Source organism: Lolium perenne, chromosome 6 (genome assembly GCF_019359855.2).
Source record: "Lolium perenne isolate Kyuss_39 chromosome 6, Kyuss_2.0, whole genome shotgun sequence".
NCBI lineage: Eukaryota > Viridiplantae > Streptophyta > Magnoliopsida > Poales > Poaceae > Lolium > Lolium perenne.
In genome coordinates, this window is record NC_067249.2 from 133963955 (window position 1) to 134036043 (window position 72089).

The following is a 72089-nucleotide window of genomic DNA, read 5'->3' on the forward strand; positions in this document are numbered from 1 at the left end:
TGGATGGTACTGATGACGAGCCTTTCATAGACGAAGGTCCTGCACCTGAGATTATCAAGCCTACAGAAGGAGGCCGTGGACCGAGTACACAGCTTTGCGTTGAAGCGGATGCACGCCCGGAGATCATCAGGGGCGTCCCGGTAGTCTCAGGACCGCCTAGCCCTGATGCAAAATGTTGAGCTACTTTATGATTCGTACTTTTATGTTCTGGTGCCGTAGTATGTACTATCTTTGTTATAATTTGTACGCCTTTGGCGCTAGAACTATAATTAAGTACTCAGTGGATGATCGCGTTGCAAAATTTGACACCCACACAATCAGTTCACCGTATGAGTAGTAGCACAATTACTTCTACAGCCAGTCCTGCCAGCGCATTAATTGGTAGCATGAAACACTTTCAGGCACTCCCCTCTGATTCATATTAATTGACTCAATTTTGTCTAGATATGGATGTATCTAGATGCATTTGTTAACTAGACTAACAAACTTGAGTCGCTTAATATGAATCGGTGTAAACCGCCCAAGTCCTCCAAAGCCAGCTAGTTTATTGACTCGGACTCCAAGCCTCTCGCGGCAAGCCATCGACGAAGCTTTGACCAGATCTTGGCCCGCTTTTTTTGGCGAATAGCAAAGCTTTGACCAGTTCCTCTCGGGATACAGCACGCCGGTGAGCTTGCACGGTTGCCATGAGCACTTTCCGGCGGAACTTCCTCTGCAGCGCCCTCAAGCCGCCGCTGCGAGACAACACGCAGTGCCTCGAGGTGGACGGAACAGACGAACTCGGGATCTCAGGGCGGGGGGTCCGCCTCGTCCGGGAACGATCTCCAGCGGGTTAACGAGGACATGTATGGCGGCCAGGGGATTTGGTTTTTTTTTTGTTGTTGTTTGAGCTTGGGATTTGGGGTTTTTTCGGATAGGGGAAGAGGAACCGAGGAAGAGGAAGGAACAACCCGCGTGCTTGGCGCGTGGCAGTGTGCTTGAATTTCGATTTTTTGTGAAATGTTTCATTTCCCCGCTACAATTCGAGGGTTTTCTTGACGCGCCAATGCGTCCCGCCGTGCAGGTTCAAGTGAATTTGGGGTGCCACACTATGGGCCCCAGTTTCAGTGAGACATGTAATGACTAGTCACAGCAGTAAGTTCACTGTGTAATAAAATATGTTACCCCTCCCCTTTATGTAGCCCCCTTTGTCTCTCCCGATCGAGTGCCGACAGCCGACGGATGCAAGCCACTAGCTCGATCCCCTCCTTTCGCCTCCACCGTCCAGGCATCCAGCTTGGAGGGGCAAGCTGCATCTAGACCAAGCGGATTAGGTAGTACTAGTAATGCTCTTTCCTTTCTCGAGATCGGTTCTTTTTTCCTCACCTCGATATCTTGCGCATCTACTATTTCCTATTCTGGGCGAAGGGGTGTCTTTCTGGTCACCCTCGCGCTGGGAGTGATTGATGGGGGTGGGGGGCGGGGGCTACCTTTGCTTGGATTGGGGTGTTCTTCCTTTATTTTTCGACATTTGCAACCTTTGTAGTTTCTGCATATCCTCAATGTATCTTTTGTCAGCTTGTACATGAAAGTAAATACCTCGGTGGTGGTGGTGGGGGCAATGGAGCGTAAGGCCACCACGCATGTGGGCAGTTGGCTGAGCCTGAGCTGCGTCCCCAGCCCGCAGCGTGTACTCCGTTTGCTTATCCACTCGTCTGTCTCGCATCCTCAATCTGTTCCTCGTTCTGAAGATGCTTAAAGTAGCACATGTCTTCACTGTTTGTGCATAAAGCCTCTCGTGACACCATGCTCTATATTCTCTCAGTATCAGGTTGGTACCTCCAGGTTCCGTGCCGAGGCTATGGGGAACGAGAATAGCGCCCCACCTGCCGGCAGAGCATGGCCCGATCTCGCAGCACAAGAAGCGAAATGCCACTACCGAGCTGGGCAGGGACCGCCCAGGGGTAATTTTTTTAACCAACTTACCATGATGTAGTCCGAATCGATACTCCCTCGCATCCAAATTAATTGACTCAACTATCTCGTAGATACGGATGTATCTAGATGTGTTTTTAGCTCTAGATACTACTACCTCCATCCCAAAGCTTAGGGATTATATTATTTTTAGAAAGTCAAACTATATCATGTTTGACTAAGCTTTTACCAAAAATCATTAACATGCAAAATACAAAATTAATATCATTAAATAGGTTGTGAAATATATTTTCCTACGGTATCTACACAATATTATATTTGTTGATAGAATGTTCTAAAATTTTGGTCAAACTTTACTTGTTTTGATTTCTTAAAAATAAATAAGCCTTAAGCTTTGGGATGGAGGTATCTAGACAAAGCTGAGTCAACTGGAGTAGTTTTTTTTGTCTGTCCATAGCTAGTGTTCATGGTGCAAAAGGCTAAGAGCATCCACTATATGCATCACTATCTCATACAAGTAATTCAATATCACCGCCGAGGTCTGCCTTTTGTTTTGCTATTCATATGCAGACTAAAACTTTAGGGCCTTTACTCAAAAGGAAGATCAAAATCATGCGGCCGATCAAAGCCGCGCATGTTGATGCCGCCCCATCTTCTAAATGCCTCTACAAGCACAAGGCCACGCGTCACTGGTGGTGATCTTTTAATGAATATGGTATATTTTCTTAATCCACAAAACATGCCTTGATATTTGTCTGTTTATTGTCGGTTTTTTCTAATGCTTGCCAAAAGTTTACAACAACAACAACCAAGCCTTTCACCCCAAACAAGTTGGGGTAGGCTATAGTTGAAGCCCATAAGATCTCGAAGCCAAAAGTTTAGAAACACCAAATTTGTTTGCTTACAATCATCATACAAGAATGTTCATCTACTCTCCAGCTTCCCCTAACCCAACAAAAAATGATGTTAATTACGATTTTTAGATTAAAAGAGCACCATTAGGCGCCGTTAATTACGATTTTGAGATTAAATGTCATTTGCAATTGCTAATTACAATTTTGAGGCAAATGATTAGTTTAACCTTGATCTCTGCTCCACTCTCCATTTTTCCCAACCGAAAAAAATGTAACCATTCCATTCCTCCGAAATGGAACCATTCCATTCCATTCCACGCTGTTTCGTAACCGAACACACCCTTGCATTGTTGTGAATCGTTGTCCATACACAGCCATACCCTTCCACTTACATCCAAGACTATATGCATCACCGTCTCTGCAGTCATTCAATATCACCGCTGAGATCCGTTCCCATTCTTATGCAGGCTGAAATCGCCGCGCCTTTACTCAAGTGGATGCAAAATGAGGCTGATGAGGCTGCTGTGAGGACGATGGTGCCGACACCATCATCCGAAAACCTCTACAAGCACGAGGCCATGGGCCACTGGTGGTGACCTTTTAATGAATCTGGTATATTTTCTTAATCCACATACATGATTTTATTATTATCTGCTTAATTACTGTTGGCTTTGCCTAATGCTTACCAAAAGTTCGAAACACCGCGTTTGCTTACAATCATCATACACTAATTTTTTACTTTTCACTGTCTCATCCAAGATATAAACCGTTGAGTTCCGTTGGCTTCTTTTGTAATCATTTGCATTGTTATCAACTCGTTGTCTATGCACAACCCTATTCTTCCACTTACATCCCGCACTTTTTGCATCAGTCCATCTCATAGATTTATTAAATATCAATGATGAGTTCTGTTGCTATTCATATGCAGGATGAAGCTTCGTGCCTCTACTCAAATGGATAAAAAATGATCCCGATGAGGCTGATGTGAAGATGATGGTGCCGCCACCATCTTCTCGAAACCTCCTCAAGCACAAGGCCACGGGCCACTGGTGGTATCCTTTTTAAGCGTGTATATTTTCTTAATCCTCATACATGATTTGATTTGTCCTGTTTATTGCCGGCTTTGTCTAATTATGCTTACCAATAGTTCGTAAACACACACAACCCTATTCTTCCACTTACATCCAAAGCACTATATGCATCGTTGTCTCATAGATTCATTTTATATATCATCGTTGATGTCTCGTTGCTCATCAATTTTCATATGCATCGAAACTGCTAAGCCTTCATTGGTCAAAAGGATTGCAACTGCCGCCGATGAGGCATCTGCAGAGGCTGCCACCAAGTTATCGCCAGCCCCACCTTCTCGATGCTTATATAAGCTCAAGTCCAAGGACCAGCCGGGCCGTAACCATCCAAGGGTTCGGTATATTTTCTTAAGCCACATATACATGCCATGATTTATTTCGATATTATCACCGGCTCGTTTCATCGCTTCTTGGAATTCGGAAACGCCAAATTAGCATGCTTATATTCATCATACACTAAATTTTGACTGCTCAGCTTTGTAACATAGTGTTATGCACTCGCTTGTCAACATTTGCATTGCTCTGAACTATGCACTTTACACAACCTAATTCTTCCACTTACATTCAGCGCTACGCACCAGTAGTACCTCCCATGTTTTCTTCACCATCCCGATGCCGAGCTTGCGGGAATATGGCGGGCCCATGTACATACCCCGCATATAACACCTCCTATGGCTCTATCTACCTTTCTAATAACTCCTTCACGTAGTTACAGTATGTATTCTCAGTGGTTTAGCATGAATTAGCATATAGTAAAGTCTTGTTTTTAGTCTTCCTGCTTCTTACATTAGTATCAATTTTCACCTCGCAGACCGTACCTTGTGAACTTCGTCCAATGATTAACCAGATGTGTCCGCATGAAGGGTCTTTCACTATGCATGGCAATGGCAAATTGATGAACACCTACACGGTCTATGAGGTGTATGTCTACAAGACGCAGCCATCACATATTTGTATGGACATGATTGGAGAAAGTTTGCTTTTGACTACGGTCCGAAGAAGGGCGACGAGCCGAGGGTCGAAACTCAAACGGGCAGATATACGTAATCGCTTGCGTAGTTGGAGACACTTCCAAATATATAATATGTAACTTTTTTGTACTCATATCCTTTGATTACTACATTCTCGAGCAGCTTGTTCTAAACCATTCCCTCTGTTCTAGCTTGCTGGATTTAACATGATCAAAGTCTGCAGATCCCCGATGGAACAGAGCGTATGTCACAAAGGGCACCCACACCAAGACCGGCACCGGCTTCCCACTCTCCTACATCAAGACCGGTTCCCGTACTCAAGACCGTTTATTGCATCTACCCAGCAGGCCCCTACATCAAGCATTGGTTCCTGTAGAGGCCCCATATACTACACCTGCCCAAAGAGCTCCCGCATCAAGATCGGTTCCTCTAGCTGCACCGTTTCGCACCTGCCCAACAGCCTCCTCGTATCAGCACCGGTTCCTCTAGAGGCACCGTTATTGCACCTCGCCCAGCAGTCTCCTGCATCGCACCAGCTCGTGTACCAGCCCAGGCTCGCACCTGCCCCACCCGTATCACCGAGGTCTCAGCCATTGCCGTGGCCACCCGTGTGGTGACCAGGACACATCTGAAGGCTATGTTCGTGAGTATATGACAGCATAACTGCTCTTATCTTGATGTCTTCTCTGCTCAAAGTCTCACATGGTTCAGTCTTCAGTGCATTGGTGCCATTGACTAATTTTTGTTGGTATCTCTTGCTTTGAATCAGAAATTGCCTAAAAGTATCGCCAAGGATCTCAATGCTGGCCGAAGGGGCAAGATTTCCCTCGTCATGGAGAGTGAAGGTCTCACCGTGGAGGGACGGTACTCCGTCGTCCTGGCTGTATGGCCGCTTGGCTGTTACTTCCGTGTGGAAAAAGTTCATTGACGGTGCCAAACTTCGCATTGGATCAAAGTTGAAGGTCAAGATCTTTCGATGCCACTGTGACATGCTGGTCATCTAGTTTGCGGTTGTCTAGTTCTATTGTCCCATGAGCCCTTAGCAAATGCATTTGTAGTTATACTTATATAAGGTTATCTTATCTGAACTACTAATTAATTGTATGGGTGGTAAAACTTTGGCAAGCTTTTGCTCTTAGCAAGTATGTATGTATGATCGGCTATTATGATAACTAATGTTTGTGTTCATCTTAATTTGCATTTCCGTTTTAGAAAAAAACTTAATTTCTATTTTGGCTGACCTGTTAGAGAACTATCAGATTGAATCCACAACATGATTCAAATAGATTCGTTACACCAAGTCACATGTCTTGACCTTGCTATACACTAGTTCCATTAATCAGTGCAAGAAGGCCTACCTGAGCTGCCTGAACCACGGCAGATTCGAATCCACCTTAGCTATCTAGCTAGAAATACAACCTTTGCAGAAAGAGGATTTGCAGTACGGGGAGGCTGACATTGGGGACCCATGAGCCAGCAGCGTCGTCAACGTTTTAAAGGCGGCAGGAGATCGAAACAAAAGAAAGCCAAAAATCAGTTGGTAAACAAAATCCAAGAAATGAAACTTTTACCTTTCTGAGAGGATGACATGCGGGACCCATGAGGCAGCAGCATCCTCAACTATTCCAAGGCGGCAGGGGATCAAAATAAAAATAGGAAATAGCCAGAAATTAATTAGGGTAAAAAATAAATCTATCAAAGGAAACATTTATTGTTCATAGAGGATGACATGTGGGACCGACCTGCCAGCTGCGTCGTCATGGTTTCAAAGGGGGCAGGGGATCAAAAGAAAAAGGCAAATAACCAGAAATTAGGGGTAAAAAATAAATCCAACAAAGGAAACTTTTATTGTTCATAGAGGATGACATGCGGGACTCATGAGCCACAGCCTTCCTCAACGTTTCAAAGTCGGCCTGAGATTGAAAGAAAAAGGCAAGTGACCAAATATCAGGAGCCAAAAATAATCCAAGAAAAGAAATTTTATTGTACATAGAGGATGACATGCGGGTCCCATTTTGCAGCAGCGGTCTCAACATTTCCAAGGCGGCACAGACCAAAAGAAAATGAAGTAGCCAGAAATCAGGGGTGAAAAAATCCAAGAAAAGAAAGATTTCAATTGGGCCGCATCCGGACATTCGCCTTCGAACTATCCCGCCGGGCCTTTTGACTCGTACAATTTCAGCCCACTCCAAAACAGAAAGTTCGGATTTTTCTAAAAAAACAGAAAGTCCTATGCTTCGCAAAAACACAAAACAAGGAGATTCAACATATAAGTTTGTTTATGTAAAAATAAAGATTTAATTTATCCGTTTGCAATAGCTCGTGAGCGAAATACAATGTTTATTGTCTCTAAAATAATCAAGATATCACATGTTTCTTGTACGGGGACGCCGACATCGGGGACCCATGAGCCAAGAAGCTGTCGTCAACGTTTTAAAGGCGGCAGGGATGGAAAGAAAAAATAAACCAAAAATCTGTTGGTAAAAAATACAAGAAAAGAAACATTTTCGTTTCCGAGAGGATGACATGCGGGACCCATGAGGCAGCAGATCCTCAGCGTTTATTGTTCATAGAGGTTGACATGTGGGACCCGTGAGCCAGCAGCGCCCTGAACGTTTTAAAGGCTGCAGGAGATCGAAAGAAAAAATAAGCCAAAAATCATTTGGTCAACAAAATCCAAGAAAAGAAACATTTACCGTTCTGAGAGGATGACATGCGGGACCCATGAGGCAGCAGCATCCTCAACGATTCCAAGGCGACAGGGGATCAAAGGAAAAAAGGAAATATCCCGAAATTAATTAGGGGTTAAAAATAAATCCATCAAAGGAAACTTTTATTGTTCACAGAGGATGACATGTGGGACCGACCTGCCAGCTGCGTCGTCATCGTTTCAAAGGGGGCAGGAGATCAAAAGAAAAAGGCAAATAGCCAGAAATTAGGGGTCAAAAATACCTCCAAGAAAGGAAACTTTTATTGTTCGTAGAGGATGACATGCGGGACCCATGAGCCAGCAGCTTACTCAACGTTTCAAAGGCGGCATGAGATCGAAAGAAAAAGGCAAGTGACAAAATATCAGGAGCCAAAGATAATCCAAGAAAAAAACTTTATTGTACATAGAGGATGACATGCGGGTCCCAATTAGCAGCAGCGGTCTCAACGTTTCAAATGCGGCTTGAGATCAAAAGAAAAAGAAAGTTGATTGTACATAGAGGATGACATGCGGGTCCCATGAGTCAGCAGCTTACTCAACGTTTCCAAGGCGGTAGGGGATCAAAAGAAAAAGGAAATAGCCAAAAATTAGAGGGTGAAAAAAACCCCAAGAAAATAAAATTTTATAGCACATAGAGGATGACATGCGGGTCCCATGAGCCAACAGGTTCCTCAACGTTTCAAACGTGGCATGAGATCGAAAGAAAAAGGAAAGTGACCAAATATCAGGAGCCAAAAATAATTCAAGAAAAGAAACTTGAGTGTACGTAGAGGATGACATGCGGGTCCCATTTAGCAAAGAAGCGGTATCACCGTTTGAGAGGCTGCACGGGATCGAAAGAAAAAGGCAAGTGACCAAATATCAGAGCCAAAAATAATCCAAGAAAAGAAATTTTATTGTACATAGAGGATGACATGCGGGTCCCATGAGCCTCAGTGGTCCTCAACGTGGCATGAGATCGAAAGAAAATGCAAGTGACCAAATATCAGAGCCAAAAATAATTCAAGAAAAGAAACTTGATTGTACATAGAGGATGACATGCGGGTCCCATTTAGCAAGAGCGGTATCACCGTTTGAGAGGCTGCACTGGATCGAAAGAAAAATGCAAGTGACCAAATATGAGGTTCCAAAAAAAATCCTAGAAAAGAAAGTTTTATAGTACATAGAGGATGACATGCGGGTCCCATTTAGCAGCAGCGGTATCACCGTTTGAGAGGCTGCACGGGATCGAAAGAAAAAGGCAAGTGACCAAATATGAGTTTCCAAAAAATCCTAGAAAAGAAAGTTTTATAGTACATAGAGGATGACATGCGGGTCCCATTTAGCAGCAGCGGTCTCACCGTTTGAGAGGCGGCAGGGGATCGAAAGAAAAAGGTAAGTGACCAAATATGAGGTGCCAAAAAAATCCAAGAAAAGAAAGTTTTATAGTACATAGAGGATGACATGCGGGTCCCATTTAGCAGCAGCGGTATCACCGTTTGAGAGGTGGCAGGGGATCGAAAGAAAAAGGCAAGTGACCAAATTTGAGGTGCCAAAAAAAACTCCAAGAAAAGAAAGTTGATTGCTCATAGAGGATGACATGCGGGTCCCAATTAGCAGCAGCGGTGTCAACGTTTCCAAGGCGGCAAGGGATCAAAAGAAAAAGGAAGTAGCCCGAAATCGGGGGTCAAAAAATCCAAGAATAGAAAGAATTTTGGTTCATAGAGGATGACATGCGGGACCCATGATCCTGCATCGTAAACGGCTCGATCGGAGAGCGTTGAACGAGATGGCGCGATCGAGAAAAAAAACAATGCCAGAGAGGCTGCCATCTGGGCCCTACATCCCTCGGCGGTGTGGATTTGCGTTGACTCGGCCGGCGAACCCGAGAATTCGAGATGCACCACGTCCCGGGCCACCATACGCAACGTTTTGGCCGGTTTCGTCGGGCTAGGTGGCCTCAAAAACGAGAAAAAAAACGTTTTGACATGAACAACGGACAGACCCAAAATCGTCGGCCATGGTACACCAGCAACCACGGCGCGACTTCAACTTCGTCGGCCATGGCAACTTTTCTTGTAGTGCGAAGGGTTCCATCAAGTCGTGGGATGACCTGGTGGACGCTTTCGTCACAATCTTCCAAGCAACATACAAGAGGCATGTTGGGATCGATGAATTACGGCACTACCAGCAAAAGCCGATGGAGTCGATGCGTGCGTACATCGGGAGGTTCACTAAACTCTTAAACACCACTGAAGATGTTTCCGTCGACAGAGCAATCGATGCCTTTAGTGATGGAATTCAACGTGAAACCTACATAGAGGAGCTTGGGAGCAAAAAGCTGAAGGCTAAAACAAAGTTAATGGAAATCGCCAACAGCTGGGTTGATGGCGTAGAAAACGTACGAAGGCCTCGACAACGTAGTGACGACGAAGACGATGATCAGCCGAGGCATGATTCGGGTGGTCGAAAGGATCGTCGTAAGAAAAGGAAAGACCGCAGTTACGATGGCAGCAACTTGGTAGCCGCGGGATATTCCGATCGACGAGATGATCGGTATGATGATAGGCGAGACGATCGACATGACGGCAATCAGAGTAACTCTGGGAACCATGGCAACTGCAAACCACGACCTCAGAGGACCCCCAAGTTACCCTTCACTGAGCAGATAAACGCTCCTTGCTACTTGCACGTGTACTTCGATACTAAAGATAACAAGAAAAAGTCAAGCCACCTGCTCAGAGATTGTCGACAGTTCATCGAGATGCAGAAGCTCATCCAGCAGCAGCAGTAGCCAATCACACCTCCACCCCCACCTCAGCACCAGGTCCAGCAAGTTCAGCCCCACAACTCTAACGAGTCCTTTCCTCCACCACGTGGACAAATGAGCACGATTCACAGGACCGGTGTTTCAAGAAGGGAGATGAAGAAGCTCACCCAAGAAATCAATCTGGCAGAAAGCATTATGGCTAATATTCCTGAATATATCGACTGGTCATCTCAGAGCATTATGCTCAGCAGAGCGGATCACCCGATGACAATTCCAAAGCCAGGGCACGCTACCTTAGTAGTTGAGGCGCAGATCAGAGGGTTTAAGATGAGCAAAGTTTTCATGGACGGTGGAAGCGGATTAAACCTGATATTCCTCGACATGATCAAAAGCATGGGAATCACGATGAGGATGATAGGAGAAACAGATACATGTTTCCACAGAATTCTCCCCACCTTACCGGCGTACTCTCTTGGCAAAGTTTACCTGAACGTCGTCTTTGGAAAACTCGACAACTTTAGGAAGGAAAAGATCAAGTTCGAAGTAGTAAACTGGGAATCACAGTACCACGCTATACTCGGAAGATCAGCTTATGCCAAGTTCATGGCTGTGCCGCATAACGCATACATCAAGCTGAAAATGTCTGGGAATCGGAACAAACATCACAGTTTATGGAAGCTTTTCACGCTCGGATAATTGTGATCGTGAGTTTCAGAGAATTGCTGCGAAGTTCGGGCTAAAATAGGAACCTGTCGACTTCCCTTCAAAATCGTCAGGACTCGATAGTAAGGAAGATGAACGTGTCAAGAAAACGAAGAAGAAGCCAGCCGACCTTGCCCTGGAAGCTTCGATAGTGAAAACCTCGGCAGCTGACGGAAAGATCATTATAGAAGAAAACAAAACTCCGGCAATCGCCACAAGAACTCCTGATGAAACCAGTGATGTTTCCAAAGCCACTGGCACGTCTGACAAGCCTGAAGATAAGAAGAACCCTCCTCTTGCTTAAAGGGATGGATAGCATTATATTTAGTTTTTTTTCTCTTTTCAGAAGGGCTCTTTTTAGCCCCCTAGTTTTTCGCTTACTTTATTAATGAAGACTCAAGTTTTGTTTCTTTGAAGAATTGCAGTAATTCGGGACACCCGAACTACATCGTCAGGAACTTTCTTTGTATATTACAACGAACATCGGTTCGATGGAAAATACGCCCAGAGATTGCACTCCAAAAAAGCCTCTGAAATTACGAGTGCTATGATGCAAAATCGACGGGGACCTCACTCTTTTCCTTCGCTATAGATGCCTCAAAGAGTGCCGCAGATAGCAAGGATCATGAAACATGTACGAAAGCTCCCACGCTCGATACTTTAAACTACAGAAGTATCAAAGAGTGACGGAGTCATCGGCAGATCTAGTGCCACCGATCTATTCAGGAGCTGTTGTCAAGACATGCATCAGTTGAAAGCAAAGTTGCACATACAACGGGTCTAGCAAGAGCCGCAACACGAGCTGATCACTCAAATAATTTGCTACCGACAAACATACGTATACATCATAATACAGATGTAAAAACGAGTAATTAAGGTTTACTCCTTCAAAATTTGCCAATGGCATTAACACGGAATAGGTACATGTATATACACCTACCGATAAAACAGTTTAACCATAATCATCCGAACATTCGGATGCAGCAAGTATCAAGACCTTCTACTTACAATAGGGGCATATCTTTGAATTACTCATGTGGAGCCTCTTTTTCTTCGGCTGCCATTGAGGTTCCTTCAAGCCTTTCAATAACGATGGCGGCGGGAAGGTCCACCTTCGGGTAAAGCGGCTCTAACTCACCTACCGCATTGGCAATTACCAGCAGGTCTGCTGAAGGATGACATACAAGGACAAGGGCGAACGCAACTTTAGCTCCTGCAAGAAGTTGTGCTCGAACCAAGCTTCAGATCTTCTTGGCGTTACTAAATTATGACATTAAAGTCAACAGCGTGGGAGGGACCACGTTCAAAGGGAACATCGTCTTCCAGATCACTCTCAATCCTTTATAGCACTTGTCGAAGAAGCGGTGGACCTGCTGGACCCGGTCTTGGAACTTCGCGACAGTGGAGGCCTTCGAATGATCTTTCCAGAAAACCTCATCTAAAGATGATAGTTGAGCCAATGCGTTTACGCGCTCGTGAATCCGCTTGTTCTCCTCAGCTGGGTTATGTCTACGGGTGCTTCTATTCTTGTAGACAGTGTTGGGCCTCCAAGAGCAGAGGTTTGTAGAACAGCAGCAAGTTTCCCTTAAGTGGATCACCCAAGGTTTATCGATCTCAGGGAGGAAGAGTTCAAAGATATCCCTCTCATGCAACCCTGCAACCACAAAGCAAGAAGTCTCTTGTGTCCCCAACACACCTAACAGGTGCACTAGTTCGGCGAAGAGATAGTGAAATACAGGTGGTATGAATAAGTATGAGCAGTAGTAACGGCGCCAGAAAAGTGCTTGCTGGCGTGTGGTTGATGGTGGTAATATTGCGGATAGTACAGATGCAGTAGAACAGTAAACAAGCAGCGATAGCAGTATTTAGGAACAAGGCCTAGGGATCATACTTTCACTAGTGGACACTCTCAACATTGATCACATAACAGAATAAATAGATAGATGCTAGACTCTACACTCTCTTGTTGGATGATGAACACCACTAACTGTGTAGGATTACACGAACCCTCAATGCCGGAGTTAACAAGCTCCACAATATTCGATGTTCATATTTAAATAACCTTAGAGTGCACGACAGATCAACACAACTAAACCAAGTACTAACATAGCATGCACACTGTCACCTTCACGCTACGAAAGGAGGAATAAGTCACATCAATACTATCATAGCAATAGTTAACTTCATAATCTACAAGAGATCACAATCATAACCTACGCCAAGTACTACACAATGCACACACTGTCACCATTACACCTTGCAGGAGGAATAGACTACTTTAATAACATCACTAGAGTAGCACATAGATGCATTGTGATACAAAACTCATATGAATCTCAATCATGTAAGGCAGCTCATGAGATCATTGTATTGAAGTACATAGGAGAGAGATTAACCACATAGCTACCGGTACAGCCCCGAGCCTCGATGGAGAACTACTCCCTCCTCATGGGAGACAGCAGCGGTGATGAAGATGGCGGTGGAGATGGCAGCGGTGTCGATGGAGAAGCCTTCCGGGGGCACTTCCCTGTCCCGGCGGCGTGCCGGAACAGAGACTCCTGTCCCCCAGATCTTGGCTTCGCGATGGCGGCTGCTCTGGAAGGTTTCTCGTACCGTGGCTTTTCCGTCGAACTGGGTCAAGGATTTAGGTCAGGGACGACTAAATAGGCGAAGAGGCGGAGTCGGAGGGGCCACAGGGGGGCCACACACTAGGGGGGCGCGCCCCCCCTTTCGCCGCGCCGCCCTGTGGGGTGGGGCCCCCCTGGCTCCCCTCTGGCCCTTCTTCGGTGCTCTGGAAGCTTCCGGGATTTTTAAGATCTTCGGTGTTGATTTCGTCCGATTCCGAAAATATTTCCTTACTAGGATTTCTGAAACCAAAAACAGCAGAAAACAGCAACTGGCCTTTCGGCATCTCGTCAATAGGTTAGTTCCGGAAAATGCATAAAAACGATATAAAGTGTGCATAAAACATGTAGATATCATCAATAATGTGGCATGGAACATAAGAAATTATCGATACGTCAGAGACGTATTAGCATCCCCAAGCTTAGTTCCTGCTCGTCCCGAGCAGGTAAACGATAACAAAAATAATTTCTGGAGTGACATGCCATCATAACCTTGATCATACTATTGTAAGCACATGTAATGAATGCAGCGATCAAAGCCATGGTAATACAATGAGTAAACAAATGAATCATATAGCAAAGACTTTTCATGAATGGTACTTTCAAGACAAGCATCAATAAGTCTTGCATAAGAGTTAACTCATAAAGCAATAATCTCAAAGTAAAGGTATTGAAGCAACACAAAAGGAGATTAAGTTTCAGCGGTTGCTTTCAACTTATAACATGTATATCTCATGGATATTGTCAATGTAAAGTAATATAACAAGTGCAATATGCAAGTATGTAGGAATCAATGCACAGTTCACACAAGTGTTTGCTTCTTGAGATAGAGAGAAATAGGTGAACTGACTCAACATAAAAGTAAAAGAATGGCCCTTCGCAGAGGGAAGCATCGATTGCTATATTTGTGCTAGAGCTTTGGTTTCGAAAACAAGAAACAATTTTGTCAACGGTAGTAATAAAGCATATGTGTCATGTAAATTATATCCTACAAGTTGCATGCCTCATGCATAGTATACTAATAGTGCCCGCACCTTGTCCTAATTAGCTCGGATTACCTGGATTATCATCGCAATGCATATGTTTTAACCAAGTGTCACAAAGGGGTACCTCTATGCCGCATGTACAAAGGTCTAAGGAGAAAGCTCGCATCGGATTTCTCGCTATTGATTATTCTCAACTTAGACATCCATACCGGGTCAACATAGACAACAAATAATGGACTCCTCTTTAATGCATAAGCATTCAACAATTATTAATTTTCTCATATGAGATTGAGGATATTTGTCCAAAACTGAAACTTCCACCATGGATCATGGCTTTAGTTAGCGGCCCAATGTTCTTCTCTAACATTATGCATGCTCTAACCATTCTAGCGGTAAATCTCCCTTACTTCAGACAAAGACGGACATGCATAGCAACTCACATGATATTCAACAGAGATTAGTTGATGGCGTCCCCAGGAACATGGTTATCGCTCAACAAGCAACTTAATAAGAGATAAAGTGCATAAGTACATATTCAATACCACGATAGTTTTTAGGCTATTTGTCCCATGAGCTATATATTGCAAAGGTAGAGGATAGAAATTTAAAGGTAGCACTCAAGCAATTTACTTTGGAATGGCGGAGAAATACCATGTAGTAGGTAGGTATGGTGGACACAAATGGCATAGTGGTTGGCTCAAGTATTTTGGATGCATGAGAAGTATTCCCTCTCGATACAAGGTTTAGGCTAGCAAGGTTGTTTGAAACAAACACAAGGATGAACTGGTGCAGCAAAACTCACATAAAAGACATATTGTAAACATTATAATACTCTACACCGTCTTCCCTGTTGTTCAAACTCTTTACTAGAAATTATCTAGACCTTAGAGAGACCAGTTATGCAAACCAAATTTGAGCAAGCTCTATGTATTTCTTCATTAGTAGGTGCAAAGTATATGATGCAAGAGCTTAAACATGAGCACAACGATTGCCAAGTATCACATTATCCAGAACATTTTACGAATTACTACATGTATCATTTTCCGTTTCCAACCATATAACAATTAACGAAGCAGTTTCAACCTTCGCCATGAAAATTAAAAGCTAAGAACACATGTGTTCATATGAACCAGCGGAGCGTGTCTCTCTCCCACACAAGCATTTATTCAAACAAAAACAAAAGCACACAGACGCTCCAAGTAAAGTACATAAGATGTGACCGAATAAAAATATAGTTTCAAGAGAAGGAACCTGATAATTTGTCGATGAAGAATGGGATGCCTTGGGCATCCTCAAGCTTAAATGCTTGAGTCTTCTTGAAATATGCAGGGATGAACCACCGGGGCATCCCCAAGCTTAGAGCTTTCAATCTTCTTGATCACATTGTATCATCCTCCTCTCTTGACCCTTGAAAACTTCCTCCACACCAAACTCGAAACAACTCATTAGAGGGTTAGTGCATAATCAAAAATTCACATGTTCAGAGGTGACACAATCATTCTTAACACTTCTGGACATTGCCCAAAGCTACTGGAAGTCAATGGAACAAAGAAATCCATCCCACATAGCAAAAGAAGCAATGCGAAATAAAAGGCAGAATCTGTCAAAACAGAACATTCCGTAAAGACGAATTTTAAATAGGCACCAGACTTGCTCAAATGAAAATTCTCAAATTGAATGAAAGTTGCGTACATATCTGAGGATCACTCACGTAAATTGGCATAATTTTCTGAGTTTCCTACAGAGAATTAGGCCCAGATTCGTGACAGCAAGAAATCTGTTTCTGCGCAGTAATCCAAATCTAGTATGAACCTTACTATCAAAGACTTTACATGGCACAACAATGCAACAAAATTAAGATAAGGAGAGGTTGCTACAGTAGTAACAACTTCCAAGACTCAAATATAAAACAAAGTTACTGTAGCAAAATAAACACATGGGTTATCTCCCAAGAAGTTCTTTCTTTATAGCCATTAAGATGGGCTCAGCAGTTTTAATGATGCACTCGCAAGAAATAGTATTTGAAGCAAAAGAGAGCATCAAGAAGCAAATTAAAAACACATTTAAGTCTAACCCACTTCCTATGCAAAGGAATCTTGTACACAAATGAATTCATCAAGAACAAAGTGACAAGCATAAGGGAATAAAACGCGAGTAACTTCAAGATTCTCAACATAAAGAGGGGAAACTTAATATTATTAAGATGCATATAACCATGTTTCCCTCTCTCATAATAACTTTCAGTAGCATCATTGATGAAATCCACAATATACCCATCACTTAAAACATCCTTATCACGGTTCATATGCATAGAAGTATCATTAATTTTGACATAAGAAGAGTTCTTCTCATTAATAGTAATTGGAGCAAGATTATTATCAAGAATTTGAACATGGTAAACAAGTTGCATATTAAGGGAATTGTTTTTGGTAATCCAATCATGACTATGACAAGTTTCATAAGGATAGTTATAACCTATATCATAGCATTCTTTATAATAATCATCAAAGGTCGGAGGCACAGTGTCATCATAAGAAATAGAATAGTTATCTTTCACAGTCGGTTTATCTGTGACCATACCATCATTGTTATTAGAAGGAGATGTATCAAACACATAATGTGTCAACACCCGGATTTTTAAGTCTGAATGCCTATTATGCCATACATCGCAATCCCAGGAATATTGTTGTTGCGAGGCATAATAGTTAAGTATCACAGTCATCATTCATTACAAACCATAAGTCTTACAAATTGGAATCACATGATCCATATTACACGAATAGTTGATCTATTGATCAACGAACAAACACCAGTTCATAGTTCATAGCGGAAGCGTAAGATACAAGGACTCTCTAGTCCACAGGCCAACGCTTGACATCGGAAGACTCCTAGTTGCCGTAGGCGTCCTGCTGGTCATCTCCTTGTTCATCTTCATACTCTGGCCATTTGAATAGCCAGGGACAAAGCCGTGAGTACTTTAAGTACTCGCAAACTAATACTAATGTAAGTGCTAGACATTCTAGTAAGGTTTTCTAAGCTCTAGTTTATTTGCATAAAGCTAGTTTTAGTTCACAAGTATTTGAGAAAAGCTTATTCATAAGCTAACTAACTCAAGTGGGAACATTAGTGTCATTCCCACCATTCAATTGGTGATTTCAATTCAATTCACCACAATTTATTTCACCATCTTATTTCAACATCATTTTCAAAGATATGACATCGGAAACTGTATGGCCTTTCCAACCGTCCGTAACCGTGGACGCGGCTATTCGAATAGATTGACACTCTGCAGAGGTTGCATACTTGTGCCACAACATTTGATTTCATCCGTCGGTATTACCCCGAATCATCGTAACACAGTACGCGGATCATCAACCATAACCTTTCACTTACGAATCCTAGTATGAGCACCTCTCCCCATGAGCTTGGCCTCCCAGTGAAGACCAACTGTCAACCTGGGAACTGCACAGGGCTTGGCCGTACAATTCACCTCAATTTCACATCATTTCTCAACAATGGAGGCAGCCTCAAGCATAACCCCTATGACGTGTGTTCAGAGGGAACCCATACTAAGATGCATAAACTTCCAGTTAAGCCCTACCCATAATCAGGTATTGTGGGGGTACTTAATAATTGGAAAGGTATCGCATTCAAACCAACATCATGTTTATTAAAAATCACTATCTTCTCTTGGTCATATTCACCTTCAAAAATCACTCAATGGAATGCTTCATCATTCCAAGGTTTCAAATTCATTTCAATTCACATTGTTCCCATCTAGAGTAGTCAAGTTTTATTCATTAGCACTAGCTCTAAATCATGAGGGGTGCTATCTTGCTTTGCTTGATTGAGACTACTTCACTACTCTAGTAACCATCCTTTACTTTGACCAAAGTTAACTAAAAAAGCAACTTATTGAGAAAACAAGTAAAAACTTGTAATGTAAAAACTTGGGATAGGCTTATGTAAGAAAAGGTAAGATTCATGGTGCCTTGCCCCAAAGGGCTTTGCACTTTGCAAGAATATTAGCTTGCCTTGGTAGTTCTCAAAATTCTCCTCCTCCTCCTCTTGGTAGCAACCTTCTTCTTCGGTGTACTCTCCGGTGCTAGCGTCTAAATTTGAATACGAGTATAATTACTCACTAATTCAATGGCTATTCCATGTATCACATATAAACACACAAACTATTCTATGCACACAAATAATCTAATTAGGGTGCATGGGTTGTGTTGCTTGAGGAGAATTTACTTCTTTTCATTTAATATGTAAATGATAGTTTCCATAGGGTTCTTGAGAAATAATTTCCTCTCATTGAAATCTTCTTAAGATTTAATTTCTCAAACAATCATATATGAACTTATATTGACCTAAGTCAAACATTCATCATTATCATTTGAGAAAATGATTTAAATGAGGTGGATCACCTCATATCATTTAATAACACTACATATGATTTAAATCTCTAAGTAATTCATATAAGAGAGTTTGGGCCAGGGGTCCAAACATCCCATGAATTCATGTGAGACAAGATTTAAATGAAGTATAATACTTCATATGAATTACTTAATAGTTTTGGACAATATCAACTACATAAACTAGCCATATTGTCCCTTAATTAAACTAGGGCATGATCATGCAAAGTGACCACACCATTTTATTGCATAAACAATTAGTGTAAGTCAAATGTGAGCTATTAGAGTTGGAATTAACTTAATATCTATTTTGGTTGATTTTTAATAATTATTTGAATATGAAAAAGTCCCTGCCTTCTTCTTTTTATCAATTTAATTCTACAACTAATCTGGTCATGGGACCAGTGGCATTGTGTAGATATTTTTCTTAGCTTTCCAACAACATAAAATTCATTGAATTTGGTTTAGCTAATTTGAATCTATTGAATTTCAAAGTTTGGGCAGTATTGAAATTGGTTTGGAATTGTTTAAATAGAATTTGAATTAAACAGGCTGGCGGGAAAGCTAACTGGGCCAGATTCGAATAAAACGGCCCAAGGCCAGCCCAGCCATGGTCCAGAGACGCGCGGCGCGCTGACAGCAGGGGGCCACCCGTCAGCGAGTTATAAAACCCGAAACGGTATGTTTGATGTGGGGCGTTGGATTAGATCAAAGATCAACGGCTCTGGGTCGTCGTCGTCGCCGGCGAGAGAAGCTCACTGGCGCGGCGAGGGTAGGGGGTCAGAGAGCTCACCGTGGCTCCAGCTAGGGTGGGCAGTGTGCTCGGTGAAGTTGTGGACGACGGCGGTTCTCCTGGTACAGGTGGCGTCGCCTGAGGAGGTCTGGTTCGCCGGCGATTGCTGCAGAGCTTCCGCGGCGGTGATCTCCCGATTGAGCTTGCTCCGGCGAGGATTCGATGGGTGGAGTGGTGGTTGAGAAGCAGTGAGAGGTGGAGAGCGAGGTGGTGTGCTTGGTTCTGTCCAGGGAACTCCCTATTTATAGAATCGAGTGAGGGTGGCGGGGAAGTGAGGTGGTCGACCATGGCGCGGCGTTTCCGGCGAGCGGTCGAGCTAGGCGAGGGCGTGGCAACGTTATCCTTGTCCAGGCGAAGCGAACGGTGGCGACAGCGTGGTCGGGCGACGTCGGAATAGCTCGCATTGTTTCCATGTCTGGCGGCGGCGTTCACGGGATCTTCTTCTCCGTCTACGGCGGCGGCGGTCCAGGGTCTAGTCGTGGTGATGTCTGGCGGCGTCAAGGTGGCACGGCGATGCTCAACGGCTAGTAAGCGTGGCCAGGGCAAGCGCGAGGTGGTGGCGCGGCGCGTGGCCAGTGCGTGTCCACGGCGTGCACACGTGCGACACGATCGGCATCTGGGCGCGTTCTGGGCGCGCGTCCTCCAGCGTTGGTCGTCGTTGAGCTCGACAGTGGCGGTGCTAGGAAGGTGTAGGGAGGTGCGGTGGCGAGCTGTGGCACGGTGGCCAGGGTAGAGAAGCAAGGGGAGAGGAGGTGGTGCGGCAAGGTGGCGACATGGCCGGCATGGCCATGTCCATGCCTTGTTAGCCCTCTCCTAGGGTTGCTATTTGGCATTGAATGGGTTAGAGGGGGCAGGGGAACCATTTAGACTAGGTTAGAATAGATTAGGGTTGAGGTAGATCACTATTTCAAATAGTGTCAAATAGTTCCATATTTGCAATTTGTGAATTTTGTCCAATTTTGATTTAATTCACATGGTTGACCAATTTGAATTGTGTGTGTTTGGTTGTGTTCTAAATGACCAGAGATGATGAGAGGTGGTGGTGGAATTGTTGAATTCAAAGTTTTGCAAAATTTGATAAGTGGGAGATTGTTGAGTATGTTAAAAAGTTGAAACTTTGGATGAGCATAGCTAATGATCAAGAAAGAATTTGGCATGGTGATCTTTACAAAAAGTGTTCACCTTGATGTTGACTTTGAAGTGGTGCAAAGATTTAGCAAGATTTAGTTTGAGAAAATTGAATTGTAATGGCTCAAAGTAGTGATCAAACTAAAATGGGCAGATTTGACCATTATCATATGTGAGCAAGTTTTGCATTTGAAATTTATTTGAATTGTGATTCTTTGATTCCAAAAGTTGTAATAAGTGTTTAGTAACATTATTCAACTAATGGTGAAGACCAAATTGGTCTAGGGTCAAAATTTATAAAAATGCCATAGAGCATATGTGAGGGTTTTTAGGGTTTTTCATTTAATGGATTTTCTTCCTCTTTGATTTATTTGGTTGGTGATCTTCATATGATCACTTTAGGTTTTTAGAGTATAGCACATACAAGTAATAACAATCATCATGGCATATCACTCAAATGCACAAGTCCTATGTATGGCACTATATGCAATTTAAAAAGTTTTTGTTTGTTTGAAATTTTGCTCTCTAGAATTCTTCTAACTTTCTTTTTATTGAAATTTGGGATGTTACAAACCCTTCCCCCTTACAAAAGATCTCGTCCCGAGATCAAAAAGAAAGTTAGGTACTAAAGAGATCTGGGTACTCCTTCTTCATGAAGTCTTCGCGTTCCCATGTGGCTTCATCCTCGGTATGATTGCTCCATTGTATCTTCAGAAACTTGATGCTTTGGGTGCGGGTGGTTCGGTAAGCTTCTTCCAGGATGCGAATCGGCACTTCGCGGTAAGTCAGATCCTTGTTGATGTCCACCAATCGGTGATCGATGTTCTTGAACACTTCGGTCTTCTCCGGGACTTCTAGGCACTTCCGGAGGAGTGAGATATGGAACACGTCGTGCACAGCCGACATTTCTTCGGGCAACTCCAGTTGATAAGATACTTCACCTCGGCGGCTGAGGACCTTGAAGGGTCCGACATATCGGGGTGCGAGCTTTCCTTTCAGTTGAAACCTTTGCATTCCTTTCAAGGGGGATACCTTGAGATAGACGAAGTCTCCAATCTCGAAGGTCATCTCCCGACGTCTCTTGTCGGCATAGCTCTTCTGTCTTGATTGCGCCGTCTTGAGGTACTCTCGGATTTTATGTACTTTCTCTTCGGCTTCACGAAGAACATCTGGGCCAAAAACTTGGCTTTCTCCGACTTCCGACCAGTTCAGGGGGGTACGGCACTTCCTTCCGTACAAGGCTTCAAAGGGGGCCATCTGTAGGCTAGCTTGGTAGCTGTTGTTGTAAGAGAATTCTGCGTAAGGTAAGCAGTCTTCCCACTTGGATCCGTATTCCAGTACACATGCTCTCAGCATGTCCTCCAGTATCTAGTTTACTCTCTCAGTCTGTCCGTCGGTCTGAGGGTGATAGGCGGTGCTGAAATTCAGACGGGTTCCTAGTCCTTCGTGCACTTTCTGCCAGAATCTTCAGGTGAACTGTGATCCTCTATCTGACACTATCGATATCGGGGTGCCGTGCAGGGCGACTATTCTGGAGATGTATAGTTCAGCTAACTTGGGGCCTTGGTAAGTGGTTTTGACGGCGATGAAATGGGCGACTTTGGTCAATCTATCGACAACTACCCATATTGAATCATTGCCTTTGCTGGATTTGGGCAGTCTGGTGATAAAGTCCATTCCTACGGAGTCCCATTTCCATTCTGGAATCTGGAGGGGTTGTAACAGTCCGGCGGGTCGTCGATGTTCTGCCTTGACTCTTTGACAGATGTCACACTTGGCGATGTAGCTGCCGATTTATCTTTTCATTCCATGCCACCAAAATTGCTCCTTCAGATCTTGGTACATCTTGGTACCTCCGGGGTGGATTGAATAAAGGGTGTCGTGGGCTTCTTGCAGGATGACTTGTTTCAAGTCGGAGTCCGATGGTACGCAGAGACGTTCTTTGTACCAAAGAACTCCGGCTTCGTCTACGGTGAATCCGGGGGCTTTTCCTGCGGCTATCTGTTTCTTGATTCCATCAATGCTAGCGTTGTCCTTCTGGGATTCCTTGATCTGACTAACCAAGGTGGGTTGGAGTTCTATGCTGGCTAGGAATCCTTCACTAACAAGTTCAAGTCTGAACTGTTCAAACTCTTGATGCAAGCTGGGCTGTTCGGTTGCGAGCATGGAGTTCAACTAACACGGCAGTCGACTCAAAGCATCCGCTACCACATTGGCCTTGCCGGGGTGGTAGTGAATCTCCATGTCGTAATCCTTGATCAATTCGATCCATCGGCGTTGTCTCATGTTCAGCTCCTTCTGGGTGAATATATATTTGAGGCTCTTGTGGTCGGAGTAGATCTCGCATCGATTACCCATGAGGTAATGACGCCAAACTTTCAAGGCTAAGACCACGGCTGCAAGCTCGAGGTCATGGGTTGGGTAGTTCTGTTCATGTTGCTTTAGCTGTCTTGAAAGGTAGGATACAACCTTGCCTTCCTGCATAAGCACACATCCAAGACCAGTCTTGGAGGCGTCGCAATATACGTCAAAGGGCTTTGCAATATCCGGCATGATCAGGATTGGGGCTGTTGTCAGTCTACTCTTGAGCTGTTGAAAGCTCTCTTCACATTTGTCGGTCCACTCAAACTTCCTGTCCTTCTTCAGCAATTGGGTCATTGGTCGAGCGATGCTCGAAAAGCCTTCTACAAATCTGCGGTAATATCCGGCTAATCCAAGAAAAGCGTGGACCTCGGTTTGGGTGGTTGGGGCTTGCCATTCCATAACAGTTTTGATTTTGGTGGGATCTACGGCAATTCCTCCTGCAGACAAGATGTGTCCCAGGAATCCAACTTCTTCCAACCAAAACTCACACTTGCTGAACTTGGCATACAACTTGTGCTGTCTAAGGGTTTCTAGGATAGTCTCCAAATGCTGTTCATGTTCCTCTTCGGACTTGGAGTAGACGAGAATGTCGTCGATGAAGACAACGACAAACTTGTCCAAAAAGTTCATGCAGATCTTATTCATGAGATTCATGAAATAAGCGGGGGCATTGGTCAGTCCAAACGACATGACGTTGTACTCATACAACCCATATCTGGTGGTAAAGGCAGTTTTTGGAATGTCGGTGGCTCGGATTTTCAGCTGATGATATCCAGTTCTAAGATATATCTTGGAGAAAACTCTGGCTCCGGTGAGTTGATCAAACAAGTCTTCTATCTTGGGTAAGGGGTATTTGTTTTTTATGGTGACATCGTTAAGCTTACGATAGTCCGTACATAAACGACTTGCACCATCCTTCTTGTCCAAAAACAAGACGGGGGATCTCCAGGGGGATGCACTCGGTCTAATCAGACCTTTGGCCAACATATCATCTATCTGTTTCTTCAGCTCCACAAGCTCGGTTGCGTTCATGCTGTAGGCTCTCTGGGCTATGGGTCCAGTTCCGGGGATTAACTCAATGATAAACTCGATATCCCGATCCGGGGGCATACCGGGTAGATCATCCGGAAACACATCAGGGTAGTGACAAACGACCCTGATTTGATCCAGAGTTGGCTTGGATACACTTTGGTTGCAGGTAAATTTTCTGGGTAGTTTTTCAGAGACGTGCTCTACTACGATGCCGGTTCTGCTAGTCATGGTTATGGCTTTCTTGGCACAGTCTATCAGTCCATTGTGTTTTGACATCCAGTCCATTCCTAGGACGACTTCCAAACCTTTGGTTCCCAAAATGATTAGATTGGCATAGAAATCTACATCATGGATTTTGATAGGTACATTTTTGCAAAATTTTCTGGCTTTGGTGGTTGATCCGGGGATTTGAACTATCATAACATGCTTCAAACTGAGGGGTTGAATTTTACTTGTTGATGCAAAGTCTTCAGTGACAAAAGAATGAGATGCTCCGGAATCAAACAACACTCTGGCAGGGATGTGGTTGACAGAAAACATACCCAGTACAACATCTGGTGCTTCCTGGGCTTCTTCGGCATTCATGTGGTAGAGGCGGCCGTTGCGGTTATTGGGGTTGTTGGGGGCGAACTTCTTGCCGGTGGAGACACGGCGTTGCTGCTGAGCAGGTGCAGCGGTGTTGCCGGCGAGCTTGGCAAGACACTTGGGACACTCGTTGGAGTAGTGCCCCACTACACCACACTCATAGCAAGTGATGGTGGTCTTGTCCTGCTTGTTCGCAACGGGGACGGTGTTGCTTCCGGTTCTGGGAGCGGTGTTGGTGTTATTGCTGTTGTTGTTGGGGGCTCTGGGCGGAGCGCGGTTGTAGTTGTTGTTGTTGTAGTTGTTGTTGTAGCCTCCTGGCTTGGAGTTTCCTCCACTCCGGTTCTGATAACCGGGGCGTGAGTTCTGCATCGGTGGCTTGTTGTTTCTCGGAGTGAAACCTCCGCTTGAGCTAGGGCGATACTTCTGGGTATGGCTTGATCCACTTTGATTCACCATGCGGCGCTTGCGGTTCTCATTGGCTTGGTTCAACTTGCCCTCCATCTGGATGGCGGAGTCAACAAGGGCTTCAAGGTCGGCGAAGGGGATGTTGACGAGGACAGTCTGCATCTAATCATGCAGTCCGTTCAGGAATCTCTCCTTCCTCTTCTCAACGGTGTCGGTCTCATCAGGGGCGTACCTCGACAGTGTAAGAAACTTGTCGCGGTATTCAACCACCGTCATGCGACCTTGTTTCAGTTCACGGAACTCATCCCTCATCTTTTTGATAAGACCCGGGGGTACATGGTACTTGCTGAACTTTAGCTTGAAATCCTCCCAAGTCATGAACTGACCTCCGTTCATGGCACGGGTGCTTGTCCACCAAGCGCGGGCTGGTCCAGCGAGATAGTGGGTGGCAAACAAGACCTTCTCGTTGGCTTCCACTCCGGCTACTTCCAGGTTGTTCTCCATAGTCTGGAGCCAGTCGTCGGCGTCGAGGGGTTCCTCGGTCTTGCTAAACACCGGGGGATTGGTGTTCTGGAAGTTCTTGAGCTTGGATCCAGGGTGGTCATGATTTCCAGGGCCTTGATTGGCAATGTTCTGTAAGGCGGCGATGTTGGCTTGGCGTTCAGCTCTTTCGGTCTCCCTGTCGGCAAGCAGGGTTTGCAGCAATTGCATCATCGCGTTGTTGGTGCGATTGGGAGGGGCCATCTGAAGATATAGAAGATCATGAGATGAGAGGGAACATTTTATGGTTCATTTTGGTTAAGTTTGAAAACATTTGAAAAATTGTAATCTTTTCATGACAAACATAACATTCATTCATTCATTCAACACATAGTACAAACTAACGCACACATACTCCAATGGTTTTAAGAACCATTCTCATGCTACGATACAAAGGACGGGATACAACTCACACCTACATAAGTGAAACGAGTGCAACTACTCCTCATCCTCGACATCGATCGGGACGTAGTCGTCAGGTCCTGCCTCCAGGAACTCGTAGTCCTCCTCCTCGGTGTTCTCGTCCTCCTCAAAGTCGTCGTCGTCGCTCAGGAAGGCTTCTCCTCCCTGAAGGTCGATGCCTCCGTCGTCATCCTCCAGCTCACGAATCTGATCCTCCTGGGCCTTGACAGTGGCCTCGAGTGACGCGATCTTGGCGCGAAGGCGCACAATCGTAGCGTCCTTCTTGGCACGCTGCTGGCGAAGGCTCTTGCGGTCGTTGTTGAGTAGCTTGATCGCCTCACCCTGCTCGATGATGTGAGCATGGGTCTGGTTCGCGTAAGCGCGAGTGGCGTCGAGGTCCTTCTGAGTCTGATAGAGCATGAAGTCCAGGTGCTCAGCGTGGTGCCTCAACTCCGGGTGCGGCTGCAGCTCCATGGGCACTCCCATGGCATCACGCCTCACGAGATGCGCGAAGCGAGAGGCGAGGATGCGCACCACGTTCTGTCCACAGAGGCGCGCAAGTGCCTCCTGAAGGCCACGTGCGAGTCCGTCGAGCCAGGTGCTCTCGCGGAAGGAGAAGAGGATCCTCTCCGAGGTGGGAGGCTCCATCTTGCCCCTCAAGTCGGCAGTGATCACCCACTGCAACTCTCCTCCGGGCGTGTCGTCCAGCTGAACCCCGTGGAACTCGGGGTGTGGGCGCCCAAGGAAGTCAGAGACGGCGTTGAGGTCGTGCTCGAAGATCAAGCTCCCTCCGTTCCCAAGCTGGTAAAACTTGGTGTTGATGGGTTCATTCGGCTCCATCTGAAAGAGAATTGGATGAGTAAGTTAGAGAGTGTAAAGTGTGGCAAACTTTTAAGTTGATTCAAATAAGATAGAACATGATTCATCAAATTTTGGCAAAGTCTCAAAGACAAGAGTGTAGTAAATTTTCACAAATATTTTCTTTCATTTGATTTCAAAGTTAAGTTTTTCAGAACGCCCATTCTAACTAAGGTCTTCTAAGGTCAAACAATGGCTCTGATACCAACTTGTCAACACCCGGATTTTTAAGTCCGAATGCCTATTAAGTCATACATCGCAATCCCAGGAATATTGTTGTTGCGAGGCATAGTAGTTAAGTATCACAGTCATCATTCATTACAAACCATAAGTCTTACAAATTGGAATCACATGATCCATATTACACGAATAGTTGATCTATTGATCAACGAACAAACACCAGTTCATAGTTCATAGCGGAAGCGTAAGATACAAGGACTCTCTAGTCCACAGGCCAACGCTTAACGTCGGAAGACTCCTAGTTGTCATAGGCGTCCTGCTGGTCATCTCCTTGTTCATCTTCATACTCTGGCCATTTGAATAGCCAGGGACAAAGCCGTGAGTACTTTAAGTACTCGCAAACTAATACTAATGTAAGTGCTAGACATTCTAGTAAGGTTTGCTAAGCTCTAGTTTATTTGCATAAAGCTAGTTTTAGTTCACAAGTATTTGAGAAAAGCTTATTCATAAGCTAACTAACTCAAGTGGGAACATTAGTGTCATTCCCACCATTCAAGTGGTGATTTCAATTCAATTGACCACAATTTATTTCACCATCTTATTTCAACATCATTTTCAAAGATATGACATCGGAAACTGTATGGCCTTTCCAACCGTCCGTAACCGTGGACGCGGCTATTCGAATAGATTGACACTCTGCAGAGGTTGCACACTTGTGCCACAACATTTGATTTCATCCGTCGGGATTATCCCGAATCATCGTAACACAGTACGCGGATCATCAACCATAACCTTTCACTTACGAATCCTAGTATGAGCACCTCTCCCCATGAGCTTGGCCTCCCAGTGAAGACCAACTGTCAACCTGGGAACTGCACAGGGCTTGGCCGTACAATTCACCTCAATTTCACATCATTTCTCAACAACGGAGGCAGCCTCAAGCATAACCCCTATGACGTGTGTTCAGAGGGAACCCATACTAAGATGCATAAACTTCCAGTTAAGCCCTACCCATAATCAGGTATTGTGGGGGTACTTAATAATTGGAAAGGTATCGCATTCAAACCAACATCATGTTTATCAAAAATCACTATCTTCTCTTGGTCATATTCACCTTCAAAAATCATTCAATGGAATGCTTCATCATTCCAAGGTTTCAAATTCATTTCAATTCACATTGTTCCTATCTAGAGTAGTCAAGTTTTATTCATTAGCACTAGCTCTAAATCATGAGGGGTGCTATCTTGCTTTGCTTGATTGAGACTACTTCACTACTCTAGTAACCATCATTTACTTTGACCAAAGTTAACTAAAGAAGCAACTTATTGAGAAAACAAGTAAAAACTTGTAATGTATAAACTTGGGATAGGCTTATGTAAGAAAAGGTAAGATTCATGGTGCCTTCCCCCAAAGGGCTTTGCACTTTGCAAGAATATTAGCTTGCCTTGGTAGTTCTCAAAATTCTCCTCCTCCTCCTCTTGGTATCAACCTTCTTCTTCGGTGTACTCTCCGGTGCTAGCGTCTAAATTTGAATACGAGTATAATTACTCACTAATTCAATGGCTATTCCATGTATCACATATAAACACACAAACTATTCTATGCACACAAATAATCTAACTAGCAAAAGATGGCGCGGCGGCACGCCGCGCCCAAATGTGGTTGCAAGTTGAAGAATCAAATATATGTATTTTTTAGAGTACGCTGCATTTTTTCCTGAATGGTTTTTTGGCATTATGATTGTGAGCGAAATCATGTATCAAGCAAAAGTGTAGTTACATGTGGATGTGGCACATGTATGTGTACATTGATGTGCATAATAGCAGACTCCTGAATGCCTATTTGTTGTTTTCAGTATCATTCGGATGTGATTGTCACAGGAATCATTTACCAGGGCGAGAGTAGATGCATGTGGTACATATATGGATGATCTGTCTCAAATTTCATTACACCATTGAACATAAACGAAATGATAAACATCTTGGATTCAAGAACTCAACACACACTTGGTAACCAGAGAACGTCTTAAATGAGTATATAGCTCCGGAGCTGCACCATAGGAGACCCGACGCCAAGGATTCCAAACGGCAACGACGCCAATTCAGCTCATATTCTTATTGGATCATCACACCGCATATTTACCGATTGAAATGTATACTAAGCACTCAGGTCACAATGGCACTTACATTCACTTAGTTGATTCTATGTCTCTGTAGATTGTGTGATTCAAACCTGCAAAAGTTTATCATCGTCAACTTCAACTGAATAAATTACCTTATACCATAAAGTGAGACATAAAATTTCTTTGGCACCTGAAGGAGCGGAAATTCAATTCGGCTCCCGGGTGCGTATGCTCCCTCTACACAAAAATCATATTACGAAGTGTCAAAAAAATTTAACAAATTTTTTTAGATGTACATCTCCATAATATATGTGCGTTCGTCAAGTTTCATGAAAAACCAATATTTTTTAGGTCTATGCAAAAAAGAGAAAACTTATCTTACAAAAAGCATTATTTTTAGCATTGAGTTTTATCTTTTTTACAAACGTAAAATGACAAGTCGATTTTTTATGAAACGACTTTGTGATCGCGTAGCACGTGAAGATGTACGTGCAAACTTTTTGTACCAATTTTTTTGAAATTCAAAATGTGTGCAAAATGCATTTCAAAATATAGGGAACATATGCTCCCATGTTCCAAAACACCACTCCCCTGAAGGAGTGTATGCATTCAAGCAAAGAGCATGGATAATATAGAAGAAAATATTGTAATGCTCAAAGTGAGACAAAAGATTCTTTGGCACTTGAAGAAGAGTATGCATTTAAGCAAAGAGCGTAGATAATATAAAAGAAAATTTTGTAATGCTCAAGGTGCTATCCTTAGATATATGTCCGGCACTCAAAGGGGACTCCTGCTAATTTATTTTGTGTTCTGATGCGTTTATGAGAGTCCATACAGTAGTTCCTAAAACCAGGTGTGACATGTTGGTGCAGTGAGAAAATAAGGATGACTTAACTTCTAGGTGAGTAATCCAGATGTAAACATATTACCAAGAAGAGAACTACCTCCTGCTGCGTTAAAAACACCCAACTAAATTGCAGGGTATCAAATCCTCACAAGAGAATAAATTTCTTTGAGGACTATGGTAGAAATAATCAACCCTCTAATTTCTGCTTCTCCGATGCCTCCTGTTTCCCTTATTTGCTATAACTTTTGGAAACAATATTTGTAATTTTTCTTGTGAAAGTAATCAATGAAAATTCTGACCCTTGCAGGTGTTTTAGCCTCAAGGTAGGTGACCTCTTGACTGAGGCAATGTATAGCCATTGCCCAGGTCTACACTACTTTAGTTGATTTGTGAGATATATCTTCATCCACAATTTGTGAGCGGAATATAACAAAGAAAGTAGCATTCAAACTATAAGTGTTAGATAATGAATAATAATTCGCTAAAGAATAGTCATGATATAACAAATATTTAGGCCATATCATGCACAATCTTTTTGAACATGATTTCCACCTTAATATCATCTTTTATTGCCATAAGAAGCATTTCTTGGTTATGAAGAAGTAACCAAAGCTTTGGCATCAAGACAATAGCTTCTAACTGATACAGTAAAAAGGCACCAGTAACTAATAATATTAACTGGAAGGCCATAGGATCACATTTTTTGTAAATGTTCTTCAGCTTTTAAATACTAAGTTCGGGATCTACATGTTTCTCTGCTGAATAAAATCACATGATATTCAGTGAGTACGTAAACCACTCTAATCATATCCTGTAGGCCTTAGGTAATTCTCGGCTCATGAACAGAACATACGCTTAGACCACTAATATTTTCATCAGGCAGCAGGCACCTAAATCAACTATAAAACGCTAGTGCAAAGAATTTATACCTGAGAATTCACAGTGTTGAGGTAAACGAAATCTTAGAGCTGCTAGTTCTACCAGGGCCTCCTCTCAGAGCGTACCTCACGTCCTGGTCTTCATCTCTAACATCCATCCACCTCTCACAGGAGCAGCTTCTAGTGAACGTGCAAGGGCCGAATCTTCCCATCTTCTATGTTCTGGAAGTTAAATATATAACCATGTTCTCAACATCGTCTTCTTTCTTTTAAATTATGCTTGATTACATTTTAAGAAACGAAAGAAACCATCCAGAGTTGCTCACAATATAATTCAGTAGTCTTTTGAGGAATGTCTATAGATAAAATGATTTCTTCTGAGATGTTATACCAAAAGAGCAGACCTAATAGAAAACCAAGCACTATGGACCTTTCAATAAAGACATGGTCATCAATTGATTAACCTTATGGGAAACAACAATTATAAAGTCATATTACTTTAGCTTGTCTGATATATATGAACTCATATGGGACCTATAAGCATTTGCATGGTTGATATATATGAACTCCTATGACACTATAGGTATCTCCGTATCTGCATGGGGATTAGTTATTTATTTCGACACAGTTGCTGTCAACACGTATCTTCTTGCATTATCACTGAAAAATATATTCAGATATATAAGATCCTAGCATGCAAATTGGAGGTTCAGGGTGACTAACAATATCCATCGCAATGCCAACAACGCCAAACATGGATCGCGGTAGCACAACGTCATTCGCTAGACAGGCACATTACTTCTTTGGGCTTGTCCTCTTAACCTGGAGACCAAAAGCGAACTAATTTAGGAACCATAATATATTAACACTACTTTCCTCTTACCTGAGTTATGAGATTACTTTAGATAAGGGGAAGGCATACATTTTACTTATTATCCACACAAATACGTCCATGTATCCTCGAGATAATATACAACCAATATTATACCTTCAACACACATGGAAGTGACATCAAAGGCTTTTATGAAGAAATGACAACATGATTAAGAAATATTGTGGCTCTTCTAGCACATACCGAATTCATAATGTAGCACCACACACTTCAACACAAAAGTTCGAACATAGTTCCAATGTGCAAAGAAGATCAATTTATATTAAAGGGTTTTGATTTGTAGGTACATAATAGGGTGGAAAAACTATAGCTTTGATGAAACATAAGCCATAACATTATTTCCAATTGTAACAATAAAGCTTAGAAATACTTATGTTCAGAATAAATACTTGTGTTTGCCCATAGTTTTTTCCTTATATATTGACTAACTAAAATTAGTATAGTATATTTTCTATGTAACGAATAGAAGAACACCTTACTAAGATATGCCTGGTTAGAACTACTTGCGAAGACCATGGTCCCCATTTCCCAAAACCTCCTATTTGGTTGTGTTGCAACAGTTTCACCACCTCTATTTTGGCACTCGCTTATTGGACATAATTGTTTCAGAAAAAGATTGAGCGGCATATAGAAGAAAACCAACTAAGTTATGCATATTTCATAAGCAAGAACACCACAAGGAATTAATGTAAAATTGTTCGTTTGAATCAATAACAAACTTGTACATGATTCATATGCTCACAATACCGCAAGCTAACCAGTGATTATTCGAAAATAGATGCACATAAATCCAAATTATATGAAAGTTTGACATTACATACTTGAATCTGAATAATTATTTTTTAGATAAGCAAAGAAGCAATTTGGCCAATTGATCTTCAGGGCAGCACATTTTGCCCAACTATATGGAACAAACAAATATATGAAGTTTCAGAAAGCAAGAGAAAGAATAATACCTAAGCAAGTTAAACATCTTAGCCATTCATTAACGATTGGGGCACTGTAGATTCGTTTTGATGGGGTGCGTTGCGCTTCCTCCTTGCAATGCGTGTCCTTTTTCCACAAAAGGATTATGCGTAAGTAATTCAGGTTACCTATCAATAGGATGTAAAAAAACAAATAAAGAGAGTACAACTGGAAGATAGTGACTAAAAAGAATTATACCGAGAATATGTCTAAAAAGATTTAGATACAACATTTGCAATCTTTTCACCTTAACAGAAAATTTAATAATTTCCATGCCAAGTAAACTACTCCTAACTCTTATAGTTACTTTGAGCTGACCATCAGACCAAAAAAAAAACAGGTGCAGATATAACAAAAACAAACTGGTACTCCTCAAAGGAAAACCTCCTAATAAATTTGTAAGGTCCTTAGTTCCTCAATCTGATTGAAACAAATTACTATTCTCTGTCCTACATTGACATCTGATACACACCATTTTATCATTAACCTGATTGAAAAAATTTAAGTTTCCTTCCCTTAACATTGAAACGTGATGCTGAAATAACGTCACATGGTAAAAGAAGATAGGGAATTACATAAGCACTTACACCATACCCGAGCCTTCATAAGAGTTATAGCTTAATGTTTTCTTCTTGAGATGTACATGAATCCCTGAATCACAGAACTGAGCCATTCTCAAAACGCCGTCTTCAGTTTCTGCATCTAGCCGAGAGTAAGAGCTTCAAATTCGGAGTGGAGTGACTAAAGTTGGCAGCACATATGCAGTTCCACAATTTTGATTCACTTGCCTGAGATTTGCATCAGTATGGTCAAGTCAGTAAAAGGAAAGATATACACATTATCTGAATATGAAATGAGCATATTACTGTACATGAGTATGGAGAAATATTCATTCAGCAGGTGAACGACTTATATCAAGTCTGATGTGTTGTGCATATGAATATAAAAGAAACTGAACCCAACCAAAAAAGGCTTCCTCAATTTGGAAGAACTCGGAGAACTCAACACCACAGAACACAGGACGCATAGTGGCAATCGTTGATGATGTTGAGTCGAACGGCAATCTATCATGTGTCTCGGAAACTACTGCCGAATAGCATGGAGCCGCACGCACAGATACCCCCCTAGGCCCAGACCGCTCCCCACATTTGTAAACCGTAATAATCACCAAACAATTTTTCATATAAGTTGATAACGAACCAAGTCGAGAGACTCACCAGATCCACATATGCAATGGCTGGGCGTGGTGTGAATCAAGGGGACGCGGTCAGAGCATCGGCGGTGGCGCCTAGCTTCTCGGACCGCCTTTTCCACCCGTGCTCCCCGAGCCAGCGACAACAATTTGGTTGTTGCACGGGCGTCCACACGTAGAGCGCCGCGGCAGCGGAGCCGTCCTTGACCATATCGGCAATACCTCGCCGGAAGCTTGTACCGGCCTGGCCGTGGCCGACCTCGACGCTGGCCGCTGTTCCCCGCCTCCTCTACCACGTCGCCCAAGCAGCGTCGCTTGCTGACGGCTACCTCCGGCCCCAATGCTTGGCTCCAACTTCTGCTCGACCGGTGCCGCAGCGCCCCTCCTCAACTCCCGCTCGCTCGACCGCGTTGGAGTCTGCCGGCGTCCGCAAGGGAAGGAGGAAGAGGAGCTCGCTCGCCCCAGACCCTGCGCCGACCAACAAGTGATCAGATCCCGGCGCGGCGCCTGCTCCTCCCGCGGTGTGGCGTGGCCTGCTCGATGTCGTGGACTCCAGCCGACGGGCGTCGACCAGAATCTGCTCCGTCCTTGTTCATGTACATACCGCGCGCTGGTGGAGACTGGAGCTCCTCCGCACCGCCCCACTGCAAGCAGCGCATCGACGGAGATCTCGAGCTCCTCCGTGCAGAAGAAGAGGAGCAGCGGTAGACATCCTTGTGCCTAACCCTGTTATCACCAGATTTTGGTCAAATCAGGAGGTGGGCCGTTAGAGAGATGGGCTTGGAAGATTACACGTGGAAGATCTCTGAAGCGGCCTTGCACGGAGAATTTGGGCTAGTTTGCCCCTGTATCTTTAATTATAGTAGATTGTATCGTAGATTAAAAGTTAGAGTTTGTCTCGTACACGGTGGGGATATTCCCACGTTAGAAAGTCCCCTGGACTATAAATATGTATCTAGGGTTTATGGAATAAACAACAACTCACGTTCAACCCAAACAAACCAATCTCGGCGCATCGCCAACTCCTTCGTCTCGAGGGTTTCTATCAGGTAAGCGACATGCTGCCTAGATCGCATCTTGCGATCTAGGCAGCACAAGCTCCACGTTGTTCATGCGTTGCTCGTACTGAAGCGTCTTTGATGGCGAGCAACGTAGTTATCATAGATGTGTTAGGGTTAGCATAGTTCTTCGTATAACATGCTTACGTAGTGCAACCCTTGCATATCTAGCCGCCCTCACACCTATCCTAGGTGTGGGGGCGGCACCCCGCTTGATCATTATTTAGTAGATCTGATCCGTTACGATTGCTCCTTGTTCTACAAGGATTAGTTTAATATCTGCAATAGTTAGGCCTTACAAAGGGGGGGAGGATCCAGCGGCGCGTAGGGTGTCGTTCGCAAGTCCTAAACAGGATGTTCCGAGGATCAACTTCATGTTGGTTTTTAGGCCTTGTTTAGGATCGGCTTACGATCACCGTGCGTGGCCGCGAGGCCCAACCTGGAGTAGGATGATCCGATTATGCGGTGAAAATCCTAAATCGTCGTAGATCTCATTAGCTTTATCTTGATCAAGCAGGATCACCATATATTCGTGCACCCCGTACGAATCATGGGTGGATCGGCTCTTTGAGCCGATTCACAGGATAACCTGAGAGCCGATCGAGGCTCGTATTTAATGTTTACGTGTATGCCATGCAGGAAATTAAGCGAGGCATCCCCATCACCTTCCTGACCAGGTATAGGTCAGGTGGCACGCCCTTGCACTTCGCATCGGACGTGTGACCAGAAGAGCATTGCGGGCCGTCGCTCGGAGGGGTCTCAGCCAGCCGCAGCTCTAGGCTCTTCCCGGCTCTACCGTGTTGACCGTCACTGCCCGCCGGTGGGTTTTGGCAGTCAACACATTCTGGCACGCTCGGTGGGACAATCGTCTACATCAACCACATCGCCATCTACATCTGAGATGGCGGACGGCACGCCAGTCACCTACGAGGAGCTGCCTGACGAGCTCAAGAAGAGATATGACGAGATCAAGGTCACCCTCGAAGCCGACCTCATCGGCTCTTTTCGTAGAACCCGTTCCCATGGCATCAGATGGAAGGGATTCTCACCGCAAGGTGCACTCAATGGGATAGACCTCTCTGCCCCGTCGGAGGAACGCACCAGGGGCCTGCGGCAGGAGATCAACTACTTGGTGGCTCACTCGCTACACCGCCACTCTGAAAACCTGGTCAACGTGTTGGAGCGTGTCGCTCTGCGCGTGATCCAGGAGATCATGAGCCACCAGTACTCGCCGTTAGGACCAGCTCTCGGGACGCATCAAGGAGAGTTGCCACTCCAGTCCCGTCCACCGCTGCCATATGCGTTGGCAGCACCAGCTGAAGTGCCGGCTACACCGGCATTCGTCGTCTACAAGATCGGTGGTGACCCTAGTGACTACCAGTTCTTGGCTGAGGCGCCTAAGGAGATCCCTCAAGGATACGCGTGCACGTATGTGCCAGATTGTGGCGACTGGGCACTCTCAAACCAGGCCACAACATCAGGGACTCCGGCGAAAACAGGAGGAACGTCGCCGACGTAGCTTGAGAAGCGTACGTGGCTAACTAAGTACGCCACCCCGACGAAACTCCAGAGCCCAGCTCCTGCAGCTGGCTCGTAGCTGGAAAAGCAAACATGGCTGGCTAAGTACGCCACCCCGGCGAATCTTCAGTAGTGCAACTCCTGCAGCCAAAGACAATGATCAGATCAGTACCATACTGAGAGACCAGTTCGGCATGGTGCCGAAAGAAGGGCAATCGGCTATTCCAAGCCGTACCCGACGAGTACGAGATGATCCCGCTGCCACCTAAATATCGGCACCCCGACTTCTCCAAATTCAGTGGATCGATGGCTCCGGCTCCATCGAGCACGTCGGCCGATATTTGGCCCAACTAGGACCGGCTTCGTGTCGGATCAGCTACGCGTGAGGCTCTTTTCACAGTCCCTCACGGGATCGGCTTTCGGATGGTACACCTCTTTGCCGACAAACTCCATCCGGTCTTGGAAGCAATTGGAAGAACAGTTCCATATGCAATACCATTCGAAGCTTCCGAGTCTAGCATTGCCGATCTAGCACAACTACGTCGAAGCGCGGAGAAACGGTGACAGAGTATATCCAGCGCTTTCAGAATCTTAGGAACCGATGTTATTCGGTTCGTATAATCGAAAAGGAAGCGATCGAGTTGGCGTAGCTGGCCTTGCAACACAGCTCAAGGACATGGCCTCCCAAGCAGATTATCCTCGCCGGCGCACATGGTTCAGAAACTATCAAAGATATGAACAGCGCCACCCGGACCTGTACCAAGACAAGTTCAAGCGTGCGTAGTCCTGGTCGATGCAGAGGAAGACGGTTCCCGCGGGAGACCAAGAAGTAGCAGTGGCTGAGTGGACTCGGGGAGGAACCCCGTGTCCCGCAAATGGGTAAAGCCACCAGGGCCGCCCTGTGGGATTTGATTTTGATGTGACCAAGACTGAACAAATCTTCGACCTCCTGCTCAAGGAGAAACAGTTGACGATTCCTGAAGGTCTCAAGTTCCCCACGGCGCAAGAGCTGAACGGAAAGCCGTACTGCAAATGGCACAACTCGCTCTCCCATGCCACCAACGACTGCAGGGTGTGGCGTCAGCACATCCAAGCGGCGATAGAGAAGGGGCGTCTAATTTTCAACCAGTACGCCATGAAGGTCGACACCCAGCCCTTCCCCGCCGTTAACCTGGTAGAAGTCACCTACCCTGAGGGTTGCCAGCCAGGTCCCACGTTCAGCATCAACATGGTAGGACCTGGGAACCACTCTGGCAAAGATGGAGATGAGGGCAGCTGCTCTCATAGCAAGGACACAGAGGAGGCCGCTCCACGCGATCGGCTCCATCATGATGGCAAGTGCTACGTCACAGAGGGAGAAGTGAAGAACATAAGATATCAACGACCTCTCTCTGATCACCTCCTCAACAAATATGTGAGTCAGTATGACCAACGCCGACGGTCCAACTATGATGATGAAGGAGATCGTCTGGCTAGAGAAGCCAGAAGACATCGTCGGCATGATCGCGATGAGGAGGAGCACGAGCGCCGTGCCACGGACAGGTCAAGGGAGCAAGATGACAACGCGTACACCGGACTGCCCTTTCTTCGTACATCGTTGGGATTCAGGAATGAGCCGATTGCCCACAATCGGCAATTGCCCAGAATGCAACAAGAAGAAGAAGGAGGCAGCCAACGTGTCTGTGTTCGAGCGCTTAGGGCCTCTCCCGCCACAGAGCAAACGTGCTGAGTCCCCTCGGTGGGCAGATCTTGAGGATTCCGAAGACGAGGGACCAGAAGAAGAAGACAGGTACCACCGTCCAAGGTGGTGCCCTGACGGACTCAGCTGTTCACAAAAACGCAGGGTTCAGCGGTTGCGCGGCCTGGAGGAAGCCGAAAGGTTATACCTGCATACGCTAAGGAAGGCACGGCCTGATCTGGCTGCAAAGGTTCAGCGAGCCCTGGATGAAGAGGGTCGTCCACGGAGAATGGAGTGGCGTCCCAAGCAAAAGAAAGCCGATGATGAAACATCGGCTGGTACAAACATGGTGCTCGTCCTTCCGACGGAGCTTAGTGCTCCACGATTCTACGATGCACTCAAGGTGGACGACAGCAGGCGCATCAAGTCAGAGGTTGGGCTGGTTTTATCCACCAGCCTGGCCGAGTAGCAAGAACAAACCGATGAGCAAACGGGGTGAGGCTGGTCCTTGTGATCGGCCCCAAAAATTATGAAGGAGCATTACAGAACCTTCAGTCAGCGCTCCAATGGATATGGAGGCCGATTCCAGCAATCGGCCAAAATTATCTTCACCACATGTTCTGCTTGTGTTCAGCATCGATCTACTGGGCAACGGCCACGTCGGCAAATGAAAGTCAGCACGAATCCTTGCGGAGCCGACGTGCAAGTACAGTGCCCTGGCTAACCATAAAAGCCGATATCTGCAGTCATCTGGCAGATTCGGCTCGGGGGGCATATAGTCAGATAAACATGTGCAGATAAACACGTGCAGACATGCGTGCAGTGGAACATTGGGGGCCGATTAAGAAAAATCGGCCAAATAAAAAAAATTTAGCCGATGCTCAGCCATCGACTCTAGTACAGTCACACAAGACCAAGACCGGCTGGTTATATGCTCAAAGTTCACATCGGCATCGACGGTCAGTGCAGGAAAGGAGCCGATCTGACCTGCAAGGCGCGAAAAGTAGACTGAAGAAGCTCGGGGGGCAGCTCACCCTGAAGGTTCTCTGCTTTGGGGAGCCGATTTTGTTGAAATCGGCTAACTCTGCATAGGCGGCACATTCGGCTGATCCATTACCGATTCTCGCCTCGACTGAGACTCGGGAGGCAGCTGGCCTGGTGGCTGCTCTGTTTTGGAAAGCCGAGTGGAGTCGCATCGACTGGCCCTGCATTGTGACCTCCTCTGAATCGGGATAGGAGGCCGTCGGTTTTTTTTGTTTTTTACAAGTTTGGACCGTCCTGTCGCTGCAAGAGGAGGAAAGGGACTAGATTCTCAAAATAGCCGATGAGTAGTCATCGGCTAAGGGATTGCGAAAAATTGTGGTCAGATACCAAATCGCAGCCTGAAATTGAGAAGTTCTTGGCCTACGAGCTAATCGACATGAGAATCCGGCTTCATGGGCGTCCAAAAGAAAAGAAATCCGATGCGTTGCTATCGGTCTTGGCATGACAAAGGAAGGAATGAAATTGGAGTAATTGAAGGATGAATCAAAAGAACAATTTCATTAATTTAGAGGAGCGGCTTTACAAGAAAGAGCCGATGGCTCTCAAAAGAGGGATCTAGTGCCTAGTGCAATCGCTACTACTAGTCTTATTCTACTAGTCGTCGCTGTCCTCGTCGTCACCGCCGTCGATGTCGTCGGCGCTGCTCCCAGGGAGCTCCTCGTCGCTGCTACCCCAGCCCGTGGCCGGAGCCTCTTCCTCCTCGTCATCATCATCATCCTCGCTGTCCGCCCAGGAGCGGACGCGCGTGGGTGGCGGGTACCGGCGGAAGAGGAAGATTCATCTTCCTCCTCCTCTTCTCCTTCTTCATCGTCGTCTTCATCCTCGCTATCCGCCCACATGCGGGAGCGCTTCTTCGGCGGGAGCTTGGCGGAGGGGAAGGCCTTGGCCTTCGCTACTTCTCCTTCTTTCTTCTCATGGTCGGGGGAGAGGGGGTTCACCTTGGAGTGAAGGTTGTCCTCGTTCTTCTTCTTCGGCGAGGATTGGGGGAAGAGGTTTGAGAAGGAGGAGGAAGAGGAAGACATGGCTGAAGGAGAAGGGGGTTTTTTGGGTGCCGATGGCTGGAACAGAGGAAGGGGATGAAGAAAGCTAATCGATCGGCACAGTTAAATAATGAGGAGCCTGGTGGAAATTTAATGTCATTATAGTTTCCAAGGAGATGACGCCAGAGCTATCGAATTTTGCAGAGAAGCTGAGAAGACGGGGCATAATGATAACGGATACTGCAACAGCTCTACTCTGCCACGACATGACCCGACGAAGGAAAGCATAATGATTTTGGAAAAGTTATTTCCAAAACCAGGGGGGCATGTGTTATCACCAGATTTTGGTCAAATCAGGAGGTGGGCCGTTAGAGAGATGGGCTTGGAAGATTACACGTGGAAGATCTCTGAAGCGGCCTTGCACGGAGAATTTGGGCTAGTTTGCCCGTGTATCTTTAATTATAGTAGATTGTATCGTAGATTAAAAGTTAGAGTTTGTCTCGTACACGGTGGGGATATTCCCACGTTAGAAAGTCCCCTGGACTATAAATATGTATCTAGGGTTTATGGAATAAACAACAACTCACGTTCAACCCAAACAAACCAATCTCGGCGCATCGCCAACTCCTTCGTCTCGAGGGTTTCTATCGTAGCGACATGCTGCCTAGATCGCATCTTGCGATCTAGGCAGCACAAGCTCCACGTTGTTCATGCGTTGCTCGTACTGAAGCGTCTTTGATGGCGAGCAACGTAGTTATCATAGATGTGTTAGGGTCAGCATAGTTCTTCGTATAACATGCTTACGTAGTGCAACCCTTGCATATCTAGCCGCCCTCACACCTATCTTAGGTGTGGGGGCGGCACCCCGCTTGATCATTATTTAGTAGATCTGATCCGTTACGATTGCTCCTTGTTCTACAAGGATTAGTTTAATATCTGCAATAGTTAGGCCTTACAAAGGGGGGGAGGATCCAGCGGCGCGTAGGGTGTCGTTCGCAAGTCCTAAACAGGATGTTCCGAGGATCAACTTCATGTTGGTTTTTAGGCCTTGTTTAGGATCGGCTTACGATCACCGTGCGTGGCCGCGAGGCCCAACCTGGAGTAGGATGATCCGATTATGTGGTGAAAATCCTAAATCGTCGTAGATCTCATTAGCTTTATCTTGATCAAGCAGGATCACCATATATTCGTGCACCCCGTACGAATCATGGGTGGATCGGCTCTTTGAGCCGATTCACAGGATAACCTGAGAGCCGATCGAGGCTCGTATTTAATGTTTACGTGTATGCCATGCAGGAAATTAAGCGAGGCATCCCCATCACCTTCCTGACCAGGTATAGGTCAGGTGGCACGCCCTTGCACTTCGCATCGGACGTGTGACCAGAAGAGCATTGCGGGCCGTCGCTCGGAGGGGTCTCAGCCAGCCGCAGCTCTAGGCTCTTCCCGGCTCTACCGTGTTGACCGTCGCTGCCCGCCGGTGGGTTTTGGCAGTCAACAAACCCACGCCGCTCTGGGGCACCACGCTTTCGTCCCAGAGCACCCCGCCGAACGGGGCCCAGCACGGCGGTGTGAAGAAGCTGGGACGACGGGTCGATCTCGACCATGGGCCTGATGTGGCTGCAGTTGGAGCGGATGCCTTCCCCTGTGCCGCCCTCCATCGGGAAGTCAAACACGATTTGGGCGTTGTGTTGCAGCGAGGGCTGGGTGATGCATCCACCTCTGCCCGGAGGAGGAGCCGGTGGAGGACGCCATGGCGGAGACGTAGTTTCCCATCGCCCCCGCGCGTCGGCCGTTGGAGGTGGGACTGCGGAATCCCGAGTTTCCGATCTGGCTGGTGGATGTGCTTTACCAGAGCAGACGCGTGATGTGGTCAGGCCCCTCCTTCCCGTGATTCCCGAACAACAACCAGGACCTTGTCGAACCTCTCGTAAACGTAGAGGAGGCGGAAACAGCGATTTGGTCAGCCGGCGAGCACGCGCACGTCCACTCTGAAGCAGCATCTAGGCTAGCACAGAACGTCGGTGCGGTGGCTAGGGAGGGAGAGGAAGACGATGACCCTACAGAAAGGATATGGGTAGCGGGGCAAAACGACCGCTCGATTCGTTTGGTAGTGGAGTTGTCAGAACCGCTTTGACCAGGCACACGTGGGCACCGACAGAAAAGCGAAAATTGTACGTCCACCCAGTCCATAGAGGAAATAATCACCGTCGGAGCAACACTGAGTAAATCAACCTTTCTCAAATTGCAAGATGGCACCTAAACTGTACACCTAAAAAATACTGCAGAAATCACTTACAAAAGAGCATACGTGTCAGCTCCACATTAACACAAAAGATAACTCAAAAATATGAGAAAAAAGATGTTGGTTACCCTATAATATAGTAGTTATTAGGGTGCATGGGTTGTGTTGCTTGAGGAGAATTTACTTCTTTTCATTTAATATGTAAATGATAGTTTCCATAGGGTTCTTGAGAAATAATTTCCTCTCATTGAAATCTTCTTAAGATTTAATTTCTCAAACAATCATATATGAACTTATATTGACCTAAGTCAAACATTCATCATTATCATTTGAGAAAATGATTTAAATGAGGTGGATCACCTCATATCATTTAATAACACTACATATGATTTAAATCTCTAAGTAATTCATATAAGAGAGTTTGGGCCAGGGGTCCAAACATCCCATGAATTCATGTGAGACAAGATTTAAATGAAGTATAATACTTCATATGAATTACTTAATAGTTTTGGACAATATCAACTACATAAACTAGCCATATTGTCCCTTAATTAAACTAGGGCACGATCATGCAAAGTGACCACACCATTTTATTGCATAAACAATTAGTGTAAGTCAAATGTGAGCTATTAGAGTTGCAATTAACTTAATATCTATTTTGGTTGATTTTTAATAATTATTTGAATATGAAAAAGTCCCTGCCTTCTTCTTTTTATCAATTTAATTATACAACTAATCTGGTCATGGGACCAGTGGCATTGTGTAGATATTTTTCTTAGCTTTCCAACAACATAAAATTCATTGAATTTGGTTTAGCCAATTTGAATCTATTGAATTTCAAAGTTTGGGCAGTATTGAAATTGGTTTGGAATTGTTTAAATAGAATTTGAATTAAACATGCCGGCGGGAAAGCTAACTGGGCCAGATTCGAATAAAACGGCCCAAGGCCAGCCCAGCCACAGTCCAGAGACGCGCGGCGCGCTGACAGCAGGGGGCACCCGTCAGCGAGTTGTAAAACCCGAAACGGTATGTTTGATGTGGGGCGTTGGATTAGATCAAAGATCAACGGCTCTGGGTCGTCGTCGTCGCCGGCGAGAGAAGCTCACTGGCGCGGCGAGGGTAGGGGGTCGGAGAGCTCACCGTGGCTCCAGCTAGGGTGGGAAGTGTGCTCGGTGAAGTTGTGGATGACGGCGGTTCTCCTGGTATAGGTGGCGTCGCCTGAGGAGGTCTGGTTCGCCGGTGATTGCTGCAGAGCTTCCGCGGCGGTGATCTCCCGATTGAGCTTGCTCCGGCGAGGATTCGATGGGTGGAGTGGTGGTTGAGAAGCAGTGAGAGGTGGAGAGCGAGGTGGTGTGCTTGGTTCTGTCCAGGGAACTCCCTATTTATAGAATCGAGTGAGGGTGGCGGGGAAGTGAGGTGGTCGACCATGGCGCGGCGTTTCCGGCGAGCGGTCGAGCTAGGCGAGGGCGTGGCAACGTTCTCCTTGTCCAGGCGAAGCGAACGGTGGCGACAGCGTGGTCGGGCGACGTCGGAATAGCTCGCATTGTTTCCATGTCTGGCGGCGGCGTTCACGGGATCTTCTTCTCCGTCTACGGCGGCGGCGGTCCAGGGTCTGGTCGTGGTGATGTCTGGCGGTGTCAAGGTGGCACGGCGATGCTCAACGGCTAGTAAGCGGGGCCAGGGCGAGCGCGAGGTGGTGGCGCGGCGCGTGGCCAGTGCGTGTCCACGGCGTGCACACGTGCGACACGATCGGCATCTGGGCGCGTTCTGGGCGCGCGTCCTCCAGCGTTGGTCGTCGTTGAGCTCGACAGTGGCGGCGCTAGGAAGGTGTAGGGAGGTGCGGTGGCGAGCTGTGGCACGGTGGCCAGGGCAGAGAAGCAAGGGGAGAGGAGGTGGTGCGGCAAGGTGGCGACATGGCCGGCATGGCCATGTCCATGCCTTGTTAGCCCTCTCCTAGGGTTGCTATTTGGCATTGAATGGGTTAGAGGGGGCAGGGGAACCATTTAGACTAGGTTATAGGGTTGAGGTAGATCACTATTTCAAATAGTGTCAAATAGTTCCATATTTGCAATTTGTGAATTTTGTCCAATTTTGATTTAATTCACATGGTTGACCAATTTGAATTGTGTGTGTTTGGTTGAGTTCTAAATGACCAGAGATGATGAGAGGTGGTGGTGGAATTGTTGAATTCAAAGTTTTGCAAAATTTGATAAGTGGGAGATTGTTGAGTATGTTAAAAAGTTGAAACTTTGGATGAGCATAGCTAATGATCAAGAAAGAATTTGGCATGGTGATCTTTACAAAAAGTGTTCACCTTGATGTTGACTTTGAAGTGGTGCAAAGAGTTAGCAAGATTTAGTTTGAGAAAATTGAATTGTAATGGCTCAAAGTAGTGATCAAACTAAAATGGGCAGATTTGACCATTATCATATGTGAGCAAGTTTTGCATTTGAAATTTATTTGAATTGTGATTCTTTGATTCCAAAAGTTGTAATAAGTGTTTAGTAACATTATTCAACTAATGGTGAAGACCAAATTGGTCTAGGGTCAAAATTTATAAAAATGCCATAGAGCATATGTGAGGGTTTTTAGGGTTTTTCATTTAATGGATTTACTTCCTCTTTGATTTATTTGGTTGGTGATCTTCATATGATCACTTTAGGTTTTTAGAGTATAGCACATACAAGTAATAACAATCATCATGGCATATCACTCAAATGCACAAGTCCTATGTATGGCACTATATGCAATTTAAAAAGTTTTTGTTTGTTTGAAATTTTGCTCTCTGGAATTCTTCTAACTTTCTTTTTATTGAAATTTGGGATGTTACATAATGATCAGTAGCAAAAGGATTTTCAAACACCTCTTCCCCAAGCTTAGAGCTTTCTATATCATTATGGGAGGAAGCATGGATAGCACTGATAATATGGCAATTATTATCATTATCATTTTCAGAATTAGTTTCCCAGAGATTTGCAATATCAAAAGTAGTATGCTCATTCAAATCATGATCACTAATGTATGTAAAGGGCATAGGAAGATCATTGTATTCAGATTCATTATCATAATAATCATTAGGAGCAACATACTTACGGTTACCTAGCGTTATCTCATTCACGCGGGGATATGTCGTTACCTCTTTCTCTTTATTCTCCTTCCTCTTCTTCTTCTTCTTCTTCTTCTTCTTCTTCTTCTTCTTCGTTCCCTTCTTCTTCTTCTTCTTCTTCTCTTCCTTCTCCTCGTTCCCTTCTTTAGGAGGAAGAGGCTTGAAGGGTGGCTTGTCCGCATAACCTGATTTACTTTCAGAAACAATAGAAGAAACTTGGAGGATTCCTCCTTTTCATTAATTAGTTCAAAACACATAGCGGTCCTATCATATTTTGGCAAGGTGTCATCTTCTAAAATATTTTGTATGTAAGTATTTGTATGGCTATTATCAATGCAATAAGAAAAACACCCATGCAGGACGTCATCAATATCAAGATCACTCATATGTAACAAAGAGATTTTTCTTGAGAGCTCTTCACACCACAAAAATAAAGTAAGTTCATCATGCTGATTAGGAGTAATTTCATCATCACAATACCAATTTGTAGCACTCATGGGGTTCAAATTATTATTGGAGGAGCATTGAAAATTAAAATGACCCACTCCATGGCAAAGTTCACAAATAAAAGGATAGAGGGCACACACCTTTTTACCAAGATCATCTAGAGCCCTAAACCACTTCCTAGTTTTTTCATTAATATGATGGATACAATATTCATCTTTGATTTGATTAATTCCACAAGGTCTATGCATTCCACAAAAATTAACATGCTTATAGGAAATAGCATTCTTAGGAGTTTGAGCATGCTTATTGCAATCATTAACAACAATTTCATTCTTCATGCAAGCCTCTTTAAAAGGTTCATGATACTTATCAAAATTCTTCTTAGGCAATTCAAAATGAGAAGCAAAGGCTTTATAAAGATTTGCAGCAACTTGAGAGTCAAGACCATAAGTAGCACTCATATCTCGAAATTTATCAGTATCCATAAAAGCTTCAATGCATTCATAATCATAATTTATACCTGACTCTTCACCTTTGTTGTTCTCCCATCCTTCAGCGTTCTCCTCAATCCGATCAAGAAGATCCCACCTAGCTTCAACCTCCTTGCTTGTGAAAGATCCCTCCGAACAGGCATCCAGATAGTCCTTGTGTTGTCCTGAAAGCCTCGCATAAAAATTGTTAACAATAACATTACGGGGGAGCTCATGGATGGGATATTTGAGCATTAGTGACTTCAATCTCCCCCACGCTTGAGATATACTCTCTCCATCACGAGGATAAAAGTTATAAATGTAATTCCTATCAATATGCACTTCATGAGGAGGATAAAATTTAGAGTAAAAGAGAGATACAATTTCCTCCCAACCAAGAGAATGACTATTCTCCAACAATTTATACCAATGCGCCGCTTTACCAGACAGCGAAACAGAGAATAGCTTCTTCCTCACTTCATCCATAGAGATACCTGCACACTTGAATAACCCGCATAATTCATGCAAAAACAGTAAATGATCTCCAGGATGGACAGTTCCATCCCCTTCATAGCGGTTATCCATAACACGTTCAATAATTTTCATAGGTATTTTATACGGAATACTTTCAGCAGGTGGATTTAAAATAGCAGAAGCATCATTAGAGTTATCGCATATGGGAGATAAAGCATTATCAGAGCAAAATATTTCTTCCAAAGCTGAGGAGCAAAAAAGATTATTTTTATATAAACTAGCTTCCCCAAGCTTAGACTTATCCATATCATTAGCAGTGATTGCGTTCATACCAATAACATTGCTACTAGCATGCAAATGAGGTTCCATAGGTTCTTTAATTTTCGCATCACACAATTCATGTCTTAACTTAGGAAATAAATTAAAAAGCTCAGAGTTGTATTCCATTATTCCTAACTAGTGTAAAACAAGAAACAAAAAGATGCAATTGCAGGATCTAAAGGAAATAGCTTCGAGCACACACACAATGGCGCCAGAAAAGTACTTAGTTACCTGGAACCGGAGTATGAGTGCCTTTTACCTTTCCTCCCCGGCAACGGTGCCAGAAAAGTGCTTGATGTCTACGGGTGCTTCTATTCTTGTAGACAGTGTTGGGCCTCCAAGAGCAGAGGTTTGTAGAACAGCAGCAAGTTTCCCTTAAGTGGATCACCCAAGGTTTATCGATCTCAGGGAGGAAGAGGTCAAAGATATCCCTCTCATGCAACCCTGCAACCACAAAGCAAGAAGTCTCTTGTGTCCCCAACACACCTAATAGGTGCACTAGTTCGGCGAAGAGATAGTGAAATACAGGTGGTATGAATAAGTATGAGCGATGAAGTACGTAAAAGTGCTTGCCGGGCGTGTGGTTGATGGTGGTAATATTGGCGGACAAGACGGATGCAAGAGAACAAGAAACAAGCAGCGATAGCAGTATTTAGGAACAAGGCCTAGGGATCATACTTTCACTAGTGGACACTCTCAACATTGATCACATAACAGAATAAATAGATAGATGCTAGACTCTACACTCTCTTGTTGGATGATGAACACCACTAACTGTGTAGGATTACACGAACCCTCAATGCCGGAGTTAACAAGCTCCACAATATTCGATGTTCATATTTAAATAACCTTAGAGTGCACGACAGATCAACACAACTAAACCAAGTACTAACATAGCATGCACACTGTCACCTTCACGCTACGAAAGGAGGAATAAGTCACATCAATACTATCATAGCAATAGTTAACTTCATAATCTACAAGAGATCACAATCATAACCTACACCAAGTACTACACGATGCACACACTGTCACCATTACACCGTGCAGGAGGAATAGACTACTTTAATAACATCACTAGAGTAGCACATAGATGCATTGTGATACAAAACTCATATGAATCTCAATCATGTAAGGCAGCTCATGAGATCATTGTATTGAAGTACATAGGAGAGAGATTAACCACATAGCTACCGGTACAGCCCCGAGCCTCGATGGAGAACTACTCCCTCCTCATGGGAGATAGCAGCGGTGATGAAGATGGCGGTGGAGATGGCAGCGGTGTCGATGGAGAAGCCTTCCGGGGGCACTTCCCCGTCCCGGCGGCGTGCCGGAACAGAGACTCCTGTCCCCCAGATCTTGGCTTCGCGATGGCGGCAGCTCTGGAAGGTTTCTCGTACCGTGGCTTTTCCGTCGAACTGGGTCAAGGATTTAGGTCAGGGACGACTAAATAGGCGAAGAGGCGGAGTCGGAGGGGCCACAGGGGGGCCACACGCTAGGGGGGCGCCCCCCCTTTGGCCGCGCCGCCCTGTGGGGTGGGGCCCCCTGGCTCCCCTCTGGCCCTTCTTCGGTGCTCTGGAAGCTTCCGGGATTTTTAAGATCTTCGGTGTTGATTTCGTCCGATTCCGAAAATATTTCCTTACTAGGATTTCTGAAACCAAAAACAGCAGAAAACAGCAACTGGCCTTTCGGCATTTCGTCAATAGGTTAGTTCCGGAAAACGCATAAAAACGATATAAAGTGTGCATAAAACATGTAGATATCATCAATAATGTGGCATGGAACATAAGAAATTATCGATACGTCAGAGACGTATCACTGGGTTCAGAGCTATAACTAGAAAAAGAAACGAAGGAAGATAAGAAGATGTCTTTCATGGAAAACAAGGAGCAAGAGGACAAGGGCGCTTACAGTTCAAACTTTCTGTGGCTCTATGCAACTCAGCAAGAGCATAGCGTTCTGCGTCAACCACAAGTTTGTTCTTCTTCCTGATAATAGCAGCCAAGGCGTAAGTACTGCGCATATCCTTTTCCATCTGAGCGATTCGATCCTTCATGCACTGGAGTCGATCACTCTCAGAACAAGCACCAGAAGAATCATCGGTAAATGAAGGCACAGGAAAAACCTGCAAAACTTGTTAAAACCCATGATGGATTATATGGATTTCAACACTGGAATTTACTCCCATCGGGAACGTGCGAATAAAAGTGTTATAGCAAGAGGACACTGGCAACATTGCTAGCACGGAATTTGTTACAATCATAGAAGTTTCATGACAGGACATTGTTTCAAACGAGTAAGATTACAAAAATAAAATCAAGGGGCCTGGGTTTGGTTTGACAAACTTGGTCCAATGGACGATTTCTTTGCCGAGACCAGCTCAAGGAGCTGGCGAGCACACTTAAGTGTCGAGGTCTTAAAGGCACCCAAGTCAACAAATCGCCCATCTTGCTCTTTTGGCATCTCTTTGGACATCTCTTCAATATTGGCTTTGAAGCCATGACCCATCATAAGCTGAAAGGCTAGGAGGGCACCGTAGGTACGCGAAGTACGTTTGAATACCTCAATAACCTCCCTCGTATTGATGGCAAAAGCGTCGATCAGCTGCCCCAAGGTCTTGTTCTGATCAATCTTGGGGAAGATCACCGAATGCATCCTCGCCATGGCTCCCTTACCCTTCTGAAGGAGGTCCTGAACAAGCTAGTGAGACTCGAGGGTCATCGACAAAGCATTTGCCGGAGAATTGTTCGGAAGTTTATCCAGAACCTTAGCAGGGATGTCGGTAGCTTCTGCAAAGAGCGAAAGAGGAGGAGCTCACTAACTAAAAATGCTATCAATAAGGCAAAAATAAAAAAGAAAGCGAAAAGGGAATTACTGAGCAAGGCCAAAGAAGACTGGCGAAGAAGATCATCCTTTTTGATCATTCGAGCTTCGGCAGCAAGCCTGGATGCCTCTTCATCCTTCAGCCTCTTCTTCAGCCCCTCGAGTTCATCCTTTAAGGAATCAACCTCCTGGCGAGCCTCGGCAGCTATTTTTATCGCACACTCCAACTTCGAAGAAGAAGACTCGACCTCCTTTTGCAGCCGGGCCTTGTCAACTTCCAGAGAAGTATATTGGGAGGCGAAGGACTCCAGAGAAGAAATGACAGCTCGCAAATCCTTAAGAGATAAGGAAGAGTGATTATTAGACGAAGAACTAATTATCAACGAACTTATAATTTGATCAAGGAAGTTGTCGCACATGCATATATCATTAAAGCAGGAAAATCTTACAGGTTTCCCTGGAGGAGAAGATGTAACTGCGGCAGTCAAACAAATCTCCTTCCCTTTGGAAAGGGAAGAAGCTGTCGATATTTGAGCCATGGGGGCTGCAACATGAGTCGAAGCTTTGGAGGCTACTGGATTCGGCATATTGGCACCAGACTTGGCCTTCTTGGCCGGAGGCTCGATGAAGCCCTCTTCACTACAAGAGCGAGAAACTGGCAAAGTCAGAATCGAATACAAATGGCAAAGTCAGAACCCAATCCTGGAAAAAGAAGCAAGGACTTACAAATCGTAAAGATCATCTTCGTCGGCAAAGCAGCCGGATGATCTCTTTGAGGGCAGCGCCTCGGCCTTCTCCGCAGCTGCATCAACAAAGGCAGCACGATCAGCGTCGTCATCATGCATTGACCCCGTTGTATCACTTATATCATCGGCAGAGAATTGAGGATTGATGGAAAAAGCTTCAGGATTCATCGGATCGTCATGTTCATCTTTCGGGCTTGCATTTTCTTCAGTATGGGACCCTACAAGGACTGAGGAATCCCTTTTATCGGAAGAATCGTTCGACAGGTCTTGCAAACATTAGGGAGCTGTAGGGATCTGTCGAAGTTAACAAGTGAGAATAATGGCAGTTAAAATGATCAAAAGAATCAGGACAATAAGAGCACGAAGGGAAAATTACCTCGGCTGGCGGATGATCAGCATCGAATGGCGGTTGGGAAGATATCAGTGGGATTGAATCTTCCTGGCTAAAGAGAGTGAGGCGTCGGACTTCATCAAGCCGTTCCTTTTCGGCTAACTTAGCGATATTTACTCTAGTCTCGTCCTTGGGACCCGAATACAACCACATCGGATGGGCCCTAGACATGATCGGCTGAACTCGACATTTTAAGAACATAGCGGCTACCTCAGTACCTATCATGGTTTTCCCATCCGATTCCTTGATCTGAAGGAATATATCAAACAACTTATCGACTGTTGGTTTTTCATCGGGTGAGAAGATATTTTTCCAAGACTTCTTAGGATTGGCTTCTAGAACATCGGAGAATTGGGGGAGCTGGGAGTCGGCTGCTGATGAGTCACTGATATAAAACCACTTCAACCTCCATCCTTGCACAAACTCTTTCATTGGGAAGTTGAAGTAGTTAACTTCTTTACGAGCAACAAACCCAACTCCACCAATGACGAAAGACCCACCGCTGCAATTGTATCTTTTCACGAAGAAAATCTTCTTCCACAAACCAAAGTGGGGTTCAATGCCCAAAAACGCTTCGCGGAGGGTGATAAAGATGGCAAGATGAAGGATTGAATTGGGAGTTAACTGCCATAGTTGAATCTCATACACTCGAAGGAGATGATAAAGAAATTTGTGACGGGGAGTGAAAGACCTCGATATAAGAAGGATAAGAACATCACAGTAAAACCGGAAGGGGGATTGGGCCGTGAAGTCGCACCTATAAGAATAACGTTCCCCTCATCAGAAGAAATTATTTCGAGGCTCCGAGCCTTCTTCTCGTCGCGCTTTGTAGTAGTGGAAACCGGCCAATCGTCGGGGTTGGGCCCGGCCATGGAGCTTGATGGCGCTGGAGGCGCTGGAGCTGAGAGAGGAGCATCTGACGCGCTTCTCCTTGATAGGTTCGGAGGAGTCCTGGCGGCGGCGCCACTGCTCACGGCACTGGTGGCGAGAGTGGGGTTCTTCTTCTTCACCATTGTGAGATCTGAAGAAGATCTGGAAGCGGTGGCGGCGGCGCAGTAGTTGCAAACAAAAAGGGTGAATGAGGAAGAAAGGACGCAAGGATGAAGTGTGGAAAGGGGAGAGTTTACCCCGAGAGATTATAAAGTAAAAGGAAGCCTGAGGATTGAGCGGGTACGTGTCGTTGTTTCCAATTTATTAAGGAGATTTCTTCTCATCATCGATCGCAGAAATCGAGGAGTCACCTTGGTAACTGCACGCAAGTAGTGGTCATTTCTTAAACAGAACCGTGCAGAAGTAGGATGGGCCCGTCAGGTCACGTCCTGTCAGTCAGAACTACAACAGTAATTACGTCATCAGTGACGTCGTGAATTCTTCTTGAAGTATCCAAAGAAAAGTCAAAACTATCGGATGTGCTGGTTTGAGTCTACGCACGGTTGCAGGCATCCACACCTAGACTCGGGGGCTACTCCCATCGGGAGCGCCGAACGCGCACCCGATAAATTTGGACTCGAAGACTTTCTTGCAAAGAAGGGCGTGAAAAGAATATCTGAAGAAAAGGTTGGAATGTTCGTATCGTTTGGCTCGAGTCTACGCCCGGCTGCAAGCACCCGTGCCCAGACTTTGAGGCTACTCCCATCGGGAGCGCCGATTGCGCACCTGACAAACTTTTTTGCACTCTAGGATCATACTCGGGGACTTGATTCTGTGTAGAGTAGCGTTGTTTTTCCATCGGCAGTTAACCAGCAAAGCTGGGCACGCTACTCAATATCCTTTACGCGTTAAAACCTTACTTGAAAAACTGAAGCCCCGATGCAAATGTATCGGATGACCTATGAAGACCCGCAGAAAGCTTCGGCAGAAGAAGACATTAGAGTGGCACAACTTGAGTCTACGCACGGATTGCAAGCATCCGTACCTAGACTCGGGGGCTACTCCCATCGGGAGCGCTGGACGCGCACCTGATAGAAGGAGAAAATGATGTTTCAAGGAGGACAAGAATTATCAAGAGAGAAGAACATTCGGTGGAGGCATGCTTTAGTCTCTACCCGAAATATCTTCGGCTAGATACTCGGGGGCTACTGACGTGGGTATTACCCTTCAGGTAACTATTATTGCCCTATCCTGTACGGCCCAACTGGAGGCCCATGAAGGCACCCGTTGGCAAGATGGTCTACTACATCGGTGCCGAAGAAAGTTCCTTGAAGAACAAGACGAAGAAACGAAGAATACAAGGAAAGTCTAGAACTAGGGTCCTTTGTAACCCAGTCGTACCCGGACAGATCTCTTGAGACCCGGCTCCCTATATAAGGGCCAGGAGAGGGGCTGCCGAGGGACACACACAATCTTAGATATTCTAGCCACCATAAGTCCAGAGCTAGGTCCCCGTAGTACTTAGCCTCTCGACGAGATCACAACCGAAACCTTAGGCACCCCATTGTAACCCGATATTTTCATAATCAAGATCAGACAGGCACGACGTAAGAGTTTTACCTCATCGAGGGTCCCGAACCTGGGTAAATCGCTTTCCCCGCTTGTTTGATAACCGATGTCTCGTGTCAGCCTACATGATTCCATCTACCCTAAGCCCCAAACGGAGGGCATTGCCGAGGAGTACCCTCGACAGACGCCTTCAAAGTTCAGAGGGTGACTAGATACAAATAATTTAAGAGCAATCAATAGCACAATCATGAATCAACCAATAATAATTTCATCAATATTGCACATAAGGGTTCTTCGAGGAATTGATATGCAATAAATTGCTAGAAGGTATATTTGGGATAGGTGAATCATAAACATGATTTATATATATTCCCATTGTATGCATTTTCTCAAATTAATCAAATGTACAATAAGACGTTTTTATTTAAAAATGATTTTTCAAGAACCACAATATTTTTGAAATAAAGAATTTCATGCCAAGATGCAACCTACAAGAGGTTGGATGCTATATGAGTATGCATGAATAAGATACTTGTTACCGAGATAACAATGGCATGATGTAGTAGATAATAGTTCATCGATCATCCTAGCTTGGCTCAAATTCTCAAATGGTGACAACACCTTCCGTATAGATGAGACAAGCCTCCATTGCATCTCCAATGTACCTAAAATAACATTCAAATACATCTTGGTCCCCAAAGTTATTGGGTCCAAAATGGTTAGACTAACCACAATACATAAGATACACTCCATATCAATGTGTGCATATTTATAGATGAAGTTATAATTTCATGCACATCTTAGCCATTTAGGATTTGATGGAGTATACTCTATATAATGGATCAAAGAAAGCAAGCATGCTACAAATATAAACAAATTACATATAAGCACGCACAAAGACTTTAAAAATCCAAGAAAGATACACTTTCGACAAAACACCAAATGAATTCAAGAAGGCATAAAGGTGTGACAATTTTTTGTTGTTGTCCAAACTATATCAAAGACGCAAATCACCAAAGATTTGTTTAACAAAGTTCAATAAATGAACTGAGTACAAATCATTAAGCATAAAAGATGAATAAATCCACACATGCTCAAAGATTTATCTCATTCAAGCAAACAAAACATGTAAGAAGGAATGAGATAACACACTCCCAAAAGATCAAGGTTCGAACAAATAAACCAAACTCTCTAAACTTTTCAAAATGGCACAATGTACCGTAAAGAAAATGTTTATCTTCCAAAAAAAATACTTAATATGAATCAAGAGAATTTATCAAAAGATTTTTCAAAGGGACAAGGAAGATACATGGGAGCAACAAAGATTTCTTGGAAATAAAGTAAAGCAATAAGAAGCAATCCAAGGTGAAGATGATCCATAAATTCAACCACATACAAGGTTATCAATTATCAAAGACAATGAGAATATTGGAATTAACTTACGGTGGTATATCGACAAGGATAATAAGGATCAACTTCACAATAAAAGGCATAGGATACGTATATAGAATTAAGCACTATGCACGGATGAAGATTCTTGATAGCTTCATCTAGTCAAACAATCACGCACGACAATGATTAGAATAACTTGAAGTAAACAATGTCCCAAATAAGATATAGAGATATGTATTTGAGTAAAAACCGCACCAAGAATTTCTTACTCAAACAAGAACCCATAATATGAGCAATAAAAGTTGTTTTTAAATAAAAGTGAAGCTTGTTTGAGCAAACATGCCACCTAGGAACAAGATAATTAAGAGTATCAACTCTAAGTGGCAGAACCTCATATTTTCACATTTTCTAGGCTTTTGATATGTACAAAACATATTAATCCCCCATAATGTGATAAAACATTTCTTATAATCAAGTGGCAATTAAAAATCGACTAGAGATGATTAATGGACATTTATAATTTGAATTTCTCATGAGTATGGCACACCACATAGTGACTAGATAATCTTGAAATATAAATACTAAGTGGTGGTATCCATATATACACATTTTAAAGAAAGAGAGATGCACAAGGCATATCACTCCCCCCAAATGGGATGTTCCATTAATCACTCAAAGAGAGTCAAATAAGATATCATCAAGATGCATTATGCTCAAAACAATTCAGAAGTAGATGATGAGTCAAACAAACATACTTGAATACACAACATAGGCAAGTAAGACACAACACATACAAACACATATTTGGTACAAAACCAAACATGCAAAGGGGCAAGTAACTTACAATAAATATGAAGAGTTGAAGTATAAGTTACCGCAAAGAGGAATATTGGATATAAGATATAGATGATAATCCTTATGACTTGGCTTGATAAAAATATAATATATGAAGATCCCTTAATTCTTTATGAAGTATCCAAGTCTCCAATGCCCTCCACCTATTGATCAAGTTTGAGCTTGTTGGTCCCCGACCAAGTTGGGTCCTAAAAGGTTAGTTACAATAGGCTTGGCAACCTAAATGGTTCTTTTCTTGAAACCACTTTGAGTTCCAACAAACTTTACAAACACATTGCCATCCTTATCCTTCCCAAGAGAATAATCATCATCAACAATGATAGGGTTAGATAAGGTACGTTTTAAGCATAAGTAACAAGTGTTCCCCTTTCTCTTCTTTATTGATTCCTTTACTTGGGGAACTTTATCTTGATTCTTCTTGGGAATTGGCCTATCTTCAACTTGAAGTTGAGCTTGTAATTGTCCTTTACCACGAGGCCGCTTCCCTTGTTGCTTTTTACTCAAGTGCTTCTTCTTCAATGGGCATGATCTAACATGATGCCCTTCAACCTTGCACTTGAAGCAAACAATCTTGGCTGGATCCTTGACTTTTTCTTGGCCCTTCTTCTTGTTTCGCTTGCTCTTGGACTTATTCTTGTTATTGGAGTTGAATCCAAGTCCACTCTTGTCATTGGGGGATTGTTGCACACTCAACATCTTGTCAAGTGTGGATTCCCCATTCATGACGCTTTTCCAAGTCTTTCTTCAAAGAAAGGACTTGGGCCTTGAGCTCTTTGATTTCCTCTACATGGTTAGTAGAAATGCAAGGACTAGAGGAAGTAGAAGCTTCATTGTTAGAGCAACAAGGAAAGGCAAGTAATCAAACATAAGATGTATCAATAGTTTGACTAGATGGATTACTAGGACTAGCACGTGGAAATATAGCATTTTGAGTAGAGGTTGTGATAATTTCCCCATGAGGCTCACATGATGTTACCTTAGTGATACTATCCTCATGAGCTAACTTTAGCCCATCATAGGAGATTAGGAGATCCTCAAGAGAGCCCGAGAGCGTTTTATGACTGTCTTCCAATTCCCTACAATTGGTAGTTAGCGAATCAAGTTGAGCCCTTAGCTCAACATTCTCCTTTAATATAGATGCTTCACAAGAAGTAGAGTTAGTATCACAAGCATCAATAATAGATTTTTCATTCTCAAGCTCATAAGAATTTTCTTTTTCAAGCACATAAGATTCCATTTCTTGCTTAAAGCCGTTAGTTACGCACCTTTCATTTTCAGCTCTTGTCTAAGGAGATTGAATCTCTGTTTCTCATTTTCAATATGAGATTCCAACTCCTCAATGTACTCATCCCTTTCTTTAAGGGAGTCCATCAAGAAATCGAATTTGACAATGTCATCACCATGAAGGGTGCATTTAACATTGTAAAGGCCTATAAGTATAGCCTCTTCATCTTGTTCATCATCATCATCATCACTCTCATCATTAGAAGATGTGTTGGGATTCAAGGTAGGAGTTACCTTTGGTACCTTTTCCATAAGGCACATGTGCATACTGGAGGATGACGATGAAGATTTTTTGGAATCTCCATTCATGAGAGTCTCATGCCTCATAGATTGTTCAATTTCCTCTACATTGTTAGTCAACAAACAACTAGAGGAAATAGAAGCATTTTGTTCATGGCAAGAAGACAAAGCAAGCATATCATCATGGGATTTATGTAGGGAGTTTGTACAAGATATGAAAGGACTATCAACACAAGCATGTAGATTATTTTCAGTGCTAGATGTGTTTGAGTCCAAAGAGGAAACATTGCAATGGGATAGAGATGAAAAATCGTCACTATTGAGCACAATATCAACATTGAAATTTCCTCACCACTCACCATATCATTACCTTGTGTCTTGTTACACGTTGGTGAAGTGAAGAAGATGAGAACTCATCACGGCCTGAGGTGGAAGCAACTTGGAGCTCTTCATGATATTAAGGGGAAGAGAGCTCCTCGGAGACACCACCGACCATATGAGAAATGGATCCACCAAATATTTCCTTAAGCTTGATCCACATCTCATGAGACGACTTTTGCTTTATAAATATCAAGAACTTACGAAAATCTAGTCTCAAGGAGAATAAAAGCTCATTAGATACTTGAGCTTCAAGCTGGAAGTTTTTCTCATCCTCTAAAGATAGATTCTGAGGATCCATCAGAGGAGAAAAACCTAAATCTAGAAATCGCTCTACATTTGGACACAAGGTCCAAAGATTACAAAGCAAGCGATTTCTCCACAAAATATAATTTGTGTCATCAAAGATAATTGTGTCATTGTGCACTATATTACTAGCCGACATCTTTACTCTCAAGGTGGTGAAGCCTTAAACAAGGAGAGACCTTGCTCTGATACGAATTGAAATGCCGAGATGTCGCCTAGAGGGGGGATGAATAGACGTTTAAAAACTCTTACGGATTTGGTTGTTAAGAATGCGGAATTAAACTAACATTTATTTTACAAGCACAAACCCTAAATGTGCTAGGCTCAACTAAGTGCAACAACAACAAGTAGAGCTAAGCAAGATAGGCACAATATATATATATGAACAACAAGTGATAGCAAGATATAATAAGTACTTAAACCTCGATGGCTATCACAAAGGAAAGTAAGCTCGGGTATAGAAATAACCGAGGCACGCGAAGCCGGGCATGGTGCCGGGTGGGCCGGTGGGACGGCCGGTCGACCTGGGGCCTCGCCAACAGGAAAACATGTTTATGAAAACAGTGATATCTTTTGCGTTCGGACACCAATTTCGATGATATTGGGCTTGTTGGAATCAGAACAACAAGCCCTACAACTTTATGCATAGAAACATCATTGTACACCCACGGAGTAAAAACCACAAGATGAATGTTTTGACCTATCTATAAAAGAGACACCGGTAAAATCTCCAAGCTCGAAAACACAATAGAAGATGCATATGCATTCCGTTTTCGATGAACTTGGGCTTGTTGTGAAGATAGCAACAAGCTCAAAAACCTCAAATAAGGAAACACCAAGAAGAAGCATGCAAAGCGTTGAACTCCCTAAGACGATGTGATCAAGTTACCCAACCGAAAGCCCCTCTTGATAGTGCAGCTATCTATCCTATAACCCGGTCTCCCAACAACGACCTTGAGACTGGTAAAAGGAAAACCTAGCAAGGCCATACATTTTGCTTGCGCATGATCTTGATGACAACGTTTCAAGTTCCATCAAGCCGGAGTGCATCACTTGGTCATTGTTGTTTCGTGAAGACTCATGATTTGCTCCCCCATATGCCACTATGAGATAGCTTCATTAAGCACATCTTCACATGTCCATTATCATCAAATGGACAACAAGCTTTGATACGTCTCAAACGTATCTATAATTTCTTATGTTCCATGCTACTTTTATGATAATACTCACATGTTTTATACACACTTTATGTCATTATTATGCATTTTCCGGCACTAACCTATTGACAAGATGCCGAAGAGCCAGTTGTTGTTTTATGCTGTTTTTGGTTTTAGAAATCCTACAAAGGAAATATTCTCGGAATTGGACGAAATCAACGCCCAGGGTCTTATTTTTCCACGAAGCTTCCAGAAGACCGAAGGGGATACGAAGTGGGGCGACGAGGCGCCGCCACCATAGGGCCGCGCGGCCTAAGGGGGGCCCGCGCCGCCCTAGTGTGTGGGCCCCTCGTCAGCCCTCCAACGCTGCCCTTCCGCCTACTTATAGCCTTCGTCGCGAAAACCCCAGTACTGAGAGCCACGATACGGAAAACCTTCCAGAGACGCCGCCGCCGCCAATCCCATCTCGGGGGATTCAGGAGATCGCCTCCGGCACCCTGCCGGAGAGGGGAATCATCTCCCGGAGGACTCTTCATCACCATGATTGCCTCCGGATTGATGTGTGAGTAGTTCACCCCTGGACTATGGGTCCATAGCAGTAGCTAGATGGTTGTCTTCTCCTCATTATGCTATCATGTTAGATCTTGTGAGCTGCCTATCATGATCAAGATCATCTATTTCTAATGCTACATGTTGTGTTTGTTGGGATCCGATGAATATGGAATACTATGTCAAGTTGATTACCAATCTATCATATATGTGTTGTTTATGTTCTTGCATGCTCTCCGTTGCTAGTAGAGGCTCTGGCCAAGTTGATACTTGTAACTCCAAGAGGGAGTATTTATGCTCGATAGTGGGTTCATGCCTCCATTAAATTTGGGATAGTGACAGAAAGTTCTAAGGTTGTGGATGTGCTGTTGCCACTAGGGATAAAACATCAATGCTTTGTCTAAGGATATTTGTGTTGATTACATTACGCACCATACTTAATGCAATTGTCTGTTGTTTGCAACTTAATACTGGAAGGGGTGCGGATGCTAACTCGAAGGTGGACTTTTTAGGCATAGATGCATGCTGGATAGCGGTCTATGTACTTTGTCGTAATGCCCTGATTAAATCTCACACTAGTCATCATGATATGTATGTGCATTATTATGCCCTCTTTATTTGTCAATTGCCCAACTGTAATTTGTTCACCAACATGCTATTTATCTTATTGGAGAGACACCACTAGTGAACTGTGGATCCCGGTCCATTCTTTTACATCTGAATACAATCTACTGCAAACATTGTTCTTTACTGTTCTTTGCAAACAAACATCATATTCCACACTATACATTTAATCCTTTGTTTACAGCAAGCCGGTGAGATTGACAACCTCACTGTTACGTTGGGGCAAAGTATTTTGATTGTGTTGTGCAGGTTCCACGTTGGCGCCGGAATCCCTGGTGTTGCGCCGCACTACACTCTATCACCAACGACCTTCACGTGTTCCTTGACTCCTACTGGTTCGATAATCCTTGGTTTCTTACAGAGCGAAACTTGCTGCTGCACGCATCACACCTTCCACTTGGGGTTCCCAACGGGCGTGTGCTTTACGCGTCATCAAGCTAAATTTCTGGCGCCGTTGCCGGGGAGATCAAGACACGCTGCAAGGGGAGTCTCCCACTTCCAATCTCTTTACTTTGTTTTTGTCTTGCTTTACTTTATTTTATTTACTGATTTGTTTGCTTTCTATATCAAAAATACAGAAAATTTAGTTACTTGCTATACTTTATTTTACTGTCTTGTTTCCAAGTAGTCAGTCCATGGGTTGGGCAATTTTTAACCAAAGATTTCATTCTTTCCCATGCTTGTGCAACATGCTCAGTGTCCAATTGTTTAAAATTCATTATGATACTCCTCAAAGATATAATTTTAGCAGGGGGATAATATCTACCAATAAAAGCATCCTTGCATTTAGTCCATGAATCAATACTATTCTTAGGCAGAGATAGCAACCAATCTTTAGCTCTTCCTCTTAATGAGAAAGGGAACAATTTTAATTTTATTATGTCACCATCTACATCCTTATACTTTTGCATTTCACACAATTCAACAAAATTTTTGAGATGGGCAGCAACATCATCAGAACTAACACCATAAAATTGCTCTCGCATAACAAGATTCATAAAAGCAGGTTTAATTTCAAAGAATTCTGTTGTAGTAGCAGGTGGAGCAATAGGTGTGCATAAGAAATCATTATTATTTGTGGTTGTGAAGTCACACAACTTAGTATTTTCAGGAGTACCCATTTTAGCAACAGTAAATAAAGCAAACTAGATAAAGTAAATGCAAGTAACTAATTTTTTTGTGTTTTTAATATAGCAAACAAGATAGCAAATAAAGTAAAACTAGCAACTAATTTTTTTGTATTTTGATTTAGTGCAGCAAACAAGAAAGTAAATAAAATAAAGCAAGACAAAAACAAAGTAAAGAGATTGGGATGTGGAGACTCCCCTTGCAGCGTGTCTTGATCTCCCCGGCAACGGCGCCAGAAAATCTGCTTGATACGCGTACAGCACGCGTTCGTTGGGAACCCCAAGAGGAAGGTGTGATGCATACAGCGGCAAGTTTTCCCTCAGTAAGAAACCAAGGTTTATCGAACCAGTAGGAGCCAAGAATCACGTTGAAGGTTGATGGTGGCGAGATGTAGTGCGGTGCAACACCAGGGATTCCGGCGCCAACGTGGAACCTGCACAACACAACCAAAGTACTTTGCCCCAACGAAACAGTGAGGTTGTCAATCTCACCGGCTTGTTGTAACAAAGGATTAGATGTATAGTGTGGATGATGATTGTTTGCGTAAAACGATAGAACAAGTATTGCAGTAGATTGTATTCGATGTAAAAGAATGGACCGGGGTCCACAGTTCACTAGTGGTGTCTCTCCCATAAGATAAATAGCATGTTGGGTGAACAAATTACAGTTGGGCAATTGACAAATAGAGAGGGCATGACCATGCACATACATGATATGATGAGTATAGTGAGATTTAATTGGGCATTACGACAAAGTACATAGACCGCTATCCAGCATGCATCTATGCCTAAAAAGTCCACCTTCAGGTTATCATCCGAACCCCTTCCAGTATTAAGTTGCAAACAATAGACAATTGCATTAAGTATGGTGCGTAATGTAATCAACAACTACATCCTCGAACATAGCATCGATGTTTTATCCCTAGTGGCAACAGCACATCCACAACCTTAGAACTTTCATCACACGTCCTGCATTTAATGGAGGCATGAACCCACTATCGAGCATAAATACTCCCTCTTGGAGTTAAGAGTAAAAACTTGGCCAGAACCTCTACTAATAACGGAGAGCATGCAAGATCATAAACAACACATAGGTAATAGATTGATAATCAACATAACATAGTATTCTCTATCCATCGGATCCCAACAAACACAACATATAGCATTACAGATAGATGATCTTGATCATGTTAGGCAGCTCACAAGACCCGACAATGAAGCACATAAGGAGAAGACAACCATCTAGCTACTGTTATGGACCCATAGTCCAGGGGTGAACTACTCACTCATCACTCCGGAGGCGACCATGGCGGTGAAGAGTCCTCCGGGAGACGATTCCCCTCTCCAGCAGGGTGCCGGAGGCGATCTCCTGAATCCCCCGAGATGGGATTGGCGGCGGCGGCGTCTCTGGAAGGTTTTCCGTATCGTGGCTCTCGGTACTGGGGGTTTCGCGACGAAGGCTATTTGTAGGCGGAAGGGCAGGTCAGGAGGCGTCACGGGGGCCCCACACGCTAGGGCCGCGCGGGCCCCCTCTGGGCCGCGCCGCCCTAGTGTGGCGGCGCCCCGTGGCCCCACTTCGTCTTCCCTTTGGTCTTCTGGAAGCTTCGTGTGAAAATAGGCCCCTGGGCGTTGATTTCGTCCAATTCCGAGAATATTTCCTTACTAGGATTTCTGAAACCAAAAACAGCAGAAAACAGCAACTGGCTCTTCGGCATCTCGTTAATAGGTTAGTGCCGGAAAATGCATAAATATGACATAAAGTATGCATAAAACATGTAGATATCATCAATAATGTGGCATGGAACATAAGAAATTATCGATACGTCGGAGACGTATCAGCATCCCCAAGCTTAGGTCCTGCTCGTCCCGAGCAGGTAAACGATAATAAAGATAATTTCTGGAGTGACATGCCATCATAACCTTGATCATACTATTGTAAGCATATGTAATGAATGCAGCGATCAAAACAATGTAAATGACATGAGTAAACAATTGAATCATAAGGCAAAGACTTTTTATGAATAGTACTTCAAGACAAGCATCAATAAGTCTTGCATAAGAGTTAACTCATAAAGCAATAATTCAAAGTAAAGGTATTGAAGCAACACAAAGGAAGATTAAGTTTCAGCGGTTGCTTTCAACTTGTAACATGTATATCTCATGGATAATTGTCAATGTAAAGTAATATAACAAGTGCAATATGCAAGTATGTAGGAATCAATGCACAGTTCACACAAGTGTTTGCTTCTTGAGGTGGAGAGAAATAGGTGAACTGACTCAACATAAAAGTAAAAGAAAGGCCCTTCGCAGAGGGAAGCATCGATTGCTATATTTGTGCTAGAGCTTTGGTTTTGAAAACAAGAAACAATTTTGTCAACGGTAGTAATAAAGCATATGTGTTATGTAAATTATATCTTACAAGTTGCAAGCCTCATGCATAGTATACTAATAGTGCCCGCACCTTGTCCTAATTAGCTCGGATTACCAGGATTATCATCGCAATACATATGTTTTAACCAAGTGTCACAAAGGGGTACCTCTATGCCGCCTGTACAAAGGTCTAAGGAGAAAGCTCGCATTGGATTTCTCGCTATTGATTATTCTCAACTTAGACATCCATACCGGGACAACATAGACAACAGATAATGGACTCCTCTTTCATGCATAAGCATTCAACAATTATTAATTTTCTCATATGAGATTGAGGATATTTGTCCAAAACTGAAACTTCCACCATGGATCATGGCTTTAGTTAGCGACCCAATGTTCTTCTCTAACATTATGCATGCTCTAACCATTAAATGAGTGGTAAATCTCCCTTACTTCAGACAAGACGGACATGCATAGCAACTCACATGATATTCAACAAAGAATAGTTGATGGCGTCCCCAGGAACATGGTTATCGCACAACAAGCAACTTAATAAGAGATAAAGTGCATAAGTACATATTCAATACCACAATAGTTTTTTAGGCTATTTGTCCCATGAGCTATATATTGTAAAGGTAAAGGATAGAAATTTAAAGGTAGCACTCAAGCAATTTACTTTGGAATGGCGGAGAAATACCATGTAGTAGGTAGGTAGGTGGACACAAATGGCATAGTGGTTGGCTCAAGGATTTTGGATGCATGAGAAGTATTCCCTCTCGATACAAGGCTTAGGCTAGCAAGGCTTATTTGAAACAAACACAAGGATGAAGCGGTGCAGCAAAACTCACATAAAAGACATATTGTAAACATTATAAGACTCTACACCGTCTTCCTTGTTGTTCAAACTCAATACTAGAAATTATCTAGACCTTAGAGAGACCAATTATGCAAACCAAATTTTAGCAAGCTCTATGTATTTCTTCATTAATAGGTGCAAAGTATATGATGCAAGAGCTTAAACATGAGCACAAAAATTGCCAAGTATCACATTATCCAAGACCTTTTAGCAATTACTACATGTAGCATTTTCTGATTCCAACCAGATAACAATTTAACGAAGAAGATTCAACCTTCGCCATGAATATTATGAGTAAAGCCTAAGGACATACTTGTCCATATGCAACAGCGGAGCGTGTCTCTCTCCCACACAAAAAATGCTAGGATCCATTTTATTCAAACAAAATAAAAACAAAAACAAACCGACGCTCCAAGCAAAGTACATAAGATGTGATGAAATAAAAATATAGTTTCACTAGAGGAACCTGATAATGTTGTCGATGAAGAAGGGGATGCCTTGGGAATCCCCAAGCTTAGATGCTTGAGTCTTCTTGAAATATGCAGGGCTGAACCACCGGGGCATCCCCAAGCTTAGAGCTTTCACTCTCCTTGATCATATTGTATCATCTCCCTCTCTTGATCCTTGAAAACTTCCTCCACACCAAACTCGAAACAAACTTATTAGAGGGTTAGTGCACAATTAAAATTTACATGTTCAGAGGTGACAAAATCATTCTTAACACTTCTGGACATTGAACAAAGCTACTGAAAGTTAATGGAATCGAAAAATCCATCAAGCATAGCAAAACAGGCAATGCGAAATAAAAGGCAGAATCTGTCAAAACAGAACAGTTCGTAAAGACGAATTTCTAAGAGGCACCAGAATTGGTCAAATGAAAATGCTCAAATTGAATGAAAGTTGCGTACATATCTGGGGATCACTCACGTAAATTGGCATAATTTTCTGAGTTACCTACAGAGAATTAGGCCCAGATTCGTGACAGCAAAGAAATCTGTTTCTGCGCAGTAATCCAAATCTAGTATGAACCTTACTATCAACGACTTTACTTGGCACAACAATGCAAAAAACTAAGATAAGGAGAGGTTGCTACAGTAGTAACAACTTCCAAGACTCAAATATAAAATAAAAGTACTGTAGTAAAAACATGGGTTGTCTCCCATAAGCGCTTTTTTTAACGCCTTTCAGCTAGGCGCAGAAAGTGTATATCAAGTGTTATCAAGAGATGGTGTATCAACATCATAATTTGTTCTAATAATAGAATCAAAAGGTAACTTCATTCTCTTTCTAGGGAAGTGTTCCATACCTTTCTTGAGAGGAAATTGATATTTAATATTACCTTCCTTCATATCAATGATAGCACCAACAGTTCGAAGAAAAGGTCTTCCCAATATAATGGGACAAGATGCATTGCATTCAATATCCAAGACAACAAAATCAACGGGGACAAGGTTATTGTTAATGGTAATGTGAACATTATCAACTCTCCCCAAAGGTCTCTTTGTAGAGTTATCAGCAAGATTAACATCCAAATAACAATTTTTCAATGGTGGCAAGTCAAGCATATTATAGATTTTCTTAGGCATAACGGAAATACTTGCACCAAGATCACATAAAGCATTACAATCAAAGTCATTGACCTTCATCTTAATGATGGGCTCCCAACCATCCTCTAGCTTCCTAGGAATAGAAGTTTCGCGTTCTAGTTTCTCTTCTCTAGCTTTTATGAGAGCATTTGTAATATGTTTCGTGAAAGCCAAATTTATAGCACTAGCATTAGGACTCTTAGCAAGTTTTTGTAAGAACTTTATAACTTCAGAGATATGGCAATCATCAAAATCCAAACCATTATAATCTAAAGCAATGGGATCATTATCCCCAATGTTGGAAAAAATTTCAGCAGTTTTATCACAGGCAGTTTCAGCAGTTTTAGCAGTTTCAGGCAGTTTTTCGCGCTTTGCATTAGAAGTGGAAGCATTGCCAACACCAATTATTTTACCATTAATAGTAGGAGGTGCAGCAACATGTGTAGCATTAGCATTGCTAGTGGTGGTAATAGTCCAAACTTTAGCTATATTATCTTCTTTTTCATTTTCTTCTCTTTCCCACCTAGCACGCAATTTGGCCATCAATCTTATATTCTCATTAATTCTAACTTGGATGGAATTTGCTGTAGTAACAATTTTATTATTGTGATTTTCATTAGGTATAACTTTCGATTTCAAAAGATCAACATCAGCAGCAAGACTATCGACTTTAGAAGCAAGTATATCAATTTTCCCAAGCTTTTCTTCAACAGATTTGTTAAAAGCAGTTTGTGTACTAATAAATTCTTTAAGCATAGCTTCAAGTCCAGGGGGTGTGTTACTATTATTGTTGTAAGAATTCCCATAAGAATTACCATAGCCGTTGCCATTATTATAAGAATATGGCCTATAGTGGTTACTAGAATTGTTCCGGTAAGCATTGTTGTTGAAATTATTATTTTTAATGTAGTTTACATCAACATGTTCTTCTTGAGCAACCAATGAAGCTAACAAAACATTATTAGGATCAACATTTGTCCTACCATTCACAAGCATAGACATAATAGCATCAATCTTATCACTCAAGGAAGAGGTTTCTTCGACAGAATTTACCTTCTTACCTTGTGGAGCTCTTTCCGTGTGCCATTCAGAGTAATTAATCATCATATTATCAAGAAATTTTGTTGCTTCACCAAGAGTGATGGACATAAAAGTACCTCCAGCAGCTGAATCCAATAGGTTCCCCGAAGAAAAATTCAGTCCTGCATAAAAGGTTTGGATGATCATCCAAGTAGTCAGTCCATGGGTTGGGCAATTTTTAACCAAAGATTTCATTCTTTCCCATGCTTGTGCAACATGCTCAGTGTCCAATTGTTTAAAATTCATTATGATACTCCTCAAAGATATAATTTTAGCAGGGGGATAATATCTACCAATAAAAGCATCCTTGCATTTAGTCCATGAATCAATACTATTCTTAGGCAGAGATAGCAACCAATCTTTAGCTCTTCCTCTTAATGAGAAAGGGAACAATTTTAATTTTATTATGTCACCATCTACATCCTTATACTTTTGCATTTCACACAATTCAACAAAAATTTTGAGATGGGCAGCAACATCATCAGAACTAACACCATAAAATTGCTCTCGCATAACAAGATTCAGAAAAGCAGGTTTAATTTCAAAGAATTCTGTTGTAGTAGCAGGTGGAGCAATAGGTGTGCATAAGAAATCATTATTATTTGTGGTTGTGAAGTCACACAACTTAGTATTTTCAGGAGTACCCATTTTAGCAACAGTAAATAAAGCAAACTAGATAAAGTAAATGCAAGTAACTAATTTTTTTGTGTTTTTAATATAGCAAACAAGATAGCAAATAAAGTAAAACTAGCAACTAATTTTTTTGTATTTTGATTTAGTGCAGCAAACAAGAAAGTAAATAAAATAAAGCAAGACAAAAACAAAGTAAAGAGATTGGGATGTGGAGACTCCCCTTGCAGCGTGTCTTGATCTCCCCGGCAACGGCGCCAGAAAATCTGCTTGATACGCGTACAGCACGCGTCCGTTGGGAACCCCAAGAGGAAGGTGTGATGCGTACAGCGGCAAGTTTTCCCTCAGTAAGAAACCAAGGTTTATCGAACCAGTAGGAGCCAAGAAGCACGTTGAAGGTTGATGGCGGTGAGATGTAGTGCGGCGCAACACCAGGGATTCCGGCGCCAACGTGGAACCTGCACAACACAACCAAAGTACTTTGCCCCAACGAAACAGTGAGGTTGTCAATCTCACCGGCTTGCTATAACAAAGGATTAGATGTATAGTGTGGATGATAATTGTTTGCAGAAAACAGTAGAACAAGTATTGCAGTAGATTGTATTCGATGTAAAAGAATGGACCGGGGTCCACAATTCACTAGTGGTGTCTCTCCCATAAGATAAATAGCAAGTTGGGTGAACAAATTACAGTTGGGCAATTGACAAATAGAGAGGGCATGACCATGCACATACATGATATGATGAGTATAGTGAGATTTAATTGGGCATTACGACAAAGTACATAGACCGCTATCCAACATGCATCTATGCCTAAAAAGTCCACCTTCAGGTTATCATCCGAACCCCTTCCAGTATTAAGTTGCAAACAACAGACAATTGCATTAAGTATGGTGCGTAATGTAATCAACAACTACATCCTCGGACATAGCATCGATGTTTTATCCCTAGTGGCAACAGCACATCCACAACCTTAGAACTTTCTGTCACTGTCCCAGATTTAATGGAGGCATGAACCCACTATCGAGCATAAATACTCCCTCTTGGAGTTAAGAGTAAAAACTTGGCCAGAGCCTCTACTAATAACGGAGAGCATGCAAGATCATAAACAACACATAGGTAATAGATTGATAATCAACATAACATAGTATTCTCTATCCATCGGATTCCAACAAACACAACATATAGCATTACAGATAGATGATCTTGATCATGTTAGGCAGCTCACAAGACCCGACAATGAAGCACATAAGGAGAAGACAACCATCTAGCTACTGCTATGGACCCATAGTCCAGGGGTGAACTACTCACTCATCACTCCGGAGGCGACCATGGCGGTGAAGAGTCCTCCGGGAGATGATTCCCCTCTCCGGCAGGGTGCCGGAGGCGATCTCCTGAATCCCCCGAGATGGGATTGGCGGCGGCGGCGTCTCTGGAAGGTTTTCCGTATCGTGGCTCTCGGTACTGGGGGTTTCGCGATGAAGGCTATTTGTAGGCGGAAGGGCAGGTCAGGAGGCGTCATGGGGGCCCCACACGCTAGGGCCGCGCGGGCCCCCTCTGGGCCGTGCCGCCCTAGTGTGGCGGCGCCCCATGGCCCCACTTCGTCTTCCCTTCGGTCTTCTGGAAGCTTCGTGTGAAAATAGGCCCCTGGGCGTTGATTTCGTCCAATTCTGAGAATATTTCCTTACTAGGATTTCTGAAACCAAAAACAGCAGAAAACAACAACTGGCTCTTCGGCATCTCGTTAATAGGTTAGTGCCGGAAAATGCATAAATATGACATAAAGTATGCATAAAACATGTAGATATCATCAATAATGTGGCATGGAACATAAGAAATTATCGATACGTCGGAGACGTATCACACTCCTGGACTATGGGTCCATAGCAGTAGCTAGATGGTTGTCTTCTCCTCATTGTGCTATCATGTTAGATCTTGTGAGCTGCCTATCATGATCAAGATCATCTATTTGTAATGCTACATGTTGTGTTTGTTGGGATCCGATGAATATGGAATACTATGTCAAGTTGATTATCAATCTATCATATATGTGTTGTTTATGTTCTTGCATGCTCTCCGTTGCTAGTAGAGGCTCCGGTCAAGTTGATACTTGTAACTCCAAGAGGGAGTATTTAAGCTCGATAGTGGGTTCATGCCTCCATTAAATCTGGGACAGTGACAGAAAGTTCTAAGGTTGTGGATGTGCTGTTGCCACTAGGGATAAAACATCAATGCTTTGTCTAAGGATATTTGTGTTGATTACATTACGCACCATACTTAATGCAATTGTCTGTTGTTTGCAACTTAATACTGGAAGGGGTGCGGATGCTAACCCGAAGGTGGACTTTTTAGGCATAGATGCATGCTGGATAGCGGTCTATGTACTTTGTCGTAATGCCCTGATTAAATCTCACACTAGTCATCATGATATGTATCTGCATTGTTATGCCCTCTTTATTTGTCAATTGCCCAACTGTAATTTGTTCACCCAACATGCTATTTATCTTATTGGAGAGACACCACTAGTGAACTGTGGACCCCGGTCCATTCTTTTACATCTGAATACAATCTACTGCAAACATTGTTCTTTATTGTTCTTCGCAAACAAACATCATCTTCCACACTATATATTTAATCCTTTGTTTACAACAAGCCGGTGAGATTGACAACCTCACTGTTACGTTGGGGCAAAGTATTTTGATTGTGTTGTGCAGGTTCCACGTTGGCGGCGGAATCCCTGGTGTTGCTCCGCACTACACTCCGTCACCAACGACCTTCACGTGTTCCTTGACTCCTACTGGTTCTATAAACCTTGGTTTCTTACTGAGGGAAAATTGCTGCTGCACGCATCACACCTTCCACTTGGGGTTCCCAACGGGCATGTGCTTTACGCGTCATCAAGCTTCAAGCATGTGATCCTCTTGAGATGCTCATCTTGAACTTGCCCAACTCAACCTTGATGACGAACACCACTTGATGTCATCCTTTCATGGGCTATATGAGATCTCACTTTTGATGCATGCCCATGGAAAGATACCTAACCCACATAGACAACACAAGGGGACATATATGATATGTTAGTTCATAAAACATAATTGACAAGGCTTACCATACCACATGACTTCACGTGGCACATTCTTCATGCTTCATGTGTTGACCAAAATTGAATCTATTCTTCACTCTTTGTATTGGTAAACCTTGTATATTCTCACGCTCTATCATATTATCTTGAAGTGTATAAAGAACTCTTCATTTGTTTACGTGCTCTAAATCTTAGTCAACCATAGCTTAATTCATGATACTATCATGACACCGACTTAGAGCCATATCTTGAGTTATTCACTTGTGATCAAGCATTCAAGATCATAATCATTCATTGCTTAACACATAAGCTAGAGCATGGCTAATATTGAGTTCCACATAAGAACTCCATCTTCATTTCTTCTTCTTGATCATATCACATATATGTCTTCAAATCGATGATCTTGATGGCAATACTCAAGGTATATCTTTATCTTCATGGCATCCATACTTGAATCCAACACATGGACTACAAGTAGTACCTATGAAATATTCCTTCATATAAACTCAATGAAAACATTAGTCCATAGGGGTTGTCATTAATTACCAAAACTACACATATACACTATTTTGAATTTTGTAACTCGGGAAAAATGGCAATGGGGAGGGGGCAAGCATGACGATGACAACCATGTTGGAAGACA

At 43.6% G+C, this 72089-nt stretch overlaps 1 long non-coding RNA gene across 5 annotated transcripts; it reads right to left on the reverse strand.

The window, feature by feature from the left end:
• Positions 1–29072: 29072 nt before the first annotated feature.
• On the reverse strand, positions 29073–34908 carry LOC127334482 (uncharacterized). 5 transcript variants are annotated; one of them, XR_007872181.2, is made up of 6 exons: positions 34220–34908; positions 33597–33790; positions 32993–33130; positions 31868–31966; positions 31196–31366; positions 29073–29529 (listed from the first exon to the last, which is right to left on the reverse strand). It is a non-coding gene; the product is annotated as an uncharacterized lncRNA (long non-coding RNA). The 5 variants fall into 5 exon arrangements; XR_007872183.2 differs by having other exon boundaries at positions 29074–29529; positions 32993–33089; XR_007872180.2 differs by having other exon boundaries at positions 29075–29529; positions 33590–33790.
• Positions 34909–72089: the final 37181 nt, after the last annotated feature.